Source organism: Ctenopharyngodon idella, chromosome 17, assembly GCF_019924925.1.
Source record: "Ctenopharyngodon idella isolate HZGC_01 chromosome 17, HZGC01, whole genome shotgun sequence".
Classification (NCBI taxonomy): domain Eukaryota; kingdom Metazoa; phylum Chordata; class Actinopteri; order Cypriniformes; family Xenocyprididae; genus Ctenopharyngodon; species Ctenopharyngodon idella.
In genome coordinates, this window is record NC_067236.1 from 9,815,668 (window position 1) to 9,870,716 (window position 55,049).

General features: G+C 37.4%; 1 protein-coding gene across 4 annotated transcripts; it reads right to left on the reverse strand.

Annotated features, from left to right (window-relative positions):
* Positions 1-1,754: 1,754 nt before the first annotated feature.
* On the reverse strand, positions 1,755-54,794 carry nhsl1a (NHS-like 1a). Of its 4 annotated transcripts, none has more exons than XM_051868053.1 (8): positions 54,356-54,794; positions 16,009-16,161; positions 12,859-12,986; positions 11,377-11,569; positions 10,572-10,703; positions 6,631-9,789; positions 5,777-5,900; positions 1,755-3,547 (listed from the first exon to the last, which is right to left on the reverse strand). In XM_051868053.1, exons 1-8 carry the CDS (start codon positions 54,639-54,641, stop codon positions 2,947-2,949), a joined length of 4,776 nt encoding a protein of 1,591 aa, XP_051724013.1. In that variant the 5' UTR covers positions 54,642-54,794; the 3' UTR covers positions 1,755-2,946. The 4 variants fall into 4 exon arrangements, with proteins under 4 accessions (XP_051724013.1, XP_051724014.1, XP_051724016.1 ...); XM_051868054.1 differs by lacking the exon at positions 54,356-54,794 and adding an exon at positions 38,389-38,929; XM_051868056.1 differs by lacking the exon at positions 54,356-54,794 and adding an exon at positions 37,384-37,567.
* Between the last annotated feature and the right edge of the window lie 255 nt (positions 54,795-55,049).

Genomic DNA, 55,049 nt, shown 5'->3' on the forward strand with positions numbered 1-55,049 from the left:
AGTTCACCCAAAAATGAAATTTCTGTCATTAATTACTCACCCTCATGTCGTTCGAAACCCGCAAGACCTTCGTTCATCTTCGGAACACAAATTAAGATATTTTTGATGAAATCTGAGAGGTTTTTTTATCTCCCGTAGAAAGAAAACCCTCTGGATTTCGTAAAAAAAAAAAAAAAAAAAAAAATCTTAATTTGTGTTCCAAAGATAAACAAAGGTCTTGCAGGTTTGGAACAACATGAGGGTGAGTAATTAATGACAGATATTTCATTTTTGGGTGAACTAACCCTTTAAGTCAAACTTAAAACCTGTCAATAACGTCCTATGCTGGTTTGAACTGGTTTATGCTGGTCCTATGCTGGTCCTATGCTGGTCCAGGACCAGCATGGACCAGCATAGGACCAGCTCAGGACCAGCATGAACCAGCTTTGGACCAGCTTAGGACCAGCATAGGACCAGCATAAACCAGCTCAAACCAGCATACCAGCTCCAAAACCTACCTTAACCAGCATATGCTGTTTTTTTCAGCAGGGAACGGTTTCAAAATTCACATTTGAGAAATGACTGTAATTTATGGGGAATCTGAACTTGCTTGAACAAGCTTAAATTAGCGAATTAGTAATTATGTAAATATTTAAAATGTTTTATATATGTAAATGTTTTATATGTAAACAAATATTTCAGTAGGCCTATTAAAAAGTTTCAAACTGAGTAGGCTATATAGCCTTTAGTCTGTTTAGTAAGTCTTACCTCAGACTGCTCCTCACTTGCCCAAATCATTTAGAAATAATTAACTTTATTTAAAAAAAAAAAAAAAAAAAAATTTCAAATAACACGAAGTGATAATACAGCAAGGGGGTTTCCATTCTGTGTTGCAGAAGCTAACTGTTAAAGTGCAATAGATGCATGTAGGCCCTTCATTAATCTGTTTTCTCTCTTTAGTTCCTGAAATGAAAATTAATATACTGCATATTTATGGACACATGTCCATTATAGCTAGTATTGATAGCCATTGAATTAAGCCATTTAAAACCCAGTATTAAATTACTTCCTTATTTGGATTGCCACATAAGAATTAAAAACTCTCAGTTTGTCAAATTAAAGTTACAGTAACTTACCTTTTACTATAGGGTCTTGTCGGATTGAAAACTCAGGTGTGACAAAATCTCCCTTGCTACTAAAGCAGAAAGGTCTATTTGCTAAAATGTATTAAACGCACCTGGTTCAGTTGCTCCACTTCTATCAACATCAGTGATTGCTCTGTCTCAAGACTAAGGGTGTTGCATCTATAGGATTTAATTGCGTAAGAGATCACATGTCTACATGTCTGCAGTCTATTTGCATCACTGGCCCAAAGCTCACATGTCCTGACGTTTGGAGATGAGCTTGAATGCAATTAATCAAATAAATTGATTAAATTATTTAGTGGGTAATCCATACTAAAAACTGTTTGATGCTCCCACCATTCATAGGCATTTCACAGGTTATATATGGTTATACAGTTGGTATTAAAAACAACATCACAACAAATTACTGACATCATTCTGTGCTGGAGCAGAATGCAGAAAGTCCTATATTTGGCCTTGTCTGCACTCTGTAAATCTCAGCAAGGATAATAGCAATCAGATGTGATTACCTTTATGACGTCAATGGACTGTCTTTCATCCTACTACTGAGTCACTGCTGTAAATATGAAGCTCTGATACAATATAGATCAGAAATAAATACTGCATATATTTCACAGAAAACAAGTGATGTTTTGAGATTAATGCCATGTTTTATTTCTTTCACAGAAACTCTTGCATCTCACATGGCATTTTCTCATGGGCTTTACCATTTCTCTACTACCATTCTGCTGGTGTTCAGTACTATGGGAAGAAGAACATTTAGGTGCACGTAGTACAGTAAATAGACTAAACAGTACCTCCCTTTGGAAATAAGAAACATGAAAATGTACAAATTGGACAAATTGTCATATCGGGCAAATATGAGACAAAGGCAAGGAATTTCTTAGCTTTTGAAGAACCTAAATAGAAATATGACCTAAATAGAAGCAGTCAGTTTCTATAAATGAAACAGAATGGTTGGTAACTGGCTTTTGTAAAGGTTGGATTATTTACACTGATGAAGTATAAGATCTATTATTGTCTAACTGTAAACAGATAAAATTCTATTTAGTTAGTTAAAAATTAACTTGCATTAACTGAATATCTTTATGTTCTGATAAACTTCCATTTCTTTCATTGCTCTAACTGAAGATTGTTCGACACAATCAAAAAGAAATTAAGAATGTAAAGGTGTGTAAAATATACATATTTTAAATCAGTCTCTCTAAACACTTCTTAAAAATCTCCATTTTATGTCCACACTCATTCTTTTGCAACTTCACCGTAACCATACAGTAATGTGTCCCCCTTCAAACTTATCATGCTTGTTAATGCCAATACACAATTGACACCTCCTCTTCCACAAATGTGATCTCAATGTGGGTGCCGTGCATTCAGTGTTTCGGTGCTCACTTTGGTTAAGTACTTTCCATTGTCACAGATGCAAAAACACATCAGCATGGACCATTCAACAAAAAATCCCTCAATGACATTCTGCTTCCATTCATTCTTTCCTCAATTTACCACCAAGAAGGAAATGTACATTTCCTTGTTCTCCTAACCTTCATACTGAGAGCTAAGAACCTTTGATCAAACCAAACAAGTAACCCTCTGTTAATATAACATTTTTTTGAGAACGCTAATTTCTTTTGAAAGACAAAACTCTCATGAAAAGAGCAAAACTACAGTTACAGAATTACAGAAACTTTCCCCTTCACCCTAATTTCTTGGGGAATTATCGGCCAGCGCAAGCATGGCCTTCCAGCCAGAGTTTAGACCTCTACGGTCTTCATATTGAATGGATTGCTATCTCTTACAAGCCATTAGGGTTGAGTTGAGAAGCCTAAGTGCTGCCTTGAACACAGACCGTGCTGCTGGCAGATATATTCAGGGTGAAATGATTCTCTGCGCTAATGCAGCAGTCTGTAGACTCGGCCACCTCTCCCTCTCTTTCACAGATGGCAGTCATTGGCCCACTAGGAATGCGGCTGCGGCTGTTGTACCGACTGCTGGCTGCGGAAGGTGGTGTGCTTGAACGCCCGTATTTTAGGGTTGTTAGTCCAGCAGTAAGGCGGGGCAAGGCTCCCTCCGTACGTGCCCACTCTTCATGTGCTCTCCTTCTGCTTGTCGGAGAGGTGCACAGTCCTTCAGCTTGTCCATGCTCCGAATTAGCCCTCTGGAAACGGGGGTCTGTGGATTTGAGAATCTCAGTGGCTGACATGCGGAAGCTGGACTCTGAGCGGCTGCCCTTCTTAAGTAGCAGAGCTTTAAAACTGTCATTGCTTGTGGTTGAGCGCCGCAGGCTGCGCTGAATGGAGCCGGAATGACGTGGCAAGGAAGGTAGGCTGGGGCAGGATCCGGTTGGAGTGACAGGTGGTGAAGGGAGGACGCTACGGCAGCGTTCCTCTTCAGAGTCGCCACGGCCCAGGACCTTCCTCTTTGACCTAGGGATTAAAAAGACAGTAGGACAGGTTCTCAGGTAAGCCTTTGGCATGGTTACTGCATGTATTCTTGTTGATGTTGTTGATACCATGAGTGGGTAATTTCCACATGGAGCATTTTTGCACTTTAGTTCATGAGACTGTCATTTGTTGTAGGACTGTAGACAGGTTCCTCTGTCTACTGAGATAAAAATTTTAGGTTAAATAATTCAGAAGTGATTCAACATAATAATGAATATCTAAATATGTCTACAGATGTTTAGCATTGTATTTTCAGGCTTGGAAATCATCAGACGCCATGAGGTATCAGTAAAGGTGAAGTGTGTACATTTGTTTTTGATGTTATTGATGTGAAATTCAGATGTTAAAAAATTACACATTTCAACTATAAAGATTTAAAAACTACTACTCTTTTAATATCTTGTGGGAGTTGATAAGTATTTTTTTTTATATTCTGCTATACCCTTAGAAAATAACTCCACATTTGCATTTAAATAATTCCACATCTTCCTTCATGTTTCCTTAAAAGTCAGGTCATCATGTTCCCTTAAGGCCGTTTTATAGGAGCACTTGGAAGTCAGATCTTTCTTATTCATTAAACTTTGATTCACACAAATTAATTATGACAAATCCTCTAAGAATAACACTGCATCTTGTGCTTTTTATGCCAGAATAATCTTCACAGTTCTGTGTTTGCACACCTTCAGGTTGTTTCATATATACACATTTAAATTTGAACCTAACAAACAGTGTGACAGCACAATACAAACACCATGAAGCATAGCTTGGGGATTAGAGAGGGCAAAAAAGAGGATAGTTAATCATTTTAAGGGAGCTACTGGATTACGGGTGTAATCTGACCCTAGCCAAACTACAGGTAGACAACACCAGCCAATGACGTTACTTGCCAGTTTACTCCACACCTTTTATTGGATGTTCATGTTCTGTTTACGTAGACTGCTCCAGATGACACATTTAGACAAACGATTCAACATACAGTAAATGCATGAGCACATGACACAACTCCAATAACATTAAAATTCAATGATTAAAAGATTACAGCTTGTCATAAAAATCAGTATAATACTTGTTGTACAGACCATCAAAAATACCAAGATAAAAACATTATAAATTTATAATATTTCAGTATAAAGAAATACTGATAGGCCTTCTACAGAAATGTGATTGCATACATTTAAAATTATTTTATTATATAATTTATATATTATTATATTAATAATTTGTTTATACTTCTAATGAGAGAATGAATAGCTTCACACACTGATTTACCTGTTATCATCAGGGTTGTGCTCTAGTCAGAACTAAATTCAATTCCAGTTCAATTCTTGAATTTGAATTAATGTAGCAAACTCAAAAGCCTCAAATTAAATTTGAATTTTGAATTTTAATGTAACTTTACATTTAGTTGACTAGTAGTATAGCTTTCAATAATATTAATTAATAATAATTAATTTCATTTGTTAGTATGAATAACAATACACACTATATGGAGTATTTTTATTTTATGATGCTCTATATGGCATATAAAAAAATCAGTTTGATGGCTAAATTTGTATAATATGAAAAAAAAAAAAGAGAAATAGTCAGTTATAGTCAATAGTCAATTATGTAATTATTTGTTTTGTCATCCTTTTCCTGCCCTTGTAATTCAAATTTTCAATTCAAAATCCTTTGTGGTTTGACCAATTCAATTCACATTTCAAAGGGAGCAATTTTTTAGCCATTCAAAGGGAGCCATTTCATTCTGAAATTTGCTCAACTCTATTTATCAGACAAAACTTTCGTACTTTTGGATGATTTGGTCACAAATTCCCTTGAAATGATCATGTGAACAAATGAACAAAACAGGGTTGAATATTCTGACCTTTCCTGAATGAACTATGTGTTTTTACAAGTCAATTCAAATGTAATACAGTACAATAATACTTTATATGCACATGTATAAAACCTTGATTTATATTGAATAGTGCAAGAAAAATTAACAGTCTGAAGCTCTTTTTTATAATATACATTAATACATTTTTTATACATAGTAAATTATCCACTATAATGGTACATATTACAATCCAGTGAACCTTTTAATATGCATTACCTTTTTAAGCACGGCCTTCAAAAGTTAAAAGTGTTAAATGTATTTATACAAATAACATTTTTTTTTACTTGCATGCATAATGCAGGCATTACTGGCTAAATAAAAAAACATCACATTACCTATGAATGGCAGCAAAGAGGTCCTCTGTTGTACGAGGACGAACAGGCGTCACCATCTCCTCCACAGCCTCCCTTATAGTGTTATTGCCAGATGCGCTTTCAGAGCTCGAGTCAAACACGGCACCTACAGCCCACACACAAACACTCAGCTTACCTCTCAAAGTGGGAAGAAACAATAGAGACTGAGCCTATACTGACTGAAAAGCAGAAAGGCAAAAAACCCATGCTGCAACAGACATTTTCAGATCTTTAAATTATTCACACTTCTTTGGTAGTCCTGCTGTTGTGCAATAACTGCACTTTAGTGAGCACTACAGAGGCTTGAGAATATTACAGTCTAAACCCGCTAACCATCACACACTCAAGGGCTTTCATTCAACTTTCTAAGCTGATTCAAGGGTAACAGATAACACAAAACAATCATAGAGTTACAGCCATTCCTGTATCACATAAAACAGGATTTGTGTGGCAATGAATGAAGAGCATTCACTGTGCCTTCACTCACAATGAGGATTGATTGGAAGTTTAGAAAAGTATTGAAAGTGTTGATATATCAAATCAATTTACTTTAACTTTACAGGAGAGGGAAAGATGATAATGATCCCTGAGGTTTGTCAATAAAATACAGAGCACTTTCCGATCCATAACCTGATAAAATAATATTATCTCTTATTCATGCCACACAAAATGCAGTTACACATGGCTCTGCTACTCTGCTGATGGATGTAAAGTTGAATAGTAAATTCTAATGCATGGTCTTTTGGCACAATCATTTGTTTGACATGCTAGAGTGATTCTCAATACACAGAAACTTAAATTCTTAGTTTTAGGCAAGTAATAAAAGAAGCCCTTACCATTTTCCTCATGTTCGTCCTCTTTAAAGCTGATGGATCCTGAGCTGCTGCTTGAACCATCATCTGATGTGCTTTTATCATCACAGAGCCCAAAGTCTTTATCACTCAGGCTGAGGTCATGCTCATGAAGAATGAGATCGGAGAGTTGCAGGTCTTGGAGACTGCTTGATGACAGCTCACTGCTGAGAGACACTCTGCTTTTGATCACAGGGGTTGAAGAGTCTGAGTCACTCTCTTCTACCTCAAGGTCTAAAGGAACTGCCTGCAAATTAACTGTGTTTGTCGGGGATGTACCATTCACTTGCCCTGACTCAAGTGTTTCTTGTGCTTCATGAACCTGTTGAAGTACATTAGAGACAGGTAGGTGCATAATGGGTGGTATAATAAGGGAAAGATTGGGCTTCTTAGGTGATATAGGAGGCTTCTGTTTTAGCGGAGAACTTTGAAGAGAAGCTGAGGAGTCTGTGCACTGCAGAAGCTTGTGGGAAGATTCTGGAACATTCTGCCCGGTATTGCTGACAGGTTCATCTGGGCCAGGGAGTATAGAACCAGTTGATGCCTCAGGGAAATCTTGTATAAATTTGTTTACTGAATGTTCATCTTCAGGTATTTCAATGGCATTTTCTGACTGACTAACACAGCTTGCAGTCACTGTGCGCTCTGCAGTCTCAATTTCTGGGGACTTTCCTGAGTTTGTTTCGGAATGGTTGTGTGCTTGGTCATCAAAATGATCAAAACTGACTGCTGTAAAGATATTTTCTATTTGCTTGAGCTTGACAGGTCGTAGCTGCACCATTTGAAGAGCTTGGGCAGTGATTATTGGTTTCTGAGTCTTCTCTCGCTCTCCAGTGTATATGATGTTCAGTCTTTTTTCAATTTCAATGGCCTTCGTAGGTCTAAGACAACTCTCTGTCTTCAAAATGGCTGAAGTTTGAAGATTCATCTCAAGTAATGGTGGAGGAGGTGGAGGAGGAGGAGGAGGAGGAAGAGAAGATAGAATGCACAATGAAGGTTTGGGAGAAAGAAGTGGAGGTGGTGGAGGAATATTTGTACCTTCATTGCTTGACGGAAATTGAGAAACCTTTGGTGGGGGAGGGGGGAAATCAAGAGAGTCACATTCTTCAGGTGTTGTCAATGAATCTGAAAGTGAATTATGTCTCTCTTCCAAGGCAGAGGATATGTCAGTTACAGGAGGAAAAGGTGAGGTTGGGTCTATCGTAGATGCTGTTGGAGAGCAAGAAGCGGGGCTGGGTGACCCACATGATGCAGAAGTCATGTCAGGTGGAGGTGGTGGGATGTTTCTGATAGAATCTGAGGTGTTGGAGGACAGGGATGTAGAGGAGGATGACACAGAAGACCGCAGGGAGGACTTTCTTTCAGGGACTTTTGGTTTTGGCCTCCCTGCAGGAGACTTTGCTCTTATTAGAGAAGTAACTGGAGTGCCTGCAGTCGGAGTGTTGGACTGACTTGAATAACCACTTGATGGTGACGTCAGGCGATGAACCTTGTCAGGTGATGAGGCCAATTTTGACTGAATCCCACTACTGTTGAAGTGGGATGATGGGAATCCAGTGTTGTTGGATGCATTGCCCGTGACTCCTTGATTCTCTTCAGCACTTGCAGATTTTGTGATTTGGGAGGAGAGACCCTGGTCGGACTGTGGACCAGGGTAATCCATGTAGAAGTCCCATGACTCTGCATAGTCTGAGCGCTGACTGCTGCTGTCGCTGTGCGTGGGTGTGACTGGACATACAGCAGCTGGTGCAGACATCCCACTGCTTGCTGCACTTGTGGTGCTCTGGCTTCTGGGCCGGAGCACCCAAGGATCTTCAAATCTACCACAGGGTGTCTGTTCGGAACAAGATAAACTATGAGTTTTTAGATTAAGCTCTAAGGACTGCTGGAGACTGGAAATAAACTGCTCACTAAGCACTGAACCACTGTGGTGAAGCTTCCTGTGGGGTTTGCGCCTTAAGGAGTCAGTCCTTGCAGGAGGGAGTGGAGGCTTCTTGGCTTTCCGCAGGGAAATGCTACGTGTCAATGAGCGGTTGCTATGCAGACTTGTATGGTCACCTTGACTGTGGTGGTCCTTGCACTCGTACAAATTGTGCTTTGCATCCCCAGCTTTATTGATGCAGCCATGGCTATGTGACTTCAAACCAGAGTCTAGACGCATGGAGGTGTAGTAACCTTCGTTGTCAACAGAGAACAATGAGCTTGTGTCTGTCTTGCTGGGAGAATGTTCTTCACTGTTGTATATATGGCTGACAGGTGAGGAGCAACTTGAGGTGACGTTGTCCTTTGGAGAAACTTCATATGTCCACTGGTCAGTGGTTAATGTGCTGCAGCTTTGATTGCTGCTCTCTGAGAAGTTGGAATCCCTGCGGACACCGTTAGGACTGCTGCAGTTTCTACCATCAAGTGTGCTGCACTGGGACTCAGTCTCGGTGTGGATCCCTGTACAGAGGGAGGCTGTGGATTCGTAACAGGAGGAGACAGCTGACAACGAGGCATCGTCAGAACTAAGTAACTGGGTCAATGAATGAGGTGATTGTATCTGGTTATCCTCTGTCCTTTTGTGTCCATAAAGAATAGAGTTCTGTAGAGCACCACTGAGATTGAACAAGCTTGGGCTATTATTTTGATCAGAGCCGTGGTAATTTAAATTTTCAGCAACCTTTGGGCTGTTTAATGTATTGCTTATGGAGTCGGACAGCATCTGCAGTGATGATGAAGAGCCATGCTGCATGTCAAACTGGTAGGACAATGAGCTTATAGAGCCAGAATTCATCCTGTAGGGGGAGCTGTTGTACTTTGGTTCGCAGTGTTGATGCGAGATGCGAGAACCTTGTCGTGGCAAACTGTGAAAGCTCTGATCACTGTCATTAAGTTGAGTGTAGCTAATACCATTACAGTCACTCATGGTGGAAATGCTGCTTGAGGAGGAAACACTGGCCATTTGGGCGGCAATTCCATGGCCTCTCTGTGCTCTGATTCTGCGTACTGAGGGAGGAACAATCTTCACCTCTTCTGTTTGGCAACTTGAGTCTCGGGTGTCTGAGCGTCTCAGGGTGGAGTTTACACTTCCCACTCGACTGAGGGTGGAGTACTGATCTGCCATACACATGGAATGAATTCTAGAGTCTTGTTCTTTATTTGCTGTAAGAAAATAGGAATGGGAAATATAGATACATGGTTAATGTTTCATTGATTTTCTTTCTTAATGATTCCAACAATAATAACAATTCAGAAAAAAAAATCTATAAATCTGTAGAAATTCAGGCTACGTTATCCCTAATGCATTCAGTATTTTTATTTTAGTGTTGTGCTAACATGGCAGTCATCTTGGACTATACTGACACCTAGTGACAAATACTGTACAACATCACACTAAAAAAGCAAACCTTTTTTAATTACCAGTGTCATTGCACAAATGCTCTACTAGCAGTCAGCCATAGTCAGATTAATGCATTTCCACCACCGAAAATGTCAAACAGTAGACAGTCTTTACTGGTAAATCACCTTTTCAGAAATACCAGTAAATCAGATCTAGCAATTTTCCTTCATGAGGATTGCTTTGGGCCAATAATAAAGCTCTGTTGGAGCTGTTTACAGTGTTCTGTTGCTTTTAATTGTTTTTCTATCTAAATATGCACTAGACAGACATCTGACTGTTAATTGTGCCATGTCTTACACTTGAGACCCTGCCTTCTTTTCCATTCATCAGCACTGCGGCTCTACAGTTTCACTTTTTCATATTATAGCCTAGTAACTGCTGTACTATACTAGCTATTATGCATTATGCATCTAAGAGCACTATTCATTCCTTCATGTGTAAAACATTGTGTAAAACGTAATGTGGGAAAACATACTGAGTGCACCTTTAATTTGGTTGAGAAGGGGGCAACATATTTGAATGCAACAATGAATAGGAATCATACCTAATTCAGTCTGGATGTTGTCAGGAACTCCTGTTATTGTCTTTCTTCTTTGCACCCTCTTGGGTCTTCTTATTATGGTATCAGTGTTTGCTAAGGAGCGACGGAAAGTGGCCTGGCGGTCAAAGTTCTCTCCTAAAGATGTAAGAACATAGAAAACCAGTGTTCAATAATGGCATGCCTCATGCAGAGTTCACAGAACTATATTGTAGTTAGGGATGCACAATATATTTACAAATAATACAGACAGATTTTTAAAATTTATTCATCAGTATTTGTCCGTTTTGGGTATATATTGGTCAATATTTAATTGTGCATGCTCATTTTCCTTATTTTTACTTTTAGATTACATTTGCTGTCATCTAACACTCATAAAAAGTTAATCTTTAAAAACACTTATAATTTAATAACACTGTTCACAATTGTTTATCTATTTTACCTACTGTACATTATATTGTTGTGATGCCTAAATTCACTTGTTGCATTTAAATTATGAATTTTATTTTTTAATTTTATTTTAAATTCTTTTAGACAAAATATATAGTATTGAATATTGCCACTTATAGTGTGAAAACAGTTGTTGGTTCTTGATATTTCCCGGAGTTTTAAAATTGGCGTATCCCTAATTGCAGGTGAGAAGAACTGAAATAATTAGAGGAACCTAATCTTAAAACTGTCATAAATTCCTCTCATAAAATAAGTATTTACTGAAAAATGTGTGAGTTAAAGCTTAAAAGTTAAAGCCACTGCTCTAAAAACCTCAAGCTTATTGCAAGTTATATATTTTATGATTTAACAATGGAGGTACCTGTAATATTGATGGGAATAATATCAGTGGCCACCGACTGAGCCTGTAGTCTCATTTTCTCCTCAGGAGTAGGCAAAGGTAGACAATTGGTCCAGCTTCTCTGAATGTCCATGTCAGAGCCGTGATCCAGCAAAGGGGTCTGAGGCGGCATTGAGTACACAAGCTTCTCCTCCTCATTAGGTGAATCTGAAGCCTGGACACAACACAAACAGACTGATTTAGTAAGGTCAGGATTCTGTGAATGATAGCCTAGCCAATGCCCAGGGATAGGTATTGTCTGATACTTGGTCATTTCTACGGTTAATTCAATGAAGTTCTTTCCAAAAAGAGCAGAGTTAAAAAGACTCTTGGAGTGCATTTCCCTCCAGGAACATCGGGTGACTGAAATATTTCTCTTAGCAATAAGCCTAGGGGAGCCCTGAATGGAGGAGAGCTGCTCTCTAAATTATTCATGCTAATTTGAGATCAGTGTTACAGTCAGTGTTTTCAACCATAATGTGTCTAGATACTCCATTTTTCTTTTTCTTTTTTCTTTTGCCAAAAAGACAAATTAGACATTCTTTTGTTCTGCTTTGCCTAAACAGTTTACCTAAACAAATTTGCAAGTTTGCTTGAGGGAAATACACATCTAATTCTGTTTTAATTATGTCTAATTTGTGTAATCTACTATACTTATTGTCTCTAAGTTGTTGAGGGGGAAACACGCTCACAGCGGGTGACTAGCACTAGTAGGTTGTGTATGAAGACGCTATAAGGACTTGTTAGGATCTGAAGCCAACCTTCACACAGCACAGTGCTACCACTGACTAGCAACTGCAGTGAGAGCAGTACCTTTCTTTTCCAAGATCTCAAATGACAGCAGAGAGAGAGGCAAGACTGTGATAGGCAGTCTAGGACTTTAAACCGCTTGATGAGAGAGGAAAAAATTGAAAATAAAGGAACAAAAGAACATCACGTGAAGTGAGACAATACTTTTTTTTAGTATTATAAAGTGTGGAACAAATACTTTGTAGTTTGATCATTGATTGTATTAGATACTGGACTACACTGCTAGCATGCATACAGCCAATAGGGGGCAGTGAAAAACAAGACACCCAAAACGTGTTCAGTTAAGTATTTAGGAGAAAACCAGGCCTTTGTCTGTTTCATGCACATATGAGCATATTTAGCTCTCATTATACAATATAACAACTACAGAAATAATTTCTTTGAAATTAACAAGAGCTCTTGTTTTTATTGTTATGTCAATCCACTCAATTTCAGATTTGTAATATGTAGCCTGAACGTCAGCTTGGACTACATAATTAAAAGCTATTTCCACCAACAGGATTTTGGTAATAATATATTGAAATTGATTATAAAAAACATTACTGCATATTACATATTGCAAACAAAATAAAAGTAGTTGTTTTTCTAGAAACAGCATACATGTGAATGCAAAGGTAAGGACAGTGGCCAAATATGTGTTAAGGTCAGACTTACCTTCTTTTTCTTCTCTGTCTTCTCCTCATCCAGGTGCACACTTTCACATAGGCTGGTTGCAGAGAAGGCAGGGCTTTGGGAGTAGTACTGGGAGCTGCGGAAGCCATCTTTCCTGAGCTTGTCGCACTCTGGAGAGGCAAGCATAACCATCCAATCATAAGCAATTTGTTGTGGTAATGAGTCTGTAAAGATCATTTAACACAGATCACAGACCTATAGCAAGCATTTACATGTCAATTCATGCTACATAGTTGTGCGCAGGCTGCTTAAACAAATATTTTATTAATCAAAGAGTCTATAAAATCAAATATTTATTTCCTTAAAACAAAATCACACTTTCGAGAACTAAATGAAGCAATAAAAAGTAAATGTAAAAAATATGTCTTCAGAAAAAATAACTGCAGAACATATGTTCTCCAATTGGAATAAATAAATAAAATATGTTTTTATCAAAAGAATTTATTTAAATATGTTTTTTTTTTTTTAAATGAGCAATTGGGAATGATTAAAGTACTTTTAGCCGGCATAGAATGCATCCCGATAAACACACTGCAAAGAAGACATTTCAGTTTCACATAAAGGCTGATGACTCTTATATCACGCTCAGCATATTACTAAACCACTGCAGAGCTACAGTGTCCTTTTGCCCTCAGTGCAGAGAGAGGGCAATTACAGACTGATAGACAGTGGGCTTATGCTCTATGATAGATAGATAGATAGATAGATAGTATCAATAAGACATCCAGGTAAATAAAAGAGTAGTGCCAGTTTTTACTGTAGGACTAAGAGTTTAACCTGAATATGTCAGATCTGACTGTCGGGTTATGAATGGCCTGAGAGCAGGGGGTCTCCACCTCCACCTAATGCCACTGACATATCCATTTATTTCAGCTGATCACCTCCTCTGGCACCTTCATAATGAGAGCCTGCTGAGAAACACTATGATCCTCTCTTTCTCTCTCTCTCTCTCTTGTCTTTTTGCAGAGCTCAATGTAATCACCTAATCCTTCCTGCTGTAGCTCATGAAAAGACATGACACCTCATCCAGTGTAGTTTGCAGTATGCACAAAATGCACTATATCTCAGCTGGTTAGTGTCTTCAAATCTATAATATGTAAGCACAGCAAAGCTTCAGTCCTACATTTGCATTCTGCATTTTGCATTTTAACTAAAGGAGTCCTAGTGAGGAAAAACTGATTACTTCAGGATATAAACTGATTCTTTTTTCATGGCAATCAAATTTCAGTGACTACATAAATTTAATGTAAATGTCTATGTTAAACATAACATATATGTGGCACTGACCAGGTGATTATACAGTTCAGTAACACAAAGCAGGCTTACAAATGCAAGTAGGAACAGCTTAGCCTGCATTCTTAGAGTATATAAATATATGTCTTACACATACAGTATACTGGACAGAGGCATTTAGATTACTTATTTAAATTACATGAATTTTTAAAGCACAGTGAATCATCAATAAACCCAGAAAAAAGCTTTGTGTTTCTCATGCTGCATACAGTCAGAAGCACATTATTATAGTATATAAGTGTGTTGGTTTGTTTTAGGCGGCTTATAATATTACTTCACAGAGTTCTACCTATTTAAACTCCCTTGGAGTCAACAACTATGATTAGCTGCACATTTTGAGCTGTGATTAGTGAGCAGAGGCTAGTACAGGTTAATATGTTAGTAGCTCAAGGAGTGAAGGACAGACACATAGAGAGAGAGAAAGCGCACGTGTGAGGGATGTCGGACTTAATCCTATAACTGAGAGGACTTAATTTGTGCTCTCACCAAAATCTTTCACTTTACCTTTCACTTCTCATCTTACTGCAGGCAACATGCACAAACAACAGTTTATTGCCATAACAAACACTTTAACCTCTTAGTTTGTTTCTATAAGCAGCTTTGTCCACCATCTAAGAAGGCATTAAACCAGTAAATCAGCAAAAAAAAGGAAAACTCTGCTGTTCCAAACCTGTATGACAAACTTTCTTCTGTTCGACGGAAAAGAGCACCATGGACAATTAGCAAAACATCTCATTTTGTGCTGATCTTCATTGGAAAAAAGTTAGACAAAGTTTGTAGTGACATGATAGTGAAGGTATTTTTACATGGTTACCAATCAGTTTCCAAAACCTATAATGTTGGTATGGAGAGATTATTGTACAGTGCAGTGGCTGAGTAGACTCTTAATTGTCACATTGTGATTCAGAGTGTGAGAGGAAAATCATTCAAAAGCTGTAGTGCAGGTAGTCAATGAATGTAAATTAGATTTAAAAAAATATATATAAATATATATAGATAGACAGATAGATACACACACACACACACACACACACACAACAGCCATGACCCTGCCAAAACTCACTGGGAAAAGAGGGAAAACAGACATTTGGTGTGCCACCTGCTGCCCCCGCTGGGGCCAAGACAGCTCACAAACACACACCGGTATATTAGCATTCTAGAACACCTCAGAGGACTTGTTATTAAGGCAACAACAAGGTCAAATAAAGGAATTTAAGAGGAGTCATGAAAGTTAAAAGTATCTGGTTTCCAAATACAAAAGGAAGTGATGTTGTTCTCTGGTATATGATGATATACCAAAGTGCAGCAGAAGGTCAAATGATGAGGACATATGCCATTAGGCTCTACAGGAGCTCCCTGTGGGGAGGTTATTGATACAAAGTAACATGAACCAAAAAACCAAAGATTTAAAACCAGGAAGATTCAGAAACAACATGAAACATAATTCACAATCCATCCTACGATCCAATCAATTCCCAAAAAACAAAATCCAATCCCACCCTACATTTTTCTCATTCCAGAAGCTGTTTCACTTGGATATATGTCACAATAGGGAAGAAAAGACTATGGCAACTTCAATTTCATGCTGACTTTAAAATTAGTAATGGTTAGGTAAGGGAACTTTCTGCAGAGCGGTAATGTTATCTTCATTATAATGGTTTGTAACAGAAATTAGATATTCCTCTGAAGGGCATTTTGTATTTGCTGATTATATGAAGCAATTATGAATCTTATATGGGATTTCTGATGAAATTACTAATCATGTGCTGTACTGTTCAGAATATAATAATTGTGTTTTACATTTTAAAAAAGAAAAGTACTGTTGCTTTTGTCTCTGACCTCTGAGGACTGTTTTTAGGTTGACTTTGGCCTGGCGGTGAAGGTCCTCGACGCAGGCTGGTCTAGACCCTGGCAGGAAGACATTCTCCTGTTGGTGCCAGGGGGCTGTGTAGTGCACCGACCACTTGCTCTCCTCATCAAGACTGGACACCGCTATAAAGAAAAGAAGCAAGGACACATTCAAATTCGACATGCTTAAAGGAAGAAGGTCAGTGGTTTGTGTAAAAGTGCAAAATCCTATTTAGGATTATAAGTAGACTGGTAGATATGAAAAGATTTACAGTGTTTTTATCCTAAATGATTGATGGCAGACAATAAAAACAAAATGTTTTTGTTGCTCTACCCTGCTGGAAGGACCAGCTTTGACCAGAATCAGCTTCCATGATGGTCCAAGTTGGTTTATGCTGGTTAGTGCTGGTTTGGTGTTGCTTTAACTGGCGGACAATGGCCAGCAATGTCTTTGTAGTGAAGCTACAGTAGTTAACCATGGAAATGCTAGTTAAGATAGTCAAGATGCTTGTTGGGGACACAACCTATGTGACCAGGAATACATGTCTCTTCCACAGCATAATCCAGAATAACACTGTCTTTTAGGGGTATTTCTTTAGGGGTGCATATATAGGTACCCGGCCAATATTAGTGTTATTTTACATACAAAATTTGTATGAATTTTGTTAATATAAATACCAAATACTAATTTAGTAAATCTCAAAATGAAAATCCATCTTCATATTTTCAATTATAATGATACCCAAGTTCACTTGTAGTTTACTTTTTTGTGTGTGTATTTTAGCTTTATTTATATATTTTAAACAAAACAGTACTGAATTTTAATATTGGCCATAACAATAAAATAATTATTGGATTATTGACAGAAATTTAAAATTAGTTTTAACTCTAATCAACTCAGATGTCAGCAGAAGGAGATACAATTCAGACAGAAAGAAAAACAGCCGCTGGGCACATGAGATGGATTTGGGAGCTGCAGTCATGTGTGGGTTCTTATACTCCCTCAGAGAGATTACATGAAAAACTGCACGAGGGGCCGGGCCAATCAAACACTTCTACGCCACTGCGTCTAAAGACACTGGGGACATGCTTGTCTCTGGCTGGTGCCTTGACAACCCAGATTAAACGATCAATTATGCCAAGTTCCTCTGGGTAAGATTAACCAGGCCAACCTTATCAATGCATTTTTTCCCCCATGCAAAAAGTGTGCCAGTGATTATAGATTATTCACAATCATAGTTTCCTCGAGTGCAAGAGGTTATGCGAGAGTACTAGGTCATGAGCTCAAAATACATGGCGGTAGATTTCACTAGTCCACCAAAAAGTCAATGGCTCTGTTGGAAAATACCTTAAGGCTAAATGAAATGTGTAAATAAGAACAGTAATAGTGTAATCTAAACTTAACTGTACAACATTCATTTTTTACAGTAATATCTATAATAATTCACAATAACAAATCATATATGAAGTAAAAAAAATAAAATGGATATTATAATCATATATAATTGAATTGAAACATACCTCTAAATATAATTATAATAATCTACATCATTTGGTGAACACTCAAAGTAGAATATATTAAAAATTGAACAAAACAGGCTATCAGAGCTTTACATCATCAATAAATTCCAGAACAAGGTCACTATAAAGAGACCGATGCCCCACTATAAAAAGAAACTCGCAAACAAATGTAGCACAGCGCTCCGAATCAGATGCATGCAACCACAGCAGCAGTGATGAATAACCCCACACCCCAAACTACTTGAGTCTACTTGACCTTGAGCTGCACGAGTGATAAGAGAAACCCAAAACGGCACGGTACATGATTTGAGGAGCTTACCCTTCTTTTTGAAGTACTTAATGACAGATTTAAGAGTGGTCCCGATGAACACCATTGTGACGGGCGATCGATCCCCTGAGAGATACGCGCATAAGGATGTATTAGTCCACCATTGGAGCGAGTGAGTGTGAAGAGAAAGAGAAAGGAGGAGAAACGGCACTACCCATACGACACTCTTTCTTTACTCATTTTACGCTGACTGGCACAGCATGCAACACTCCCCCTCCTCTTCTATCTCTCTCTCTTTCTCCATCACTCTCTCTCACACACATTTGCCCACCCCAGAGGATATTCAGTTGCTGTTTGAGTTATTCTCTCTCTCTCTCTCTCTCTCGGCGTCCATCTATTAATTGTGTGTCTCTCCTCCCCTCCTTCTTGTGTCTCTAGCTATAGTGCACGTCTCTCTGTCGCATTGCATAGGTTTAAGGCTCTCTCACCTTGCCTTGCTGTGGAGGTATAACAAACTTGGATCCGTGCCATACACTATGGATCACTGACAATCAGCCTATTGTGTTTCTTTACACCGCTGCAGCCCCTGCCACTCCTCCCTTTTCTCTGTCCTTTTTTCTTTTGAGATGGGGGGCCCAGGACGAGTTTGAAAAGGATCCTAGACTATTCAGCAGAGATTAAGGTGGTGTTCACCCACCCAGCTCCTATTTAGGGGCTCACTGCTGCAGTATTTCATTAGTGTTGAAGCAAGTGTAATTTCTTTCTCCCTCTTGCTATCCATTTTTTTTCTTTCTAATGAACCTTGAATGGCCACTCAGCATTTTCACATGTGAGGTTGGTCAGAACTACATTTAGATTCAGTTTACATGACTCACAGCTGGTTTTTGAGATCACTGTATGTCTATGACATTGTCATAAGAGAAGGCATATTAAGTAGTATTCAGACCTTCAAGTTTGGTTTCTTGAGAAAAGAAGATTTTAACCTCATATTTACCAATTCTGGTGTGCCAATCAGTGATGCTGTAAATTAGAGCGCTCTGTTCACCATAACAAACTAAGATGACACACAGATGGCCATGATGCATTGACACTGATCCAACTTGCTGACCATCATATAGAGCATGACGACCACTCAGTAGCACAGCAAATGTCTGTCCCTGTTTTTATGCACTTTATGGATAAGAATTGAGTACAAAAATCTGAAGGATGCTGTAACCGTTTGTAAGAGTGATTTTACAGCAGTGGTAAAAAACTGTTTATTGCCCACTTAGCTAATAAACAGGTTTGGTAGTTCCCCGTAATGTCAAATTCAAGTCTACTGAAAGCCTTGTAAATAGATAAACCACTTTTAATTTTGGGCGAATCTTCGAGTAAATATTGTGCAAAATGATTTCAAAATATAGCAGCAATTTTTGTACTTTTCATCTGCAACATTGTAATGCTGTAATGTGAATTTAATGATTCTGGTTTTGGTTCCTCTCAACAATTTCTAGTTCTGTAACAGTTCTGCGAATGATTCTTATAATATTTTTGAGGAAGAAATATTTGAAAAACAAAATGCATTTCCATTGTCCACTATTGAGATGAATAGATGATCAATAGTTAATAGATTTAAAACAATTCTTGTAAATGGTGTGTTTAAAGTTGCGACGAAACAGAAGTAATGGACAATATTTTTTTCTGTATTATACATTTAAACAGATTATTGAAAATGAAATAAAAAAATTTAGGGCTGGACTTGGTTTTGTCCATCGGTTGTTGATTGGATGGAGGCAGATCAGCTGAATGCGAGCTCGCAGTGGATTGTAAGGGGCGGGTTTAAGTGCACTAAAAGGTTGGAAAAATCTGGCATACTGTACATTTCTCCAGAAGGATATTTGGATAAAAAATGATGAGGGATTTTTTTTAATGTATGGATAATTGTTCACAAATAGATCTATAACATGCATTAAGAAATTAATTTTCATTTAATTAGACATTTTGGGGCAGTATGGCAATCCAATAACTGGTCTTAACTGCAAAATAACAGTACAAAATAATAATAATAAAAATGTGGTAAAATATTTTATTCAAAAAATATTTAACTACGTTTTGTCATATGAGCAACCAAACTACACTTAAAGGGTTAGTTCACCCAAAAATGAAAATTCTGTCATTAATTACTCTCCCTCATGTCGTTCCACACCCGTAAGACCTTCGTTCATCTTCAGAACAAAAATTAAGATATTTTTCATAAAATCCGATGGCTCAGTGAGGCCTGCATTGCCAGCAAGACAATTAACACTTTTAATGCCCAGAAAGCTACTAAAGACGCATTTAAAACAGTTCATGTGACTACAGTGGTTCAACCTTAATGTTATGAAGCGACGAGAATACTTTTTGTGCACCAAAAAAAATAAAATAAATAACAACTTTATTCAACAATATCTAGTGATGGCCAATTTCAAAACACTGCTTCATGAAGCTTTGAAGCTTTACAAATCTTTTGTTTCGAATCAGTGGTTCGGAGCATGTATCAAACTGCCAACGTCACACCCCCCAGTGGTGAACCATTGAAATTTTGAAAAACTTATGATGTAACGAAGCCTCGTTTACTGAAATCACGTGACTTTGGCAGTTTGATGCACACTTTGAACTACTGATTCAAAACAATGATTCATAAAGCTTTGAAGCTTCATGAAGCAGTGTTTTGAAATCACCCATCACTAAATATTGTTGAAAAGCCATTATTTAGTTTTTTTGGAGCACAAAAAGTATTCTCGTTGCTTCATAACATTAAGGTTGAAACACTGTAGTCACATGAACTGTTTTAAATACGTCTTTCTGGGCATTGAAAGTGTTAATTGTCTTGCTGGCAATGCAGGCCTCACTGAGCCATTGGATTTTATGAAAAATATCTTAATTTGTGTTCCGAAGATGAACGAAGGTCTTACGGGTGTGGAACAACATGAGGGTTAGTAATTAATGACAGAATTTTCATTTTTGCGTGAACTAACCCTTTAAGTCTTAAATACAATATAACAGAAAGTTGTAAGTTGTACATGTTGATTCACAAAAAAAATGGCCATTAGTTGACTTATTCATTCAGGAATCAGACTATTCTGGTAATGCTGAATGTAATATGCTGTAGATACAGTAGTGGTGTTGCAGTACCACTGAATAGCAGTGCAGGAAACGCTGTCAGAGTATTTTAATACAGTGTTGTGTCTAAACTGGAAGAAAAATGTGCCTAAGAGAATCGTTAAAAAAATGAACCATCATTTGGTTCTGATATTTAAGTGTAAAACAAAACTCAATTCTTGATTCATTATACTAGTTGTAACTACTGATTCTAGAGCTGCTTTGCTTGTCTTTTTCATGGTTAACGTTGTGTATTCCGTTGGCTCACCCTGGCGCAGCTAAAGGGCACATTCATAATGAGATTGGGGAACAGCCTCCTAAAATGCTAAAACTTTCTGCCTGACTGATCCTATTGTGTTTAGTGGTTTCCAGCACTACCAGTCCTGAAACACAAAAACTCATATACACACACATAAACTATAGCACTTCTCCTTCCCATGTCCCAGACAAGACATTAACTAAAGAAGACAAACCTCTTCATGTAAAGCAGCTGGAGGGCCAAAAGAAATGCCAATTAAACACTAGCCTGAAGAGACCAACAACAGCTAAACTAATATACCCCTATAAAATGCAATGTTGTTTTTCATTCACCACATACCCAAAGAACATATGGCAAATTGCGTACAGAATACAACTCCTAATGACCTGCACCAATATACAAACCATAGTCCAGTTGGGATTTTAATGCTGCATTTGTGCTGATACAATCGAAAGGAATTGGACCATAATGAGATAGAATGGGGATTCAAAACAAAACTCCAGCAGTGTGTGGACTCCCTCAAAGACATCTCAGCTATTGTGTGTCGCTGTGTTAAAATGCCAGACAGACCGAAAAACATAGTATACTACAAAAGACAGGAAGGAAAAGGAAGAAACACTTGAACTTTAATGAGGAATGGGTTTGTAGACAGGCTTTGCTCTGTAAAATGTATAAAGGTACAAAAAAAGTAGTTCAAATGTGCAAGGACGTTATGCACCTGTAACGCTGTGAAAGTTATATTTTTGTCCTATATACCTGTTATCTGCTTCAAAATATAAGTAATTATCTGTTATCACTTTAACAAAAATTTACATATTGGTGCATCCCCATTTGACGCATGATGCTTTTGCATATGCGTTTTTTGTACTGGAGATCAGCAGAGCAAGATCCTCAGTATTTTTTTCAAGTCTGAAAGGTTTCAATTGCAATATTAAATCTTGAATAAGAATCATCCATCTTGATGTTTATTCCCTGATTAAACAGCCTTAACAAATGCAAATAAATATTCACTGCAATCACTCTCATATTCATGTATTCATAAGAGAGATAATAGTAGTTGAAAAGGTTAGTCTGTTCTATCACCTTTAATCAAAGCAGCCATCACACCGAGTTTGTTCCCTTCATAGTGCGCAAAAACATGGCTGATTAGAGAGAATCCAAAAATGAGTCCCCTAGCAACAGTAGAGGAAAGAGAGGGTACTTCAGTGACTGAGCGAGTCACGTGAGGCCTGCCCACACCTGCACAACAGCCCTTATCATTCGTCCTGCATGCTACGGTCCACACAATGGACCCACTCAGTCCAGTGTTGTAGTCATCAGGTTAACAGCCTCTGCCCACATATGACTGGTAAAACAAGCATGCAGGACAATTGGACAGAATTACCAGTATAAAGTGAGTATGTGAGAATTGATCACAATGTAAAAATGTTACTTTATAAAAAATGCTGATGCTTCATCAAACTGATATTAATATGTTTTATGAATCATCCATCACTGCATAATATCCTCTAGTGTCATGTTATGATGTACAGATGGACATAATATAAAAAATAATAAGAAAAAGAAAATATACCATAATTCTCATTGTTCATGAGCAACTGACACAGACAAGCGGATATGAATGATAACTCAAATCATGAGGAGATGTGTACTATTACTTTTCTAAGTGATCAAGCATACGTTTTTCATCTAGTGGGTGAAAAAAAAATCTCATAGACTTGCAATGAAGAATATAAGTCGTATATGCAAAAAAAAATAAAAAATTACTCAAGATACATTTTACATCAATTTACTTGAGAAGTAAAATGACATAAGATTGAGTTTTGTTGTAGATTATTAATTTAGATTATTAGATTAAGTGAGTTTTTGCTTAGAGTAAGATAAAAAAAATAAAAATAATAAAAAACCTTGCATTCTCTTTGAATTAAGATTGTTTTCTGACCACATTGGCACATATTTTTTATTGTTTTAAGCTTAAACTCATTTACTTATTATAAATTTTCAGAAAACAAGACATACATCTCTCGATATCATCAAATCTCAAGTCATTTTGCTTCTCAGGTAATCATGATTTAAGAATGTTTATATATTTGTAATGGAAAAGTAACAAAAATACTAAGAAAAGTGTTTGCAGTGTAGGGACAAAAATAGCATACAAACTTGTAGTCACGCCCTTGTAACTTGATCCAGTAAGAAACCACCTAGCTGTACACCCTAGCAACTGTCTAGCAATGCTCTTGCAATCACCCAGTGCACCCTAGTAACTGCGTAGCAACGAACACATTAGCAACTTCATAGAAACAGCCCTGGCAAGCACCTAGTATTGTGCTAATGGACTTTATTTGACTGTTTAAATGCTTTTATCCTCAGAAAGGCCATTACATTTAAATTTACAGTTTTGCCATCTAAACTGCAAAAATAGCTGATATTTGCACGTGTGACTGAACATTTAAGTACCTACATAAACAGCCTGCAGTTAAGCTAATGGACTACATTACTTGGTGGAAGAATTGATAATATTGTTCCTGCCACCATTTTATGAAAGCAATAAGCCACTTGAGGCAGTGTAACACAGCCTCTCTTAAAGGGATAGTACACCCAAACATGAAAATTATCCCATAATTTACTCACACTCAAGCATTCCTAGGTATATATGACTTTCTTCTTTCAGCCAAACACAATCGGAGTTATATTAAAAATATCCTGGCTCTTTCAAGATTTATAATGGGAGTGAATGGTACCATTTTTTTAAGCCCAAAAAAGTGCATCCGTCCATCATAAAGGTAATCAATATGACTCCAGGAGTTTAATAAAGGCCTTCTGAAGCGAAGCGATGCATTTTTGTAAGAAAAATATCCATAATTATAACTTTATAAATTGTAATCACTAGCTTCAGGTAACGGCCGTCCACGCATTCACGAGAGAGTCCAGTTCCGGTGTATGACGTAGGCATAGTGTAAGTTGAGAGTAGACGCCTCTCGCAGTTTAAACAAATAGGGCTGAGCAATAAAGCTCCTCCAACATTTCTCTTTAAAAAAAAATCTCATTTTAGACCTCTAAATCTTGACCAGTGTTTTGTTTCGCTCTTTCCTCTGTGCTTCCGCATTCGTCAATACGTCATACGTAGGGTCAGAGGTCACTCTTCCACCGGAACTAGACGCGCGTACGGACTTACCGGAAGCCAGTTATTATACTTTATTAAATTATTAATATGGATATTTTTCTTACAAAATGCACCTCTTCGCTTAAGAAGGCCTTTATTAGCTCCCTGGAGCCGTATGGATTACTTTTACGATGGATTTTGGGCTTAAAAAAAATGGTCCCATTCACTACCATTATAAAGCTTGGAAGAGCAAGAATATTTTTTTAATATTACTCTGATTGTGTATGGCTGAAAGAAGGAAGTCATATAGGATGTCTTGAGTGTGAGTAAATTATGGGATAATTTTCATTTTTGGGTGAACTATCCCTAAAACTTACTGCTTTATTAATGGGTGAGTGACTATTTATGATCATCTAAATACACAACAATATTATCATGATAACATTCATGATAATTACAAAGTACAGATGGGAATAAAATTAAAACATTAAAAAGATTGCATGGTAAAACAGAGGTTACATGGACACAAAATAAACAGTATGCAAGAGAATCTGAGTCTGTAGGAGACTGGAGTGCTTTCTCTGGTTATTTCACAAAATAAAAGCCCATGTGCCTGACTCTTACATGACCTGGTTATGGTTACTAGGGTAGCTGTGTGTGAATTTGGTGAAAAAATCCATCAAGGGCTTGCAAGGGCACTACATCTTGTCTTGATTTTGAATCAACAAGATCCACACACAATTTGCCTGAGTGGGGCATGTGAAGAGGAACTGCTGATTTTACAAGGGTACTTGATGTGTAAATGCTTCTTTCCATGTTTCATTTGAACGCAATACATAAACTGACTTGCAGGTCAAGCTTCAAAAATTTGCTGTGCTGATCAAAGATAATGTCATGTGTCATCTACTGAACTAAGCAAAGATGGCTTCTGTGATCATTTGATAGCAAGAAGGTCAGCGTCACCTCACTGCAGAGCCACAGGTTCACATCTAGCAGTAAGCCAGTGAGATCAGAACGCTCAGAACATAAAGAAACTCTTGGGTCAGCACAAAGCAAACCAGCCCGAGTAAAAGCCTAACTATACAAACAACATGCTCATAAAACACCATCACCTGTATTCAAGCAATACGGACCAATCATTCTCTCAAAATACAAAAACATTAAGTTGCCTTTTTAAGGATGCACTTTATATGGCATCTGATTGGATATAATTTTTTTTTTTTTACTTGATTTTTTACATTGTCCGAGTGTGAGTGGTGCTTGCCTGTGAAAAACATGAAAACCACCATGATGCTAGGAGATTCTAGGTCATTCCCAGGGTGTTCCCATGTGATTGCTAAGGTATTCTGGGTGATTTTAATGATGCTACTATGTGGTTTCTTACTTGCTAATGTCATAAGAACCCCCCTCAGTGTATAGAGGAAATGCATGGGGGTGATGTTAAGTAATATTAATCTTTATATTAATATGTACAGTATTTTGAGTGATTTCATTTGAAGCATGTTGAGCAAAATGTAAATACAGATTATATATATAATTAGACAGACAATGATCTTTCTTTCTATAAATCACCCATTGTGGTGAACAATACAGTATTTCTCTCCTTTAGAGAACAGCAGAGAAGAACAGACATTCAGATTTCTAAGTAAGGAGCATTAAAATATCACGAGTCCCACCCAGACACTGGCCTGATAAATAATACAGCAGCTAGCCACTCTGCTCACTTTGTCTGCCCAGACATATGTGGCATATTGATCTGTAACATGTCTGCCCCAGCATCGGCTACAAAGTGTGCCAATATCTGTGTCAGAAAACTGGGCCAGCTCCAGCACAATGAGAAATATGATCCCCTATAGCACATCAGCAGAGACCACTGAGCCCATATTGGGATTTGGGATGGTATTTTTACTACCTGACATTAAGAAACCATTCTCTGTTATTCTCATCTCATTGAGTACTAAATATGGTGATTCATGTTAATTTTTTTTATGTTTTATGATTTGCTGTATGTATGTATTGCATAAATCTGTCCTATCAGAGTTTTGTAGTGGCCATTTTTATGAGCCATATTAGCAAATCAAATCAAAATGTGTAGACACTGCTTGTGCAGCCATGAGAGACAACCGTGTTTGGACTCGCTCCCAAACATCCCAGACTGGTCATCTAACATTTTGATGTTAGATGTTTTGCATTTTAAGTAATTTTATAGAAATGATAAATTTCTGTTAAATTCCTTAGTGACACATTTCTCAATTACACCTCAAACAAAGCTATTTTGCTTAACTAATCGTTTATAGCAGCAGTGAAGACAGAACAGCCAATCAGAGACTGCCATAAGCTACAGTATATCAGAGTGACTGATCATATTTATATCTTTAATGAAATAAAAATTCAAGCAAAAGTTCTCTCTCTCTCTCACACACACACACACACACACACACACACACACACACACACACACACACACACACTAAAGTTTGGCATCTGTGATTAAATTGATAAAAAAGGGGCAATAAAGACTTTAAAAATTCTGTTTGAACTAAATGCTGTTCTTTTGAACTCTATTCATCAAAGAAACCTTAAGAAATATATTAGTTTTCACAAAATATTAAGCTGTTTTCAACATTGATAATAATAAGAAATGTTTCTTGAGCACCAAATCAGCATATTAGAATGATTTCTGAAGGATCATGTGACACTGAAGACTGGAGTAATGATGCTGAAAATTCTTCTGAAAAAAAAAACAAACAAACAAACAAAAAAAAAAATTACTGACCAAAAACTTTTTCCATTATATGGAAGACAGCAATCTGCAAAAAGATAATTAAAAAAGATAATTAACATTCAAATTGAAAATAAATAACGAAACTGAATTGTAGAAGAATCCACAATGTAAAAGAATGGTGCCATCTTGTGGCACTACATAGTATCTCAGCCTTTACTGGACTGACATTGGAGAGGGAAGGGAGGGTCTCATGGGAACTTGATGATGACAAAAACATTCTAACACTGGGAATTGCAGGTCAGTGTACTGTTGTAGTGACATTCATGGAGAAATAGGTGTTCGTGTCTGTGTGTGCGAGTCATGTACGTGCTTCCCCGAGCAGCTGTGTGTAGCACAAAGCCTATTTGAATGTAATTACATTAATTAGACCGCATTAGAAGTGTTTACCACACCGTATGGACTGTAGGCCACCTCGCTAAATAAGTACGTGCTAGTGTGCGTCTGAAAAGAAGCTGAATCCAACAAAGCATTTTAACACAAATGGCTGCCTTAACACAAGTACAAACCATCATTATAATACACGGACATTTGATTTGATAATAAATATATTAAGTATTTACAATCATATTTTTGCTTTAATAACAGTAGCGCCTGAACTTTGTGATCTCCACAAGTTTATGTAAAACCTGATCATGGTCTCCAGCATGATTTGAGAATTGACAGGAGTGGACTGTAGGGCATGTATATGATGTTGTCTGCACATCTGGTGTAAGGAGCAGCTTGCCTGGTGGATGGGATGAGATTTTAACACAGCCATAAGAAATCAGCAATGTCGTCTGCCAAGAACCCGAGGCTTAGTCAACATTACATACTCTTCTCTCAATGTAAGGACCAAAACAAAACTCTGTTCTAAACAAGCCTGTGCTAAGACTATGACTGCATATGATGAAAAAGGATTAATATTACATGCAATATGTACCCATATTTAGTTCTGGATAAGTCTTATAAGTAACTGGGTTTAATCTGAGCAGAAGTACAGTTTGTAATTACAGTAAGAGGTATTTCTGTACAGTGTAAATGCAGATTGCAAATGTTTTAAAGAATCACACATTTTAAGGAAATAGTTCATCTGTAAATTCTGTCGTAGTTTACTCACTCTCATGTCAAAATATCTTTTAAAATTCAATTACAATTAATGATGACAGGAGGTTTCAATCTTTAAAAGGACACAAAAGCATCATAAAAGTGATCTATATGGCTTGTGAACTATATTCCAAGTCTTCTGAAGTTAATCGAAAGCTTTGTGTGAAAAACAGACAGACAGTTATGTTGTTAATCACTGAAAAACTTAACTCTGAGAGATGCCCGATTCAATGTTGTTATTGTTAACTAAAACTATTAAAATTGATTTTTGTTCATTGAAATAAAGCTGAAAGCTGAAATAGAACATAAATATTAGATAAAATACTTAACCTTAAAAAACTTAAATGAAAATTAGAAATGTCGCCTATAGTATATAAATAATACTAAAATAACATTCATAAAAGAATCATTTTTTGAGTCATATAGTTTTGACTTTTTTGGTGCTTTTTGAAGCTTTAACATTGCAGTCAGTATATTATTCAACATCTTTCCTTTTGTATTGTATTGTAAAGGAAGTCATAAAGGTTTGTAATGATATGAGGGTAAGTAAATGATGACAAATTTGCAGTTTAGAGTGAAATATCCCTTTAAACTCAAGACAGCTAAAAGACAACTTAAACTGAAGAAGTTCTTTGAACATTCCTGTATTCTATTCATGGAGCAGATTATCTAGAAATCTCTCTTTAGTTCAGTAACACTAGCTGCTATTGTGTATCTCTACACTAGTCTTGTCATGGCCTGCCTTGTACCAGACTTCAAACACTATCCTTCAAACTGGCCAACACATTAAACTATACTTTAATCATTGCTCTTCAACTATTAACCACCAAAAACCTGTCAAAACCCATCAGAGTTTCAAGGGTCTAGCTCTTAACACCGGTTAATACCACCAGCCATTCTTTGTTATGCCAACATAAATTATAAAGTGAGAGAATTAATCATTGAGCACCAGATTTTGCACTTAAGCTACAAAACAAATGCTCCTCTGATGAACATCAGCAATCTATATTTTAAGTGCTACCTCTCCAGTCGTGGCACGACGGGCTGAAGGTGTAGTTGGGCTGGCCCTGCAGTGGGGTGCTCTTTCGAGCTGGTGGTCCTGCCCAGGATCTGGGTGCCCATAGGGCATCCTGCTGCTGGTGAATTTTAGAGGTGAGGAGTCTGCGGCGAAGGCTGCCCTCCGTCTTGGGCTGGAGGTTCAGTTTGCGAGTATATAGAGGAAGAAGTTCATCTTCGTCCTCATAGTAGGTCCTATTCCAGCATTTCCCAGCTGGTTCGGTGGAGAGGCAGTCTACGTATGCAATCATCCTGTGCTTGACAAAAGTATCCCAACATAAGTCCAGTTTGGGAAGTTCAACCACAGGTTCCCACATCCATCCTTTTCCTTTTTATCTCCACAGAGCCAAGACAAATAGGCGTCTAGCGAAACCTCTACAAATTTTAAGTCTCCAAAAGTCACTAATCATGCCAGAGATGATGCGGAAAATGGAAAATGTCCACAAGAGCAAATCTTAAGTTCTCCATAAACAAAAAGATCAAAGGTTAGTCACAAGAATCGGAGAAAACAAGTCTAGTATGTTATTGTCCTCTCACTAACTACCTTAAGCTTTAGACTGAAGGAATACTTCACTACTCAAGTTAGCTTGCCTTATCTAATCTGTAAACCAGGATTATCCCTTCACATCCAAGTGCTGCTGAAGGCAGGCTTTGCACTACAGATGGTCACCTGGGAGAAGGTGAAAAATAATGCTGAACTGATGATGGTACAACTCAAAAGTTTCATTTAAATGTAGAAATGCCATGGCTGAGCAGATGAGGAAGGTTGTAACACTACATTCCCCATTGACTTAAACTGTACAACTACAAAACTTTTTTAAATTGGGACAGTGTATAAGACAATAACACTGGTAGTGGGGCAGGTTGTAACTACAGCAGCCTTTGTACTTTATATCATGAAATTTAAAGGTGCACCATGTAACTTTTTTTTTAGTTCAGAATTAACTAAATTTAAGCAATGAGCTTACGGAGCCCCGCATATGACATGCAGGGGAAAAAAGTAAATTGTGCGCACAATTTACTAATTTGTTCCCTAGATTTGTTAAATTGTGCGCACGATTTACTTTTTCGTTCCCTTGATTTCCTAAATTGTGTATACGATTTACTATTTTGTTCCCTTGATAGGCTAAATCGTGCACACGATTTACTATTTCGTTCCCTCGACTTGCTAAATTGTGCGCACGATTTACTATTTCGTTCCCTTGATAGGCTAAATCGTGTACACGTTTTACTATTTTGTTCTCTCGACTTGCTAAATCGTGCGCACAATTTACTATTTCGTTCCCTCGACTTGCTAAATCATGCGCACAATTTACTATTTCATTCCCTTGATAGGCTAAATTGTGCGCACGATTTACTATTTCGTTCTCTCGACTTGCTAAATTGTGCGCACGATTTACTATTTTGTTCTCTCGACTTGCTAAATCGTGCGCACGATTTACTATTTTGTTTCCTCAACTTGCTAAATCATGCGCATGATTTACTATTTCGTTCCCTCGATTTGCTAAATCGTGCGTACGATTTGCTATTTCGTTCCCTCGATTTGCTAAATCGTGCGTACGATTTGCTATTTCGTTCCCTCGATTTGCTAAATCGTGCGCACAATTTGCTATTTCGTTCCCTTGATTTGCTATTTCATTCCCTCGATTTGCTAAATTGGCACACGGTTTACTAATTCGTTCTCTCAATTTATAAATGTACTATTTTTTTCCTGCGGGGCTCCGTACATCATCAATCCTTCCAAATGTTTTGTCTTACCCTGATTCACTATAGTAGACCTTAGTATTTTTAGAAATTACATACATACGTCACTCGCCCATGCGTGTCTCGTCATACAGAAAATATACAGAACGAATGAGAGTCTGCTGGCAAAAAGAGAACACGACAGTCACAGAGCTCGAAATAAATTGAGAATCAACACTGGTTTCGATTTTCGGAGATGGTGATAACTAGTGATTTAAATTGTTGTAAAAGTGACACTGAGATGCCATTTTTATTACTCAACAAGAGAGTAAGGTACTTTATCGAACAGACAAATTGTCATATGTAGCTCTCTAACAGAGATTTATCTATTGTGAAGGGTCATATTCATCCACAAAGTCACAGCACGCAGAGCCAAAGCATAAACAAAATGTTCTTCCACAAAAAAATGCATGCAGTTTTGTTTTTTAGCCACTAGAGGGACAAAAGTTACATAGTGTACCTTTAAAATTTTAAGGGGTAATTTGTATTTCAAAACAACTTTAATTTGCAGCATATAAATGTCAGAAATTTATATCAAAGATTGAGATGAATAGATAAATTAAACAAATATCTAAATAAATAAATTACTAAAAAAAATAATCAGCCCTAGTCTTCCCTATCTTGAGTCACTTGCACAGCTGTTTGAGTAGAAAACATGAGAATTAGACAGGGAGTGAAATACAGTATGACCAACAGATAGTCAGACAGAAAGGGTATTGTACTTGGTTATCTCCAGCAAATGTAACTGCTTAAGTCCAGATAATTTGTTGAGCCCCAGGATGGGTGAACAATCTGGGGCTGGAAAAAAATCCGTCACCCAAATAGATCAACAACACACTCCTATATTGTATTTCAACACTTTGCATAGACAAGCTGTATATAATATAATCATGCATTTTATCGTGATCAGATCTGATTAAACTCTATCCGGGGTCTAATCCAAACCCTTGAGCTCAATTCTTTGGATGACCGCCAAAGGCGAGAACTGGACCAGATGAGAATTCCAGCAACCAGAATTTGTCATGCCAAGAGCTTAAACTTACATACAACCATGCTGGCCCAAAGAGAGCTTTTCACAGAAACACTGTCACATCCACATAAATTTAGGCTTATCATTTAACATGCCTGGCAGCAAATGTTGGATGAATGTCCAAACTTGGATCTGTGTTAACCTAAATGAGTAACACGCACATTTTATTGAAGTTTACGCTGTGACGTGGACACTTTGAGGGCTTAATCGTGTGCAGAAAATTCAGAGTTTTCAAAGTATCTTTCCCAGAAACATTGTTTGTCGCAAGAAGTAAAGTATGTGTTTGTGTGGTCATTGCTCACTGGTCTGCAACGCATCTGGATCCACTTAATTAAATGAACAGTTATGCAGTTAAGCATTCGTGAAGATGCAGTGCAAATTTGTTAAGCTTAGAGATACTAGGGTCTCACAAATGTAGCATTTTTTGTGACAGAAGAAATATGAAACGGCAGGTTTATTAATTTTTTGTGTACATTATGAATAAAAACGAGAGAATGAGCTACCTAATATAATCCTACTTTATTCCAAATTTCATTTTCTTTCTACAGAAGAAAGTAAATTCAGGATACATTTACAAAACAACAATGTACTAAAAACAGAAGCTTTTTTTTTTGTGTGTTTTTCGTGTACAGACGACAACATTGTCTAAATGATCCCAGTTCACATGGATCCGCGAAAAAAATGTTTTATGCATGCCAGGCCAGTAGATGGCGATATTACTTTGTAAAGAAACACTACGCACCTATAGACTGAACATGTAATAAACATGCGCATGACGTCACCATTTTTTTAGTTTACATGGAGACGTTTTTGAAAGGTTTGCATTTTCAGGCCCCCAAAACGCTGTTGTCATGTAAATTAATGGCCAAAAGGCATAAAAAGTTTTACGTTTTTAGTTGAAAACGATGTTGTGTAAACGGCCCCTGAGATTAGTTCCTCCAAGGAATCACACAAACCAGTGGCTCTGAATAGAGATTGTGCGACCCCACTAGCTGCAAGTCTGCACCGCCCGAACCCCTGCTTGTTTGGGTGTAAAAACCACAAGGTTGGAGGGTTTCAACAATGGTTGCTATGGAGTCCTGGTTATTCAGCCAGAGGCACCTGCTGGAGCAGACAGTATGCACAACTAAGTGTGCACGGCTACATTGTTGTATCCATTTGGATAATTTCTGTCCTTTGTCATGACTCAGTGGACATGACTTCAGTCAGACAGGCCTGTTGTGTGGGAAGTTGCCCATCATTTCATATCCTGTATAGTCTAATACAGGTGTACAAAAGCAAATGCACAGCACCTGCGTATTTACAGTACCTAAGGTAATGTATAAAAAGGATTTTTTTTTTTTCCATTTAAAACTGCAAATATATATATATTTCTTTTATACAAAAATAAAAATACGGTGTAAAATTAAAAAGACTTATTCTGATTCTGCACTATTTATCTGTCACTAAATAAACTGTGACATTGACCAGGTGAATTCCTTTTCTTGCTTCCATTGAGGCCAAAATTACTCTTTTGGAAATTTCAATTTACATTACCTTTACTAAATTCATGTAGCATTTAAAATACTAATTTATTTATATAGTACTATATTTAATACTATACAAATTTAATATTGACCATGACATGAAAATGATTATTGGCTTATCCCATAGGCCAGAATTTAAAGATTGGTACATCCCTAATCTCAAATCGGGTTTTACGTCAGCTTGAATGCTTATGTCATTAAAGCAAAAGGAGAATGTACACATATGCACATATTTCAGATACCACTTGTTTATATATAGCCATGTATACATTCATGTGCAAACATTCCCTCTATAGTTATTGGAATGCCAACTTAGAGCTGGTAATGGCATTCTCTCAATTCCAGTATTCAGACCACCAGTGTTCCCAGCTAGACTGCAACATGCTTATACATACAGTGCATTATTGTTAGTAAATTTGAGGATTGTGAAATATTTGATGTGAACTTTCAATGTCATAACTACTACACAGTAGTGCACAGCATAGTTCTTCCAACCAATAAATAACTTGATTTCAGAAGACATCTGTATAGTGCAGATGCTGTGTATCACTCACTCCTACGAAGAAGCATCTTGGAGGAGGAAACCATTTTCAGCTTAAGGGGTGCTTTTGGACTACATTTCCAAATACTCCCATCTGTCAATCCCCCTAATGTTTTGAATGTCCCTCATTCATTCCACAGAATCTTGAAGAATGGAATAACATCCTTAGACTTTGATTCAGCAATAAAAATCAATCAACTCCCTTGAACGGTTCCATCTTGGAATCGTCCCCTATGGCGTTTATGAAATGAAGAATGCCCTTTCTTTGCTTATCTCCACCCTCAAAATATGTGCAGGCCAAACATGATGTTACAGGGATCAGACTCAGAATTCCACTAATGTGAAAGGGAGGGATGGCTCTGCACACGCCTAGCGACTGAGACCTTCATGAGGGGCTGACAAATGTGGAATGGCCATCATTCTTCAGGCTCCAAGCCAACCCTGGCTAATGTCCATTATTCATAACTGTCACAGGAACTGTGAACGCCTCGTGTGAAATGGGAAAAAGTGCATAATGAGACATTCATGCTAGCATGAGACTCAAATCCAGGTGTTTTAACAATTAAGTTTGGATAATGACTTCGAGATTTGGAAAAATGATCATCCTGACAGCTGAGATGCCCATAAGACTTCATTTTCTGCATCTTCAGTCCAAAGCAAGCAAGAACAACGTAAAATCCTCCTACTTGAACAGATATGATGGGATGATTGGTCCTTTGGGTTGGATTGCAAAATGAACGAGACAATAATTGGATTACATCCAATCAGCTGCTCTGGCTCTTCTGGAAAAGAGTAAAATGGAGAGAGAGAGGGAGGCGGGTACCTTTATCTAGGTCAAGGAAGCTTCATTTATTAAAAAAATCTTACACAGAAGAGCGCTTTCAGGCTTTTAAAGTGAATTACCCTCCACGAAATACCAGTCCCTGCCTCCCACGAGAGTCGTCTCCACTTCTCATTTAAGTCACACAAGGATGCTGATTTTATTCAAGACCTGAGGAGCAGCTGACTAACAGAATGCCCTTTTAGCTGTTCATTAGGGAGCTGTGAAACCATCTCTCCATCATGTGACACTTTTAGAGAAGCCTGTGGGTTGTGGGTCGCCGCATTCATTTGCACCCGGTGATTACACCTCTGACAACAGAAGTTAGTCCATAAAGCAGCTTTAGCATAAACCCATAAAGTATGAGAGCAAACATACTTACTTGGATGCTGGTGTGCAGTGTGCTGGTGTACAATTAGCTTAAAAAGGAAAATCCACAAGGGTTTTTGAGGGAAGAGTAGGAGCGCTGCTGGTGTGATATGAATGCACTTGTTTTGGAGCTTGACTTTAAAGCAGAAGCCTGTCTCAACCTGCAAAAAGCCCTCAGCTACAGGCTAAATGCATCCAAGTTCATGGTGCTGCTGCAAACGACAGATTTTTGTAAACAACACTGTTCATAGAACAATGAAGTATGCTTTAGGCCAGTTTAGTGGATATTATCTGTTACGTATCTATTTCAATCCATCAGTTGAAGAAAATACTGAAAGAAAAACACATCATTGAACTAAACTACCCAATATAAATTATTGAAAGTAAGGTTATGAAGTTTAGTAGGGTGCATAGGGGCTAGTTATCACACTTTTTAAGTCAAGTCTCGAGTCCACAATTAAAAAATAAAGTTAATTATTTTTTAACTTTAACATTGAGTTTTATGACAACATGTCCCAATAGCACTGTGGGGGTTGACACAAACCTGCCATTATTATTGACTTTTCAGATAAATTTAGACCATAAAATAATTATGAAATGTAGAAACATAGATTATTAAAAATTTTTTAAAGATAACATGCAATAAAATATCTGTTTTGATAAATATTGTAATTTGTAATTAATATTGTAACTAATCATTTACATAAAAATAAAATGAAATAAAATTACAATATGTGAAATGTGACAGCATAAAAAAATGCATTCACTTAAAACATAGTTTTGGGATAAAATTTAATTTAATCGGGACTTACTTTGACTTACAACACTTGTGAGATACAACGTTTGTGACAAGTAGCCTTCTATGCATAGCTTGAGAATTGTTAAATGAATGTCCAATTTTAGGCTATTTTCATTTGAATCTACTATCAAAATACTACCAAAGGTCGGAAAAAGCACTTTTAAAAAGTTCACTTTGAAAATCATTGGCACTAACCAGCCATGACAAAAAGCCAAAATACCAATGTGACCATTCAAAACATGACCTTCAGGTCACTGGTGAATAAAAGAGGTGACCAGTGTCAAAGAAAATCAGGTCACCATGCTGGGCAGATTATTTATGCTTGATATGAAAAATACACTGGACAACAAAAAGTCACAAAATAACAGACAAGTAAAAAGGAAAGGAAGAAAGAAATAGGGTGAATAACAACACAAGCCACCTGATCATCCATCCAAAAAAACAAAAACAAAAACAAAAAACAGCTACTATATTCAAAAGTGATAATTCAACCAAAAAAGAAACTCTTAAATTAATAGTTCACCCAAAAATAACAAGTCTGTCATCATTTACATAACTTTCTTTCTTCAGATGAATACAAAAGATGAATTTGTGAAGAATATCATTGCTTCTATTTTTCATATAACAAACGTAAAGGAGAACTGGGGCTACCAAGTTCCAAACTGATAAAAAAAACATCATAAAATAACACTTTTAAAGCTTAAAAGCTTTACTCCTCATTCATTATAACTACACAGACAAGATAAACCAGCACATTCTTAAACATTTCCCTGTTACACTAAACAAAGTCATACGGGTTTGGAACAACAAGGTTGAGCAAATGATGTCTAATTTCCATTTATAACCGAGCAATTCCTTTAAACCAAACACAAAGCATTTTAGACATTATTTAAAGATCAAATGCGGATCACAAAATACCAGCACGGTGCCAAAACCGCAAAGAATGACAAAGCTGCAACACTTGCAGCTCAAACTTGGATTTCTAAAGAAAAATGTGCCATGCAATCACTGCTCAGTAGACAGATCAGATAAAAGTTTCCTCCTTACTTATAAACAACCTCTCTCATCACCTCAAAACTCTGCCATGGTCACTTTAACTTTTCTGACAGATTCCCACTCTTTCCTCCGGCAGCCTACGAACCGCACTTCCTAGCAAGAAAACAAAGGAACCGGAGGAGAGAGGAGCGCTTTGAAACTGAGCAGGACATTTAACTAACAGCTGAGCTCAATCCCCTCCCTTTGTCTTCCATCAGGGAAGTGTTACACTCTGAAACTGCAATAACTTGTGTCTCCTAGCTGTTCTTTGTGTTTCTTTCGTCCAGTTTTGAAGGTCTGCCACTTACCGCTCAGACAGAACATGGTCTCCTGCCTCTCCCAATGTGTGTTGGTATTTGCTGGGAAGTGTGTCAAGAGTTTTGCAGCGCACTGTCCTCACACAGCCCAGCGTCCCAGACGGAGCAGCCGAGCACAAACACTCACACAGGTTCATAGGCGCTATCTGTAACCCCCTCCCTCGGTTTCACCCACGTATACACACACACACGGTGGCAACCTGCCAGCTCATGCGCCCTGGGAAAATGTTACCCAATCCCAACATACTCCTGCCATTCCACAGGACTGACACTATTCCAGGACAAAGGACAGAGAGGTGGAGAGATTGCGGGAGAGAGAGACTGACTCAGTTAGGGAGACCCCCTCCTTTTCTCTCTCTCTCTCTTTCTCTCTCCATCCTCAGCTGCAGCACTGCAGAGCATTGATTGTTCTTAACTTATCTGTCAGCAGTTCTGCCGTCGCTGGCTTTTGACACACACAAAGTTAAATATAGCTAAATCCCCTCGACTCAATTGTTTGCTACAGAAATAAAAGGTCATTGTCCTAGGCTGTCATCTGCCGCTAATGCTTAGTCTAATAGCTAAAACACACAAAGCATGCATTTTGACCATGTCATGTGCAGTTAGTGATTTTGACAGCATCTGAGTACAGATTCATATCTACAGATGTAACTTCCTCAAGAAACATTTATCAAATCAAACCGAATTCAGGCACAATAACTTAGAAGTTCGTTGCAATAAAGTTAACCGTTTTTCCAAAGCTATTTCAGTTTTACTTTAACTAAAAATCTGGTGTTGAAGGTGGACTAAGATTAAATAGGATGGCTTGACTAATTCAATCAAACTGTTAATCTTGGACTCCTCACAAGGAAATCCCTCACTATCACAAGGTAAATAAAATCACGTTGCTCTGAACTTTTAGTTTTACATCCTGGAATTCTCTAGTATTTCAAAGGCTATATTAAGGAACTATCACAAACAGCTCATTAGATAAACACAATGAAAGCCTCTACTTACCTCTGCAATGGAGAGGTGCATAAACCCACTCATCATAGTCATCATCAGTATCCAGCTGCTCTCTGTGGCAGGGGAAGAAGTGTCCACGCTGCTCAGACAGAGAAGAAAGACCCAGGGCACCAAGGGTTCGAGGTACAGGGTGACTTTTGCCCTCTGCCCACTCCCCCCTGTACCTCAGAAAGTTCCTCTCTCCCCACATCGCCCAGAATCAGCGCCAACAAAAGCCTGACTTGAACCGAAGTGTCAGGCAAGTCTCCAAATGCCCCACATTTCCTTACGGAATGCAAACAGCAGCTTGGATCACTCTAACAAGGAGGGATTTATAAAAAACATGCTTGCAAAAACCAAGGGCGGGTCCTTCTGGAATATCCATGCTTCAAAATATTATGTTGAAATTGTCTTCATAGACTTCACTACAAGCAGTGCTGTTCTTCAACATGCCTTTAAGCTCCAAAAATACATTCTTCTTTGTTTGTCTAAATGAGTTTGACTCCAAACAAGCAAAGTGCAGTCTCAGGAAGTCCTAAGAAAAACTTTGGACAGAAAGTGGGGAACTTCCTCCGCTCCCCAGCTGTGACACGTCGGTGCGTTGGCGTGAGCAAGTGTGTGTGTGTGTGAGTGTGCACACTCATGTGCTCCTCCAGCACGGCTGTGTTTGCTCCAGCAGGATTTTTGCATGCTCTTTCTTCAGGTGGAGCAAAATAAACCCCATCTGTTATGCTGCTCAATGAATAAGGCGATTTAAAGTAATATTTAACTGAACAGCTCCTGGCTAAACCACAAGATTCTCACACTCCTTCTGTCTAATCTTCATAAGGCAACACTTTAGCGTGGTCCACACGCACCCTATAAATAGATAAAGCAGATTAATTACTTTAGAGTGTCTTACAGGTGATAGCGGAAAAGCTCTTGGACCTGACACTAGTGTGTCTGTTATTATAATGAATTATGCATGATTATTTATCATAATTATAAGCACAATTATTTTTTTCTATGAAGAGTACTCACAGTATTCTGGAAAAAAAATACAGCACAGAACAAGTTAATGTGGATGTATGCAATCTAAAACCACAGAAGAGCAGAAAATATATTAAATGTTACTTGTTTAGTGATTTAGCTGCACTAAGGGAATGCATCACTTTATGATAGGAAAATGCATTTTAAATTTCACATTTAAAAAAAAATATATATACATCAATCCCTCTGTTAGTTCTAGAGTCTCTTGAGGCATAAAGACATGTTTAGGATGCCCAAAACTACAAAGAAAAGAAATATTATGTGATCCATAAATCAGCTAATGCCGTAATAAAACGTATTCCAGTGATCCAAACTGCGACTAAAATGGCTAATGTGACAAAAAATGCGTCAATAATTTAACATGTAGTCAAGAATACACTGTCAATATACAGTTTCGTCAGATCTCTTGAACCAATTAGTTAACGAGTCAGTCAAAAATATTCATATTCATAAACTCATGAGTTAGCAGTTTGAATCAGACTCAATTAGTCATTACTGATTCCATGACCGAACCATGAACAGTTTTGTTGTAATAAATGTTATTAATGGAATTTTTTTTTTTTTTTTTCCAAAAATATTTTATTGACTATTGTTTATTACATGATATGCAACTACTGAATCGGTTGTAAAGAAATCTTTGTTTTACTATACTAGGGTCTGTACCATAATCAACGCAATATTTGTTTGTTTTGTTGTTTTTTTATATTCTGGAAAAAAATATGTTTATATTGCATAAATAATATATTTTTAATATATTTAAATCCGCTAGTTAAATTAGAGAAATTAATCTGAATGATTTCTTTATCCTTGCGGGCGGAAAGTTTCTTTGGTTATATAATGTTCCTACCATTGACCCATATGGGCGCCACCAAAGAGATGGATGTTTGATATGGTGAGAACGTGTGTGCCAGTTGGCACAGTCAGCTCACCCATAGTCAAATGCTTCCCAAAAGCTTTGAAATCAAGAGCAATCCAAATGTTCCAGACTGCTTTACATAGCATTAATCTGGAAGCTACATGCTGACCCTAAAACACTCTGTGATGGTGCCAAAACAGTTCCAAAGTCTTACATGCCATGATTTTGTACAGCACAATTCAGCAGTAATGCATGTAAATTGATGCTGACTTTAAAATGTCTTATTTTAATTCACATAAATACATTAACTGTATTTACATCTATTCAGTGACGCTGGTTATGTGCTCTTGGCATGCTGAGATGGATAATTAATGTCTAGTTTCTGTTTGCTGCTGAAGGAAGTTACAATAATGTCAGAATAAAAACTTGAAACAATAGTAACTAATTAGTTTAGGCACTATTAGAATATTTTCTGTTTATGACTGAACATAAAAGTACACTATGTCTAGCTGCAAATCATCTACCATACATCAGGACTATGCAGACCAGCAGACATCATATTTCAGCCACAAGAGGGTGCTATGGACCCAAACATTCTCTTGAATTTAAGATTTGCCTAAAAGAAAATACTTCATTTTAACCAATTACTAAATTTGTTAATATAACTCAAGTACTAGCTCAAGACATCATTGTGTTCTTAACAGGCAGCCGTTCCTCATATTCAGGGATGATATTCAAGCCTTTAAAAACATTAGATAAGGCATGATAAAATAAAGAGAGGGAAACATAAACTATCAAGCCAGAGCTGTAACAGATACCTGATACAGAAGCTTATCCGACACGCTTAGCTACCTTCCTGTTTACAAAAGATTTTCACTCCTGCAGTGTTTTTGTGCCATTTTGCCCCACATTTCCCTTCAGGGACAGACAGGGAACCCAGTGAGTGTCCTGCTACAAAACACATCAGCGTCCTTGACTTTATCACTCACTTAAGTATGCAATTTTAGATATATTTCATTACATAAAGAAGCATTGAATGAAATTTAATAAAGCTTATGGTTTTCAGTAACTATGTGTGTGCTCAGACTGCAAAGTTGAAATGAAATGGAAATGCAATCTCTTCCAGACAGACCACAACTGCGGTTTTACTTATGAACTGGTCGACTCCACCCAAATAAACCAGTGAATTCAGATCTCTCCTTCCACACATAAACATTCCAAAAAAATTAATATTGGAAGTATTTTGAAAGGCACTTTCCTCACTAAGGATCAGGATCAGATGTTTTCAATTAGGATTAAATTGGAAAAAGGGAGCAGCAACAGCAGTGGAGTCGCATATTTCAACCATAAAGTCCAGTCATATGGCCTTGGCAAGCTAATAAGCCATTAAAACCACATTAAGGAGACTTCTTGAACCGTAACCAATGACCTCAACTGATACATTTACCCCCGTGCCCCTACTTTTACCTGTCATCCACCTTTGTTTTGTCTCTCTGGGTTGATTCTGTTTGTTTTTGTACAAAAATGCAATAGGACCTTGGATCTGAAGTCTTGCTGGCTTTTCTCATGTGACATACGTATAAGGGGAATCAGTTGCTCTTTTTGGAAACAGACCATAACCTGAGCAGTTTCTATTTGTAAATTATTATTTGACTTCATTAATACCACGGAATACACACATTTTTTGCCTTACAATGCATCCATTACTTACACTATTTTATACTATAATGTGTTTATTTTAATTTTCACTGCAAAACATAATTTTATTAATCAGTATTTCCAATAAAAAAAAATTTAAACATGCTTAAAACAAAATATTTTTTCTAAGAAGTAGATTAAATAAGTTAACATATAGTAATAAAACTAGGAGTTGAATAATTCTGTTTATTCTTCTGACACCATTTTCCCCCCTTGTTTTAAGTATAAATGCAACAAAGTTTTCTGCGTTTTATGCTTAAAATGAGAAGAAAAAAATTGATAAAAAGGGTAAAAATATATAAATTCTTTGAAAACAAGTTTTATGGCCTTTCACATTTTTTATTCGCAAGTACATTTATGATTTGGCCTCTACTGAGACCAATAATGAAATAATAAAATATTATTATATGTTAAAGAAAATTTGTTCCAAGCCATTATCTTTTCATCTGTTGCTGTGTTATTCTCAAACAATCAGATGGGACCCCCACACACATCTATGGCCTTCCTAAATAAAAACTCAGATAAAAACATTAAGACATTAACATGATGGTGATTTTAGGTGATTCTGCACTACTTGAAAGCCTTTAAATAATGAATTAGATGGTCTGAGTTGATTTATTTTAAATGCATCTACTGTAGCAAAATAGCTTGCATCTTCATTAAATGATAAACAAAGACCATACCAATGAGTATTAAACAAGTTTATTCATGCCCTTGACATAATCTTGAAGTGTTCTTTTCACTTTGCCTCGTCGAAAAGAGGCTTTTCAATTATAGATGCCAACCAAAACAAGACCAGATATATTTTTGATCAAGAAGGCAGCATATCATTTTCATACAAGTCTACAATGGGCTGAATGTACTTAATTTCAAGTAGGAAACAGATTTTCTTTATCTACTGGCAGCAGCCATTCCAGTGGTTATAAGGCTATTTCACTCTATAGTCTCAGCCAGGGAAACGTCACAGAGAGGAAATATTCACAAAACCAGAAGGAAATCCTGAAGTCGGTCACTGTTGTAATTTATTCATCCTCTATCTGATATCTAACTGATCATATCTGTTTTTTTCCAGTATCACAGCTGTCACCACAAACTTCACATACGGTCATCATCTGCATCAGCAAGCTTGACAACAGCATATTGAAATTTTACAGTAATATTTTAAAGAAATACAGAAATAAAGTTGTGAGATATCAAATCGTAATTAACAAGGTGGACAGTATATGGGTATACAAGTGGGCCATACAAAATGGAGATTCTCAAACAAGTCAAAAGCCAAAACAATGAGGTATGTCATGAAATAAATTACCCTACAAACTTTGAGGAGGATCCCTTCAAAAATCCCTTTGACCACCTGATTGTTGATATACAGTATACTGGCCTTCAGATACAGCTCCTTGTGAGGAATGAAGCTTATCTGCATAAAAACAAGGAAAAAGTATTAAAATATTTTTGTTATTTGCTACTGTGTGAGGCACATTTGATTAGACCACCATGTATCAAAGTTAGAGAACTCCAGAGTCTATGCCTGTGAGTGTTTATGCTAGATGGGAGTATTGTCTAAAAACAATAACTCAAGCTCAGTTAGACTGCACCGTGGCAGGGGGGTGATTCTTCGGTTCCAGACTTCCAGGTGTGAATCTGCTGGACGACAGAGGGATTTAGGAATGTGCTGGAGTTTTCCGCCAAAGAAAATCATATTTCTTTTTCAACCTGAATAAGCATCCCACACTGACCTACTTCTCCACATCCCCATGAGATCTTTTAATTAGTCTGAAATGAAGGGCAAACTGAAGGGGAATCTACACAAAAGACACCCACATGCTGAAGAAGAACACTTCACAGATACCATTACTAGGAAAACAATAACTGGAATTCAGTCTTAAATAGGCTGAAGCCTACAGCTTAGGAATCCCAAAACATAATGAGCAATTTATAAATTAAACAACGAAAAAAGCTCTACTGGAAAAGAAACTAGCCTAAGATGGTTTGCTGGTCTTAGCTCGTCTACCAGAGGGATTTTTTGGTCATAACCAGCTTTGACAACCAGCTTTTACATTTTACAATGTTATCTTGAGCTAGTCATGCAAAACGGCCTCGGCAGAAATTTGGATTGAGGCCATGAAAAGGCAAATGATCTGGAACAGGAGAGACTGAGAGGCTTCTGCACTGAAAATGGCTAAAATGACTAGAATTCAACTCAATGAAAACATCAGGCCCTGACCTCTGTAATTCACATTGGCATGAACCTGTAAGAGTACTTTACTCCAACTCTGCCATGACTAAATAAACTCAATAACAAAAGCGCTTCAAATCAAAAAGACTCTGCTCTCAATGCCAAGCTGGATGTAAGTTCAGGGCCCCTTCATCCAAGCACAAGACACCTATTGTTGAGGCAGAGCCGCCACAAGGCAGGGCAGTCAGTTAATGATGCTGAATGAACAAAAAGGAAAGTATGCTGGATCATCAGATTCTGCCATGGTATACTCAAATACACCTTTAGACCAGAGGCATGGAAATGCAATCAAACTTGAACCACATTATTGCACTACTATGTTACTCTGCCATCTCTTACCTAGTTCTTTGGTCTACGTAAGAAGTACCTGCCTTTCTCCTTCCATTACTGTAATTATATTAGACCTCCTACTTTCGTTCCATCAAATTAGATTCTTTGAGAAAATTGACGAGTTAAAATCTCACCAGACATGATCTGCTCACTAAAGCCTTTCACAGCAAGCATGCTTTTAGTCCAGCTCATGAGCTGTTACTAAAAATCAAACTTCTCAAAATCATCATGAGAGAGGCTTAATACAACAAGAAAGAAAATGTGAAACAGTGGCATAGAAACCATACCCAACTCTTTCACATGTAAATCTAAAGAAAAGATTAAATTCTGTGCTAGTGTAAAAACACAACAAATTACAGATTAGAGATGTTACAAGTTAGTGAAAATTTGTTTATAATTGTGTTATTGAAGTTCCTGCTTATAGGCTCGAGGCTCTAAGTGGTATAGGCAAAAGGAGTAAGAGGAAAGAAATAAAGGAGACTGCATGACAGCTGATGTCATGTCTCAATCAGCTCCCGAGCTTGTGAATCAGTATATCGTGTACATGAATTCGGGCACTAGTAAGGACCCGGGCTCACTACACATTGGGACACTTATGACTATTTCAGGTGACATGACAACGTCCTCATTGTAGGCTACAACATCACTACTGGTAAAAAGAACGTTATTTTAACATTATTCTAACATTCTCCTATAACGTTATTTTAATGTTCCACTAAAATTATTCTAACATTCTCCTAATGTTATTTTAACATTCCCCTAACCACCCTGCAACTTTGTGGGAACATTATTTTATGGTTGCAAAATAATAACTTAAAAATAACTATTAGGGAATGTTCTGTATAAGTTATTTTTAGTTTACTTAAAAATAACCTGCCTGCAACGTTCTGGGAACGTTATTTTATGGTTGCAAAAAATAAAACTTAAAAAGAACATTATTATTTGGTTCTCAAAAAATAACCAAACCTAATGTTTCCCTAAAATCATTTTAACTTTCTTCTAATATTATTCTAACGTTCTTCTAATGTTCTTCTAACGTTATTTTAACGTTCCTTTAACATTATTCTAATGTTCCCCTAACATTTTTTCTAACGTTCTCCTAACGTTATTCAAACGTTCTCCTAACGTTATTCAAACGGTTTCCTAACGTTATTTTAACGTTATTCTAACGTTCTCCTAACATTATTTTAATGTTCTCCTAACGTTATTATAATGTTCTCCTAACGTTACTTTTACGTTATTCTAACGTTCCCCTAACGTTATTCAAACGGTCTCTTAACGTTGTTTTAACGTTATTCTAACGTTCCCCTAATGTTATTCTAACGTTCTCCTAGCGTTATTCAAACGGTCTCTTAACATTATTCTAACGTTCTCCTAACATTATTTTAACGTTCCCCTAACGTCATTTTAACATTCGCCTAACGTCAATCTAACGTTCTCCTAACATTATTTTAATGTTCTCCTAACGTTATTATAATGTTCTCCTAACGTTACTTTTACGTTATTCTAACGTTCCCCTAACGTTATTCAAACGGTCTCTTAACGTTATTTTAACATTATTCTAACGTTCTCCTAACATTATTTTAACGTTCCCCTAATGTTATTCTAACGTTCTCCTAACGTTATTCAAACGGTCTCTTAACGTTATTCTAACGTTCTCCTAACATTATTTTAACGTTCCCCTAACGTCATTTTAACATTCGCCTAACGTCAATCTAACGTCCCCCTAACGTTATTCTAACGTTCCCCCTAACGTTATTCTAACGTTCCCCCTAACATTATTCAAACGGTATTCAAATGGTCTCTTAACGTTAGGGGAACGTTATTCTAACATTCTCCTAACATTATTTTAACGTTCCCCTAACGTTATTCAAATGGTCTCTTAACGTTATTTTAACGTTATTCTAACGTTCTCCTAACGTTATTATAATGTTCTCCTAACGTTATTCTAACGTTCCCCTAACGTTATTATAATGTTCTCCTAACGTTATTCTAACGTTCCCCTAACGTTATTCAAATGGTATTCAAACGGTCTCAAAGTTATTTTAACATTATTCTAACGTTCCCCTAACGTTATTTTAACATTCCCCTAATGTTATTCTAACGGTCTCTTAACGTTATTTTAACGTTATTTTAACGTTCTCCTAACATTATTTTAACGTTCCCCTAACGTTATTCTAACGTTCTCCTAACGTTATTCAAACGGTCTCTTAACATTATTTTAATGTTATTCTAACGTTCCCCTAACGTTATTCTAACGTTCTCCTAACGTTATTTTAACATTCCCCTAATGTTATTCTAACGGTCTCCTAACGTTATTCAAACGGTCTCTTAACGTTATTCTAACGTTCTCCTAACATCATTTTAACATTCCCTTAACGTCATTTTAACGTTCGCCTAACGTCAATCTAACGTTCGCCTAACGTCAATCTAACGTTCTCCTAACATTATTTTAATGTTCTCCTAACGATATTATGTTCTCCTAACGTTATTTTAACATTACTCTAACGTTCCCCTAACGTTATTTTAACGTTCCCCTAACGTTATTCTAACGTTCTCCTAACATTATTCAAACGGTCTCTTAACGTTATTTTAACATTATTCTAACGTTCTCCTAATGTTATTCAAACGGTCTCAACGTTATTTTAACATTATTCTAACGTTCTCCTAACATTATTTTAACGTTCCCCTAACGTTATTCTAACGTTCTAATAACGTTATTCAAACGGTCTCTTAACGTTATTTTAACGTCATTCTAACGTTCTCCTAACATTATTTTAACGTTCCCCTAACGTCATTTTAACGTTCGCCTAACGTCAATCTAACGTTCTCCTAACATTATTTTAATGTTCTCCTAACGTTACTTTTACGTTATTCTAACATTCCCCTAACGTTATTCAAACGGTCTCTTAACGTTATTTTAACGTTATTCAAACGGTCTCTTAACGTTATTCTAACGTTCCCCCTAACGTTATTCTAACGTTCTCCTAACGTTATTCAAATGGTCTCTTAACGTTAGGGGAACGTCATTCTAACATTCTCCTAACATTATTTTAACGTTCCCCTAACGTTATTTTAACATTCCACTAATGTTATTCTAACGGTCTCCTAACATTATTTTAACGTTCTCCTAAAGTTATTTTAACGTTCCCCTAATGTTATTCTAAATAATAACATTTATTAATATAATTATTATAATTATTATTACAAGTTGGTGGCATCGACACATACCCATATTCCTTCCACAAACCCTACACAGGGAACAGTGGTCTACAAAGAAAATACTTCGTCCACTTGGAATTATAAGGTTCTATCGGCGTTCTGAGCGGTTTTTGTGTTCAATATAGCAAAAACTATATGGGGAACAAGTTTCTTTCAAACATGAAAATGACAGGGACCCTAAATGTATTCTAAATGTACAATATCAAAATCCTCTCAAATTTGTAAATAGGGAATTTTGGAACGGGTCAAACGCAGATAGAACCTTCTAATTCTAAAAAAAAAAAAACACTTTTCGCTTGGAATTATAAGGTTCTATCTGCCAAAAAATTAATTGAAGCAATAATTTTCAAGAAACACAAACAGTTTGCTTATAATTTGTTTTAAAACACAAAATTAGTGTTGTAACAATTTGTGCATGAGAAAGTTAAATTTAATGGTTTTTATGACATTTATTTCGTATTTTAAATGAATAGTTTTTTCTTGTTCAAGTTAAGCATAAAAGGCAGTGCTAAATCTTTTGTCCAGTGCAGATGTTAAATTTAGGAAGGAATATGATGGGTAATTTAATACATTATTGCAGGAACCATTTAGGCCTAAGTTTAATTTTCCTTTTGTTTAGACAGAAAGCAGCTACTGTAATACATCTAAGCAGGGCTTTATTCCACAGAAAGTGGGACATGTAAAATGGCTTTCTCTCTAGACATGAGTATGGCTGAAATAACATGCAAACGTTTCTTGTTGTAATTAAGACCCCATCAATTAAAAGATTGACTATTTGACCTTTAAGGCTTAATATCTCGAACTGTTCGTTAGCTTGATGTGCTCTTAGTAATAATGATTAAACATCTTTTTACAGCCGACTCTCAAAATCTTCTCATCGATTTACATTGTTTAAACTTTCAATAAGTCAGCCGTTTACTTACATTGTGTTAAACAAGTGCAATTTAATCACAATAAACACCGTTTTTCCCTGAGGTACTTAGACTTGAAAGGAACCGCATCGCCGCTTTCCGACATTTTCGAATATGAAGAATCCTCTCCTGTGGCCTCACGGGATAGCACAGCGTCCATCGTATGCCTACTACAGAATTCGGGCGGAAGCAGTAGGTCATCCGGGTACTTCTCGCCTACTGTTTTTCAAATACTATGAATTCGGAAATACTACTCGCCTCGCATACTGTTTTTCGCATACTATATAGTAGGGAAGTATGTGATTTCGGACGCAGCCATGTTATCTGGGTGCCCCTTATATACTTGTGGGTCACATTGTTATGATGTCATGGGCTGTCGTCGGTCAATATGATATTGCCGAGATTGGATATGTGTTTCAGACACCGGCTCCCGCGGAGGCGGTTCCCCTAGCGTTCAGACGTAGCTTGAGTTCCCTTTCGAAAGGGAACAATGATTTCAACACAATCTATGTTTTTTTAAAATATGAAATTTATTCACAGACATTAAGAAATGAATAAACAATAGTAGTTTTACCAGATACAGAAAAAAAACTTTGAAAAAGGTTTGAATAACTTTATAATGGTCATAGAAAGTCCTAATTTTCTATTTACAAAATATTATGTTTTCCTTTTCTTTTGAATTTTGGAGTGAAATGTGAACCCAGATGTTCTGCATATAGGCTTCATGAAATTCTCTCTTATATCATAGTGTAAAGTTCAGTTTAGTTTCTTTTTCATTATCATGCACTTTTAGTTTAGATCTTTGTTTCCTGTGTTTCCTTTTTGTTCTATGGTTCCTTATGTTCCATGTTTTCATTTGTTGTCATAGGGACTCATTGTTTAATTGATTTGATTCACCTGCTCCTTGTTTAGCTATTTGGTTTCTGTGTATTTATAGACCTTAGTTTTAGCCTGTTCACATCTATGTTTAGTTGGCTGTTATTCTCCTGCAGTTTTGGATATGGGCTACTCCTGTGCTCTTGTGTGTTTTTGTTTCATCAAGTGTTGTTAATAAATGTGACTGCTGTGTTTAGATCCTGCCTCTACTCTTCCTTTGCTGCAAGCCTGCAACCAACCATGACACACAGAAGCGTGATACTGGACTCAATGTCAAGTTTACTAACACAGGTTCATCATAAGTCCAGAATTAAATTAAAATGGAAAAGTAAATGATGTGTAAATATGAAGCCCTCTGCTTCCATTTATATAAATCACTAAGGTTACACACAGAACCATTTCCCAACAACAGACTGCAGAAAGGAAAGGAAACAGTAAGTTCAGAGTGTCCATAAAAATCTGTCATGAAATAAAAACAAGCCCACAAGGTGCACCAAGATGGACTTTACAGCAGTTCCAGTGAGTCATCTATTGTCTGGATGGGAGAGATATGTGATACAACTGTCTCAACAACATGATGTCACAACAGTCAAGAGTGCAAAACTTTCCCGTATGAGAGAAACAGCAGAATGATCACGAGTTGTATTTCAGTAACTAAACTATTCAACAAGACACATTGTCATTGTCAAAATCTGCATTCATATGGAGATAACGATTTTAGCTAGTCTAATAGTTGATACGAACTGTGTATTTTTCAAGTAGATATCTACGATGCATTTTAACTCAATTGCATTCACTAAAGACTTCAGTCTTGAACTTCAAACTTGTAAGATAACTTGAAGTTTATTGATGTAAGTAGATTAAAAGTTTTCAAAGAAAATGTTCCTGATTCAGTTATGGTCCATTTGTTGGATAAATAGGCTATCCAGAATTTGGTTAAGCCATTTTGAAATATTAAGAATTCAGCCTTCTGCAGGCCAGATTTCATATATCAGATTTCAACAGTCCGTATTTCCTTCAATATGAACTTCAGAGGATTCTAAACTGATACCAGATTTTCATGGATTTAAATAGAATTATTCACCAAGGTTCCAGCTTTTAACTCCTAGCAACCCAAAGGTCTCTGCTTGTTGTAATTTGTATGTTTCATCATGGGTTACCTGTCTGTTTTCCCTAGTTAGTCTCCTTGATTACAGATTACGTTCACTTGTGTTCCCTTGTTATCCCTTGTTTAAGCGCATATGTATAATCCCTGTTCTGATTGGCTCTTTTGTCCGTTATTGTCAATGTATACTCTATTGGATTCTATTTAAGATTCTATTTCTGCCGCTCCTTCATTATGTGTTCATTACAGCCACCTTTGCTGACAGAATAACGGACCCTCTATAAGAGTAACAAAAAGAACAAAAAGCAGCGTGTCTCCTCCTCCTCCCCGAACAGAGGAATTTGCTGGAGTATTTGGACTGGGTCCTCCAGCAAGGAGGGTTTTCCATCACAGCCTGCGACCCAGAGCCCAGCCAGCCATCACCCTGCTACATGGAGCGTATGCCAGAGCTTACCGCAGATGGAGGGATTAAGCCTGCCGCGATGCACGAGCCAGAGCCAAACAAGAGGACTGAGCCAGCCATCGCCCCAGAGCCCGAGCCCTACTGTCTGTCTGACCAGATGTATGATCCGGCTACATCGTCCGGCAGCGTGGGACTTCTCGTGGAGTTCAAGGGGATGGAAGGAGCTCTGTGCCCTCGCTGGTCCCATCCAGCATGAAGTCTCCTGTGTCTCCTGAGTTCCTTCTCGTCCAAACTCAGGCAGTCCTTCAGCCCTGCCTCTGCTGGTTTCTTTCAGCCCCTCGGCTCCTCTTCTGATGCCACTCCATTGTGTAGATCAGCCTCGAACCCTCAGTTCTCCAGTGTCGCCCAGGCAAGTGGATCCCCCGGCTCTGCCTCCAGCCGCTGATCCAATCACTTCACCACGGTCCGTCAACCTGTCGGCTTCACCTTGGCACCTCCCTCAGCTCCAACAGATACCATTGTCCTTACGGCTCCACCTGGCTCCCTCATCCCCCTGGCCATGCCTTGGTCAGACGTCACCCTGCCTGCACCATGGACTTATTACCCGTCCACTGCGCTCCGTCTCTCCACCCCTTGGGCTTCGCCTTCCCTCCATCTCTTCAGTCCCACCAGGTCTGCCTAAGTCCTCAGGCATCTTGGCTCCACCTCAGACGCTTGTCGCTGCAGCTCCGCCTCGGCCTCCAGGACCATTGGTGTCGCCTGGTCCCATCTGCTCGCCGTCTGCGCCCAGGGCTCCTCTGCCGTCGTCTTCGTCTACATCAGTCGTCCCCCAGGTGTCATCAGGCAAGTCTCCACCATGGCTCCTCCCTCCGTTGACTCCGCCTTTGGCTATCATCCTGTCTGCTCTCTGGGTCCCCGCCTGGTTCTCCTGCTCCTGGCTCCTCCCTGGCTCCTCCTTTTCTCCACTCCCCCATGGATACTCCCTGTTATGTTTAGTTCTTTTGTACATTATTGTCGATGTATACACTATTGGATCCTATTAAAGTCTGTTTTTTCCCGCTACTCCTTCATTGTGTACTCATTACAGCCACTGTTTCTAACACTTGTATTCAGTTATTCCCCATTTGAGCAGGAAAAAAAACATAAAAACACAACAGGTCAATGTCTATTCCATTTGTAGAAAGAGAGTGGGATGGAAAAGGAATTTGGAAAGAACTTAAGCGCACATACAGCAGGGGGGAATTATATTTCCCAAAATATAATGAGGGAAATATCACAAATAGACAAAGAAAGAGGGTGTGCATTCATCTGGCTGTGATAAAAACACAGTGTCAGTGAAAGACTTCATAAGAGCTGGACCAACATCTGGTTTCGACATGCTCTCCCCCTGCAGACGAACTCTGAGGAATGGGCTGGAGTTGCTCTCTGAGGAAAGGAGGAAGGAGTGGGTAGGAGTATAACAGCTGGATTGCATACTGTGACACAATATGTGTATGGTTTATGCATTTCAGACTCAACAGTAAATATACTGTTTTATATTTGCTATTGTCAGAATAAATAAAATATGGGGGCTGATGTTTTAAAACAATCTCAGAAAAATGTCTGTGCAAAATGTTTAATTCTGTGTTGCATTATAACCTTTGTTTGCATGTAAACCATGCAGGTACTGATTCAAGTATTTATTCTGTATGTATTTTTTCTTTAATCAAAATTGATATATTTTTTAATCAAATTATTTCAATGAAATAAATTGTTCTGCCTTGGAAACTACTTTCTTTTTTGATTGACAGAATGTCCCAGAAATAATGGTCAATCAATATTGTTTTTTTCCTTGACTGATTCTTAAACGTTTACATTTGGTCACCCTCATTCTTAGTGTGCATAAAAATAAGGTTTGCAAAGACATAAATTTTGTTTAATTTTTTACATGTACATCCAATATCTGTTGAAGATTAGCCTGGTGTTATTTGTCTGATCATTTGAATTTTATTTCCATTGTATCCAGTGACCGTATAAGATTCCATGTCATAGCATGCAGCAGACAAAGAAATTACTCTCTTTTTCTTTCTTAGTACCTTTTAATATATCGTCCAGGGCTGGATGTCTGGAGCACACATGTATCCACTTATGCTCTGCTTCCTGCACTCCACTCACCTTACTTTGGGCTTAGTTCTGGAGGCAGGGCCAATGAAAACACCCATTGTTTTCTTTGGAGGTGAAAGCATTGAAGAGGGAATCGCTGAACAGAAGTGCAACATATTGACCATGGAGGTACACAGAAATATGTGAACGCAGAGAAGGCAATGAGAAAAAGGAGATAAAGAAGACTCATTACTACCAGCTTGGACAAATGCTTAGAATTCGAGGATTGCATTACATTGGTGACACTGATATTGTAATGAATGACAAAAATATATGCTTATTATCATTAACCAGACTCGCAGGAGATATGCATTCCAAAATAATCCATTACGACCAAAAACACAACTGCCTTCACATGCTCACACACACAATGGTGAATACAGGTAACAGAAGAGAAGACCTCAATGATTGGTGTACCAACCATTATTATTGGCACAGTTTTTTTTCCAAAAACCTGTATTTATTTGTTCTAACTGGTGCTGCAGTTCTCAATCAGAGAGTGAAAAGTGGCGGTCAACAACAAGTGTCATGAGATAAAAGTGCAACACAAGCCTGAATTCCACATCCAGTCAAAGCCAAGCATCTAGAAAGGAATTTGGAATTAATGATCTGGAATCATGCACTGCCATTATGGCAAGCCATTTTAACATTTATTCCTTAAATTTAACTAGCATATATTTTATGTTAATAGTACTAATAGTTTTTATTCATTTTCATAGTTGTATTCATTACATATATGCAAAAAAAAAAAAAAAAAAAAAAGAGATTCAGTATACTAGTAATTAATCCAGTAGCATCTATCAATTAGTACTTACTATTTTGCTACTAGTCAGTGTCTCAACAGTAACAGCGCTGTACTGGTTATAAATTGCACATTTTTGGCATTGAATTATATTGCAATTTGTGGTTTGAATATTAATTGTTTACTTTAGATTAAAGTGTATTCGAATTTCAGTGAATTTTCTTTTTCTTTAGGTATACAAGTAATTATTTCTTAGTTTGGCTACTATTACCTATTCCACATAACTGAATAGTTAATTGTAATGAATAATAATCACTATTGGATTGCTTACTAGTAATTTAAAAATACGTACTATAACATAAACATAAATACTAGTTAGTTTTAAGCAATATGCTTGTTGCCACAATGTGGTTGAATACATGAACTCACGGATTGTGGTCCTCTTATGGTTGAGATTTCGTACAGTGTCCTGCAGTGAATCCAGTCTGTGCTGCAGCGCGGAAGCTTTATTGATCACCAGCGCTGATTCTGTCTGGATCTCCTCAAACATGCTGCTCGCGTGCCGCGACAGATCGGACAGCTGACGGAGGATGTTAATCAAGGTTTGACAATTCACAGCATCCAGGGAAATAAATACATCCCCATTAACTTCTGGTCGTCCTCTGTTTATTCTGCCCAGGCTCCGGGGCTCCACTATTCTCTTATGAAACGGCATATTTCATGGGAAAGATCCAGTTGTTTGTTATATTAGAATTATTCCACTTGTCCTTTATAAGTGTCAATTGTTTTTGTCCAGTCAGGTGTCGTAACCTGTTCTGCAAACATCCTGACATCCCGCCTCATGATTCAAAGGATCCTGCCCTTATTCTTTTGGAAGAGCGCTTTCTTAAACTTTCTTCTGGGCAATCTGTTCTCAGGACAAACTCAAAACACGGAATCTGGAGCATCCGGCGGATCTGGAGTATGAGGTCCTTGTGAATTGCTTTTTCACAATTAAATTTATGAATTAATTTTAAACAGAATTTATTTTTACCAATGAAATGAGGAGAGAGACTCCTACTGATATTTAGGCTAAATTTTGTCTCGGTTGCTTTGGTAAGCCTAGCCTACTCGAATTTGCAGA

Bases quoted from the DNA above. Each gene is read 5' to 3' on its own strand.
- nhsl1a (XM_051868053.1), bottom strand. From the start codon at position 54,641: ATGCCGTTTCATAAGAGAATAGTGGAGCCCCGGAGCCTGGGCAGAATA. The intron at 11,570-12,858 runs GTAAGTCTGACC...TGTTGTGTCCAG, and splicing joins AGACAGAGAAGAAAAAGAAG to GCTTCAGATTCACCTAATGA. The intron at 3,548-5,776 runs GTAATGTGATGT...TTTAATCCCTAG, and splicing joins CTCTTTGCTGCCATTCATAG to GTCAAAGAGGAAGGTCCTGG.